The sequence below is a fragment of the Zingiber officinale genome, chromosome 6A (assembly GCF_018446385.1).
Source record: "Zingiber officinale cultivar Zhangliang chromosome 6A, Zo_v1.1, whole genome shotgun sequence".
In the NCBI taxonomy this organism is placed as follows: domain Eukaryota; kingdom Viridiplantae; phylum Streptophyta; class Magnoliopsida; order Zingiberales; family Zingiberaceae; genus Zingiber; species Zingiber officinale.
This window is the reverse complement of record NC_055997.1, coordinates 73930962-74003050: the sequence shown is the minus strand read 5'-3', so window position 1 is coordinate 74003050 and position 72089 is coordinate 73930962. Positions and strand designations below refer to the sequence as shown.

The 72089-nt window shown below is 36.0% G+C and overlaps 1 protein-coding gene, 1 long non-coding RNA gene and 1 other non-coding gene across 3 annotated transcripts in view; 1 reads left to right on the top strand and 2 right to left on the bottom strand.

Moving 5' to 3' along the window:
* The window catches only part of LOC121996565 (pentatricopeptide repeat-containing protein At5g02830, chloroplastic-like), an 11766-nt gene extending 2742 nt beyond the window's left edge, over window positions 1–9024 (bottom strand). The window contains exons 1-10 of the mRNA XM_042550573.1: window positions 8422–9024; window positions 8239–8326; window positions 5205–5409; window positions 3940–4047; window positions 3320–3484; window positions 2630–3223; window positions 1619–1684; window positions 1181–1261; window positions 895–992; window positions 1–69 (exon numbers count right to left, since the gene is read on the bottom strand). The exon at window positions 1–69 is cut by the window's left edge and continues 148 nt beyond it. Coding sequence (XP_042406507.1) covers window positions 1–69; window positions 895–992; window positions 1181–1261; window positions 1619–1684; window positions 2630–3223; window positions 3320–3484; window positions 3940–4047; window positions 5205–5409; window positions 8239–8326; window positions 8422–8947 — 2000 coding nt within the window. The 5' untranslated portion in view covers window positions 8948–9024. The remainder of the gene's footprint in view (window positions 70–894; window positions 993–1180; window positions 1262–1618; window positions 1685–2629; window positions 3224–3319; window positions 3485–3939; window positions 4048–5204; window positions 5410–8238; window positions 8327–8421) is intronic.
* A 26998-nt stretch (window positions 9025–36022) lies between these two features.
* LOC121996564 lies at window positions 36023–39471 on the top strand. Its single transcript, XR_006116119.1, has 4 exons — window positions 36023–38729; window positions 38799–38897; window positions 38965–39030; window positions 39108–39471. It is a non-coding gene; the product is annotated as an uncharacterized LOC121996564 (long non-coding RNA).
* A 2394-nt stretch (window positions 39472–41865) lies between these two features.
* Window positions 41866–41937, bottom strand: TRNAG-UCC. The gene has a single exon. It is a non-coding gene; the product is annotated as a tRNA-Gly (tRNA).
* Between the last annotated feature and the right edge of the window lie 30152 nt (window positions 41938–72089).

The following is a 72089-nucleotide window of genomic DNA, read 5'->3' as shown; positions in this document are numbered from 1 at the left end:
TGGGAGCACAATACTCCTTCACACCACTCCTCAATCAATTCCTTCAGATAATAATCATTAGATCTGTATCTGTATATTAGATTAAAAGCAACAAAAGTAGAATCAGCTGACAATCAAATAGACGAGTAAATGAAAACGAAACAATAGGTAAACCTGAGGAAAGAATGAAAAGAGTTTTTGTTTGTTGAGTCAGCAGGTAAATCTTGTAAAATAGACGGTACGGTTATTAGCAAGTTTTAGCAAATAATTAAAAGTAGCTTACAGTTTAAGGTCCGCTTGTTTAGCGGAAAATATTTTTCAGGTTTTCCATGTTTGGGCAGCAAAAAATTGGGGTTGATGGAAAATTATCTTATAGTCAATGAAAAATGTTAACATTTTGTGGGAAAACGACTTGCTCAAGTGAAACTTGTTTTCCCCCACACAAGAGATCCACACCACCTCCCATCCTCTCCTCTAATCGAGCCCTCGGACAACTTTGACACCCTCTTAGGATAGAGCTTGATCTAGTGGCCCTCTATGAAAATTGAGCTTTCATCATCCTCTTGCAAGCACCCTCAAGGTGGAGTAGGCACAGATCAAACCACCCTTCCACGTGAGCCAAAGGGACACTATCAAAGCAAAGCTCTCAATGCCCTATGTTCCTTTGAGGTGGAGAGTATGTGCCTTGAACTCTGCCCTTCTACTTGATCCGATCATTCGAAGATTGATCGAGAAAAAAAAGGGAATTATTTTCCTTGTCTCACAACCAAAAAATAATTGATTTCTCTTATAAAATTTTCCTTAAGGAAAATATTTAGCCATCCATGTTATTTTTCGCAGGACAAACAAACCTTAGATAAACATTTAAAATCCACATTGAATAAAAAATATCTCAAAAGTACTCCTTGAATATACCCAGATTTCCGCATATCTTGATATATTGCTAGGCATTGTTGAACCTCAACGAAAGATCCATACTTGTCTCGAGCTCTTAACATGGTATTATAAGTCACCTGAAATGAAAGCACCGCCTAGAGTTAAAACTTTTCAGAAAGGATATATCAAGAAAATATAAAGTTAGGTATTACAACTCCCTCTATAAGGAGTGCAAAGGTGACTCTGATAATGAATACATAACATAAAGCATAAAATGGAACCATATAATAAGAGCATGAAGTGGAACCGTATAATAAGAGCCTACCAAATTTGGTTGTATTTGATATCTTTTCATTTCTTCATATAAAGAGTACGCTACTCTCAAATTCTTGTTTTCAACACATGCCTGCGAATGAAGGGCCCCAAATATTAGCAGCCAGCAGTTTACAATTTCAAGGATGTTAATGGATCATGACATTACGGTCAATTTTATATGTCACAAATCAATATGCTAATCCAGAAGGTTCTACATGTCCACCATAGTTAAAATACTTTTTCATAAATATACACATTAGTTAAGGACAAAGTTTTGGAAATTTTAACTAAATCTATGTGCCAAGTACAAATAATTACAAATTAATCAACACTTCCTCATTATGGAAAAGAAAGAAAACAGCAAGCATACAAAAATTGTTTAGAATATCATTAGTATGATGCTTCTTTGACAGGACTATATAATCTTTGAGCATTTAGCAATATCCACCTTGATGGCAGTAGTATAAGCAGCAACATCAAGTTTCATTCCACCATCTTGCATAGCTCTAAATGCCTACATTTCAGAAGAAAGATGGCAATTTAGTAAACAGGAAATGGCAGTATAAATTGCTATAGCATTAAAACTCTAAAAAACTTGGATAACAAAGAGATGAAGTAAGAAAAATACTACATAGAAAATGTTGAAACAGACAAACAGAACTCACTAAGTTGATCTTTTGAAAATTCTAGATAGAAAAAATTATCCATGCCACTAGAAATGCATTGATACAGCAACTCATTGAAACTAACAAATAAAAAGTTAATCAATTCATCAGAAAATGTAGCCTAGAGTACACATTACCTACAGGTAAAATCTAAATTAACATGTGAATTTAAAAACTTAAACATGTCCTAATTAGACTGATTAAGCCTTGGAGCTGGAATTTTTTAGTTCGCTGTTCTGTGTTCGTTGCTTTCTGGAAATTAAGAATCTAGATATTTGCTTTAACAACTCAAATGGACCGTATGAAAACTAGGTCATAGACATTTATACCATAAGAAACAGCAGCAACATGTTCTGTGACTATCATTTATGTGAATCCAATCACACCATTGATCTTGGAAAACAGTACTCTAACAGTGATGCTATATTCACAGTAAGAAAGGACAGAAAAAAAGGACTAAGTGGATAGACAAAGGAATGGATCTAAACAGAAATTGAATGGTCAGGTAAACAAATAAAGATCCAAGGACATGATTTTTGAACACTTGTGTTTGTTTTATAACCTTCTGATTATCAATTTATTTAGATTATCAAATTTCACAAAAGAGCATCGTCTAGCTACAAACTAGAAAGAAGAAATACAAGCAGTATCACCGAGATATATGGAAAAATTGCATGGTAAAGAAAAGGACAAGAAATATTAGAATTCATAATTGCTATGTATTAACAATTTATGAAGGAACCAATCATTCTTGGAATTGTATAATATAAAAGTTGTAGGTATAGTCAATACACCTGCATAGCACCACTTAAATTATGAGCAGCACCATAACTATCAATCAGCGTAGACCAACTTATATGGTTGGGAGTAAGACCAATTGTCTTCATTTCATCCATCAAAGCTTTTGCACGATAGAAATCAGAACCACAAGCCTTCATCAGAATATTAAAAGTTGGTACTGTAGGTTTAAAGGGAACCACCATCAACAAAGAAGGCCCACCATCTTGCATAGATGTCAATTTAGATGAAATAGTTCCATCCCTATTGTTCATTCCTGAGGAAATAACTCTAGAATAATATCTCAGCTTTTTATCAAAAAAGCAAATCTTGAATCCAGTTTCTTTCCATGTATAAAATAATCGAAATGCTCTATCATATTGGCATGACTCCACACAAGCATGCAGAAGAGTGTTGCAACACTGTGCATTAGGTTCACAGCCTGTCACAAGCATCTCCTCAAATAGCTGAATGGCAGGATCAACGAGCCCAGCATTGGCACAAGCACTAAGTAATGTTGACCAAATAACTATATTTGGAACCACACCAGCAGAAAGCATATCCTCTCTTATATGCAATGCCATCTGCCACATTTTTGCATCTGCAAACACCTAAAATAGAAACAAAAGTGATAAAAATAAACAAATCCTAAGAGAGAACTATATTACTAACACGAAACAGAAAGATATGATCCCAGTCTCACTAACTTTTATCATCGTGCTATATGTAAATACATCCAATATAAGTGCTCCTTTTGAAGCCATAAGCGTTATTTCCTCATACACCTCTAGAGCCAAATCCACCCTTTTTGCATTACAACACGCTTTCAAAAGGATATTGTAGGATGTCACGTCTGCAGTTACTCCTAGATCCTATACAAGTATAAATTTGTAAGCTGAAATAGTCTAAGACCCAAAGAAAATAATAGAAATAAGAAAAAGTCAACTTATGACCATGCAGAAAAGTATTATGGAACATGAATTTGAAATAATACATTAATCAAATGATTATGAATCAAATTGAAAGCCTCAATATCAACAATCCGTCACAATGATACTTGATTATAAGATGGTCTATCACAAATTACCGCAAAGCATTTGCATCCATGTAGAATATGAACACTTCATTAACCAGAATACTACAGAGGAAGAGGGTGACTATGTTGCTTGCATCTTAATCAATAGTTACCAGTTTGAAGCATGTTGACAAGTCGGGCAGAAATATCAAGGATAAAGTAAAAGAGAATTGTGGACTGACTTGTCATGTTATCATTATAGAGTAAACAGCCTACCTAGTAACAGCAACATAAGATATGAGATGGCATTACTTGCATACGCTTGTAAATATGGAAGGTGTAGCTCAAATCATGTGCATTCACATTCATTAGGCTGTTGAGAACATAAATATTTGGCATAATGTTCTTAGTGAGCAACTCCTGCAATTAAATTACAGGTAGAAAGAAACAATTAGTGAATACAATTGACAAAAATAACATAGTATTTTTTTTCTGTAACTAAAGCTCATACATATGGTATCAGATAAATGTGGGGAGAATTATCATGTTATTAGCAAGATCCACAATTAATTTCTATTTCTGATCACAAACTACATATCACAACTATTTGAATTCATCTACATGAATCTTATTCCTCCAGTAGGATTTTTTTTGAAGAACTCTACAGAAACTTGGTTTTCAGTTTCTCTTTATATATCTTAAAGAATTAAAGATGTCATTATCTTAAAGAATTAAACTGTCAATACTTATGATTGACATAGGGATCAATTAGAAGACAAATCAATCAGATGCCATTATCATCATGTAAACAATTTCCTTCTATGATTTCATCACATTTTTCTTTAAGTTCTTCAACATGTAGGAATTAAGAGATAAGGTCTGTCATATCCAGCAGCACTCAACAGATTGTTCAAGGTCATACTAACTATAAGAAATGCACAAAGCAATAAGACAAAAAAGGATTTTTTTTTCAAAAAAAAAAAAGCAAAAAGTGATCAAAATGAAAACAGTTCAGGATATTGAAAAGGGGAATGAACAATATCAAAGAGGCTGAATGTACACCTTTCACCAAAACTCTAAGCAGATTGAAAATAAAATTGATTATGTTGAAATCTAATGCAAAAATGTGTAAAAGGGCAAAAAAAGTGAAAACCAAAAGTACAATGCGGTAAAAGATCATACTTTGAAATAGTTACAGTCCTACTATCTAATATAATCATGAATTGATAAGTATAACCTGAAACCAAAGGTACCACAGAAACCAATGTTGCAAAAGAGGATAATGATTGGTTCTCTATATTAATCATGCACAATTCCACATTACAACAGGATGAGTCATAAAGTTTAGAGCAGCAACACAGGTACACAACATTAATGAACATGAAAGTAACATGGATGCTTCTAAAGCTTGGCAACTGAACTATTGACAAATAGAGAATAGGATGGGATGCCTTCTGATGTTGGAAATAGTTTTTGCGGTCAAGAAGTAATTCTTCATAAAATTTCAAAGTCATACTTATCTGGACAATGAACTAATATGAACTTAAATTTAGGTTGTGGAACAGATGAAGCAATACCTCAAATATGCTTCTAGATTTCAAGAAATCACCACAATGCCCACAAAGATCAATCATAGCTCGCCAAGCAAACATGTTAAGTCCACCTGATTTTTTCTTGAAAATTTCAAAAGCTTTTGTAGCTGAAACAATGTCTTGCTTCTTCCCATATTTTTCTAATATTGAGCAGAACAAAAGTTGAAAATGGGGAAACACACTTGCATACCTGCAAAAACAGAATATAAGTCACTCATTGAAGGTCAAAATGTATTTATGGCAAATGTATTAATTGCACATCCATATAATTCTGTGTACCATGGCTAGCCAAAGTTTGTTTACCATGTTCATCAGAGCACTGTTATCATGAATAAAGGAACATATGTAGTTTCTCAAAGCTGTGATATGGAAGATCATTGCATTTCTAATCCAGAATAATTCAAACTAACAATCAAACACTGCAAAATAGCAGAACCACATGTGTGCTAATCCACTCTTACAAAATCCATTTGACAGCAGGATAGCAGTACATTATTGATAACGTAAACAATCTCAAAGTGCTAATTATCTTGAATGACAACTTGAAGAATCTTCAGCATTACTTCCTTAGAAGGTTAATTATTTTGTTATACAAAAATAACCACCTACATCCATATGATGAGACATTTCCATTATTGCCCTATTTAAATGTCGACAATGCACCACTTTTGAGACTTTTATGCCTTGATCACAATGCGCACCTCTCACACACTCAACAATTTGGATCCCCACCTTTACCTGCTCTACCTAGCTCTCTAGTCCCAACATGCAACTGATTCCAACAGTTCCATTGCACAAACCCTAGTAGAAAATGGTCCATGCTCTGAACTGCTGCAGCACATTAGTCAAAGAAGACAGTGACAAATGAGCAAACAAACCATACTATGTAACTCAGTCTTCCTATATAACTTCATTTCTACAAGTGTCCTTCAAGTCATATGATCCATGACATTGTGGTCGACATGGGCTCCCCAAAAATCAAGTTTGTGAGATGGTGATTCTCTACAACTATCTCTGAACAAAAGTAGTGGTTCGATTCACTTTTTTTAAAATAAGATATATTTAGACTCTGGCCACTTCATTGTATCTTGTGTTTCTCTATTTTACTTCTGTGTTTGGCTGGTTTGCAGTCTTCTAGCTTTTTTCCTTCATTCTCTTTTGATCCTTGTGATGTTAAAAATATAAATTTTCAAAGTTGTTTCTTTGCCTTGCCTTTATTTTTTATTGCATCAATTGCTACTGCTCTTTTCAGTTACAGCAGTTTAGTTTCTTCAACTACAGGAGTTCATTTTATGTTGATTCGCTTCATGTTAGTAGTTGCAATAAATATTTTACTCATTTGGTTCAGTTAAGAAGATATTTCAAAAATTTTACATAACACAGAAATTTAGATACATGTACTAACAGTTGTGATTTTGGATCAAATCCACAGGCATTGTGTTACTACCAGAGAGTTGAGGAGAGATCCTTTGGGTGTTTGAGAAGACGGATTATTCTCAACCCTCCTATGTTGGAAGTGGCAAAAGAACTCAAAAAGAAGAAAGGACAATACTGTGAATAGAGAAATTGGATTTGTTGAGTCAAAGTCCCTGACCACACACACATTAGATGTATTGTTTGGCCCTATGGTGCCTTGAGGACTTGCATTATTTGTGTGCTCATAGGAGCACATAAGAAAATAGTAAAATAATTTAGTTGCGTTGATGGTTTATGGATCAATGACATTATTTTACCTAATCTTCTATCAACTAAACACCTAGTAAAATTGTTTAAACTTACAACATGGTCTATGGATAAATCTTATATGCCACTTAATCTTCTACACAGTGAGAGCCTTCCATGTCTCTTGATGCTATTCCCATGCCTAGTTGATCACATATAAGGGGAAGGGTGTAAGCATAAATAACGATGTTTAGTAACTAATATCTTTACATTTATTGCAGTTTTTGGAGTACGTCTTCATTTTGTGACCTTGCTCTTACAAAGTGCATGCCTTAACCTGGACTGGTGCTCCATAGAGGCCTTAGCAATTATGGCACTCAAGTTAATTGGATCTTTGATATTACCATTCACTGTACGTACATAGAAAACAACCAACTTAACAGATATGGTGCGTAAGTCTTCCGCAAGTCTAATTTTCAGCGAATCATCATCATGCAAAAGTAAAAAATATTAAGCACAATTGTTTATGCAGAAAATTGACAAGTAAATGGAACCATATGCTTGCAAATAATTTTAATCTAATATATACTTATCTAATATATACTTACAACTACAACAAGAAGTTTGATACTCCAACTACCCAGGAAAAGCTACTTCGACTTTCCAACAATTTAAAAATGTTGAACCAGATAACACCGAACTTGGGACAGACAACCCAGCCCCACGGAAGTTTCCCAGCATCCCGTGGTTGCGCGCCCCATTTGAAGAAAAAATCCCTACAAATGCGCTGTAGCTAAGGATCGAACCGCAGGTGCCTAGGTGACAACTTGGCACCCTTCCATTGCACCGTAGCCCCAGGGGCGACTTTCCAAGAACTTAATTGTTTATAATACTTCATTAATAATAACGTGGTCACTTAGATCATCATAAACTATGCAGACTTTTTGTCTACAATTAATCTACTATGTAGTTCTATTTTGGTCTTTATTTAACCTACATTTGTTCAATTTTAATTAATTTGACTTATATAACTACCGAACATTGGTCTTTATTGAACATATGTTCATACTATCTAAACTTAATTTCCCATCTATGCACAAATTCCGGAGCTCCTCTGTATATTAAACACTCAACAAAGAACAGTATACATATTCAACAATCTCTCTTTGTTGCTGAATAATCAAGCCAAGAAATACCTCTCAACAGTATTAGGTTTCTATCCATCTGTCAAAGCAAACCCAAGATATCAAAAAAAATTCCATCATTTCACATACTGGAGAAGAAGCATTATTCCATCGAACATGGCAAAGAGCCAAAGAGGTATACAATAGTTTTAAGCATGTTGCAAGCAGCACACCTTACAGCCAATTCTGGATCACCTCGTTGAATTATCTTGCTCAATCCGTATTCTGGATCTACAATGTCTTTGATAGTGAACTGATAACCTAAAACATCCAATGAAAGAAGGCAATGCATCACCACAGTACGCTAACGAATGGGCGGAAAAGATTACAAAGCAAACTCACTAAGCGTTCCCCACCTGCAAGAGTCTCCATCAACTCTACAAATTGCTCTAGCCTTCCATCGTCCAGTAGCCTGCGACATTCTAATCTCAAAGCTTCCAGGGCCGATTCATCAAAGAGTGAGGCAAGGCAGAGCCCAATCCTCTCCGCTTCGCTGGCGAACTCAACAACCTCCGCGAGACTGCCGTCGCGAAGGAGACAAACGATCCCTTCGGAAATCATCCTCGGATCGATGCGGACGACGAATTGGGCGAATCCAGCGGCGATGACGCCTTCGGCAATCATCAGGAAATCCCGAAGCTTGCCGCTCTTGGCGAGCTTCGAGGCGAGGCTAGCATAGTGCTTGAGGAGGTGACGGTCAGGAGCGTCGGAGTCATTGTTGTGGCGAGGGGCGGCGAGGCGGACATCGGCGAGTAGGGGTTTCTTGGCAGGGCGGCGCGGTGGCTTGCGGCTGCGAGGAGGGGAGGGCTTCCTGTTGGAAGCGGCTGAGGTGGAAGAGAGGACGGCGGAAGAGGAAGCGGAGACGGCGGCGAGGGAGGACATTATCGCCGCAGTCGGCGGACAGTGAGCGGAGCGAGAAGCCTACTTTATCGTCGTATCATAATCCGACAGTCGTCTCCCACGCTCCACTACTTGTCTTTGCCATTTTATAAATATCTCATGGAATTTTATAAAAATATCTCCAAAATTCATGTCATTTTACCCTTGTTTGGATAGGGTGAGGTAAAGTTCATTAATAGAAGGGGAAGGGAGGGGAAGAGAGAGAAAGTAATATATTTATCTTACCCTTGTTTGGAAGGAAGGGAAAGTTCAAAGGGATGGAAATGAAGGTTAAATATACAAATTTACAAAAATATCCTCTTATTTTTTTAATAAATATGCATGTGAAAATATAAATAAGGATAAAATTGGGATAATTTTTAATTACCCTTCCTTACACCCCAATTTGGGGTGTAAGGAATTTCGCTGATTCCCGAGCATGCAAGGGGAAGCTTTACCCTTCTCTCCCCTTCCCCTTCATGGCTCACTCTCTCCCAAACAAGTATAAAATTTTTTTTTACCCATGTTTACCTTTCCCTCCCCTTTACTCACCTCCTCCCAAACAGAGGGTTAAGAGCGAACGCATCTCCAATGATTATCTATATGAATTTTGTGTTTTTGTTTTTTCCTATTCCTACGGCGTATTTAAAGAAAATTTTCTTTCAAATAAAACTTACAATTAAGGGATACTAAATTGGATCATTCACTATAAATACTTTTAATTTATCCTAGTAACCATGAAAAAATTAGGATTGGATCAGTCAACCTAAATTTAACGCTACCTAACATTAATCATTTTTTATATAAATTTTGTTTTATCTCAAACATGTCACTTCAATATCATATCATAAATATAAAAATCTATTAATTTTTTCCTAATCAACAAAATATCCATATAATTTTATTTTTAAGAAATTTTTTTATACATCATTAATTAGTCTCACTCATATTATTAATTTTAAGATAAATGAGCATGCCTTGCATTAATAAATTCATATCATTTTAGAGCATCCATATCATAATTCTCATTCAAAATTTAAAATCTAAAATTTAGTAAAATCTAAAATTTAGAGTAAAAGAACTATTTTTATTAAATTTAGATATATATTTTTCACTATATAATGTATAACTTCCCAATAATTTACTATGTATTTATTTTTCTTATTATTTTTTCTCTTTCCTTCTTATTTTTTATTATTAGAGATAAGAGAGAAATTTTTTATTACTAGAGGAATGAGAGAGAAATACTATTTTAATATTTAGGGAATGAAATTCATTCTCTAAATTTAGAAAATTACTATTCATAAAATGTATATTTACCCTCTGTTTGGATGGAGTGAGTGAAGGTTCATTAACGGAGGGGAAGGGAGGGGAAGGAAGGGGAAGTGAGGGGAAGTAAAGTATTTAACTTCTCATTGTTTGGGAGGGATGGAAGGTTCATTAACGTAACAAGTGTTACTTTGTTTGGGAGGAAAGGAAAGGGAATGAAAGTTAAATAGATAAAGTTACAAAAATACCCTTATTTTTTAAATTAGAAAATTTTCATAATATTAATATTTATTTTATAAATATAAATTAGATATTTTTAATAATAAAATTAATTTTTTATATTATCATTTAAATTAGCTATTTTTTAATAAAAAATTATTTTTTTATACTATTCATAACAAAACAATGAATTACTGATAATCAAGTAATTAAATGAGAAATAATGAAAATAATGATTTTAGAAATTTTAAATAAAAAAATTTGGAAGATAACGCTGATAACGAGAATTCCTATTCTTTAAAAACTTATTAAATTTTGATGGAAAAATTTAAAAATAGTAGATATTTTCTTAAATTTTGACGACAAAAATAGTTTCTCCCTTCAATTCAGTTAGAAGACGTGTCAGATCCCCTCCTCTAATAATCTGGTAGCAAGCGAGCTGTGAAGAAGACGAGGAAATTGAACTCCGGCGATATAGTAAAATTAGAAATTGAAATATTTCTTAAACTATTAAGAACAAGGATAGAATTAGAATAAAAAATATTTTATTTTCCCTTCCCCTTCCTTACACCCCAATTCGGGGTGTAAGAAAATCTCTCTTTCCATGGATAACGAAGGTTAAAACTTACCCTTCCTTACCTTTTCTTCCCTTTCCTCACTCCTTCCCAAACGTGGTTCAAAGTTTCTCTTCCCCTTCCTTCCCCTTTCCTCACCTACTCCCAAACAGACCATTAGAGAATAAGTAGAACAACTGAGGTAGACATTTTTTTTATACAAAATGTAAAAGTTAAGTTTAAGGTAATTGATATGGATGCTAAGGGCATCTCAAATAATTAAAATCCTATATAATCATTTTTTAGTCTCTAATATGTCACCTCAATATCATATTAAAAACATATTACTCTCTCCATAATAAAAAAAAAACCTCTAACTTTTGTGTGGATCCTACATTATCAACTTTTTTATATCATTATTAATGGTTCCAACCCATATTGTTAATTTTGCATGATTGAGATGGAAAAGCATCTTTGAAATTTTACTATCGCTCTTCAATTACAAACCTCAAACCTTGCATCCATAAATTCATGTCATTTTAAGAGCTAAGGGTAGAGCTCTATATGAGATTTTTGTAGTCTCCAATATATTATCTCAATGTCACATAAAAACATAAAAACCTATCACTCTATCCACAATTAAAAAAAACTCTATATAACTTTTTTTTTGGACATTATCAACTTTTTTTGTATTAAATTAATTATTGCTCTCACCCATATTGTTAATTTTGAGATGAAAGAACAAGTTTAAAATTTCATTATTATTCTTAAAATATAAATCTCAAACCTTGTATCTATAAAACCATGTCATTTTAAAATCTAAGGGCATCTTAAATGATTAGAGCTCTATATGAGCTTTTTCTACTCTCTAATATATCACTTCAATGTCACATCAAAAATATATAAATCTATCATTTTCTCCATAATAAAAAACCTCCCTATAACTTTTTTATGGACCTACATTATCAACTTTTTTATACATTATTAATTATTGGTCCCACCCATATTGTTAATTTTAAGATGAAAAAATGGTTTTGAAATTTTCCTATCGCTCTTAAACTACAAACCTCAAACCTTGCATCCATAAATTCATGTTATTTTAAGAGCTAAGGGCATATCAAATGGTTCGAGCTCAATATGAGTTTTTTTTTAGTCTCCAATATGTCATCTCAATATCACATAAAAACATCAAAACTTATCACTCTCTTCTTAATCAAAAAATCTCCCTATATATTTTTTTTGTGTGGATCCTACGTTATCAATGTTTTTTTTTTGTACATAATTAATTATGGGTCGCATCCTTATTGTTAATTTGGAGATGAAAGAGCATGTTTGAAATTTTCCTGCTGCTAAACTATAAACCTCAAACCTTCATTCATAAATTCATGTCATTTCAAGAGCTAAGGGCATATCAAATTGTTAGAGCTCTACATAATTTTTTTTATATAGTCTCTAATATGTCACATAAAAACTTATCACTCTCTCCCCAATAAAAAAACCTCCCTAATATGCTCTTGTCGTCGTCGCTCTTCTCCCCTTCTCCTCCCTAATCTGCTCTCGTCGTCACCGCTCCTCTCCCTTTCTCCTCCCTAATCTACTCTTGCTATCGCCGCTCCTCTCACCCATGCTCACGTATACCCGTGTCACCGCCGACCTCCATCGCGTGTCGCCACCACGATTCCTCCACAGCACTGCCTCCACCGTGATTCTGCCTTTCTCCTCCCTAACTCATTCTCGCCGTCGTGGCTCCCTAATATGCTCTCACCGTCGCCACTCTTCTCACTCACGCTCACTCATCCTTGTTGTCATTCCTCTCCTTTTCTCCTCCCTAACCTGCTATTGTCGTCTCCTCTCACCTATGCTCATCCATCCCTGTTACTGCTCCTCTCGCCATTGTCGCTCCTCTCACCAACATTGCTAGTCGTCGCCGTTGCCAGTCACCTCTGTATGAACTTCAATAGAGGAACAATAGTTATGGAAGTCGACTCTATATAATTGGAAGAAATGATGTTGGTTGGCTGATGTTGATTTGTAATTTATTTTTTTTAGGTTGTGGATTGGAAGTTTTGTTTTGTATATGCTCCTGACTCATTTCTTGTTTTTTTAGGTTGTGGATTGGAAGTTTTGATAGTCACCTTGCTCCTTTCTACAAAATCAAATAGGTATATATAATAATAGTTTTAAGTTTCAGTCCTTGTCTAACAAGCTTCACTTGTATGTGTGCTTGGTTTATTTTCTTTGAATTTTGATGGATATATTTCTTTCTTATGTAACGTGTTCAATCTTAATGAGTGTTATGAGATCTAGGGATTCTTTAGTTTGTTCCACTTGGCTAATGATGCGTCATGTGCATTTTTTTTTTGATAGTCTTTTGTTACTTTGTTAATTAATTTGATAGTATATATTAGTTTTTTCCCTTGGTATAAATTCAAAATTGCTCTACTGTTACTTAATTGACTTGAGTATATGGGGGGAGACTAAGGGGAGATTCTATAAAGTTCGACACTCAAGTTTTATAAAAATAATTAGTCATAATATATTTATCTCTACCAGGTATTTCAATTTCTTTAGTCGTTCTTTCTTGTACAAGTATACAATCACTCATTTATATATTTATGTGTAATGTATCCATATTTCTCGAGTTAGATTTAAAGTATTTGAGTTAATTGTATATAAAGAATTCAATAATTTATGCATTTGAGAAATCAAAAAACATTTGTTTATAATAAATATAGTTCATATTTCTCAATATGTTTATAATATTTTACTAGATATAATCAATAAACATTTATCTAGCTAGATAGGTAATATTGTTTGAGAGGGACCTTTTTTAAAAATTCATTTGAGGTCTAAAAAATGTCAGCTATGACCTTGCTCATCACCTAAAGGTACTGCATTACCAAAGTCACCCTTATATCTTGTGCTTTGCACAAAACATAACTAGCTTAAAGACATCCTTTGAAAGGTTCGACAATAGAGCCATGGAGTGGTTGTATCGCTTGTAGTTGTAATCATAATTTAGTTGCTTTGCACAAGAAGAGTACAAATGTTTGATCTCGTGAGACTTTTAGAGATTCTTAATTTTTTCAACTTGGTCACCTCTACATCTCATGTTTATTCTCAATTTTCTACTTCTCAACATCGAGCTCAACTTAGAGGTGTTGGTTCTATGAAATTATCTTATTATTATGGCTGAGTTGGAGACTTCTACTAAGTTAGTTTTCTACTTATCCTAATGTCTTGATATTAGCAAAAATAGTTCAACTATATCCTTGGATAAAAAACATCATCTTCCAATTAACTTGAGTTGTTAGTTTTGTTCAAATATTTCTTCCTTCAAGCATTCAACTTCAACAGTGTCAAGTTGGTTTTCTTTTAGACCATTATTATCAAGTTGGGTGAAATCATGGAACTTATATCTTGTTAATATTGAAGAAAGACATAAAGCAATGACAACTAAGTACTAAGTAGAAGATTTCAAGTGTATATGATTTTAAGGCTTTATACAATGGGGTGTCCATAGTAAAAAGGCTTTTTAGTTCATTTCCATTAGAGACCACTTTAGTCCATTATTTAGTCATCTACTTTTCATTCTAATCTACAATGTGTATATGCATTTTTGGTATAAAATTATGAGTGGGCGCCGTTCATTTAAATATATCAACGAAAATTAAAACAAAGTACCTAAAAGATATTGAAAAGAATTAAGAGAAGCAGAAATGAGATTGATCGATCCACCTTGTAGAGAAGGAGATTTCAAACCATAGTATAGATTGTTGATTGCTATGCTTGTACTTATATTTGACTTAACAACTCAAGAGTTGTAGAAATGAGATCCTCTTATGCAATACCTTATCCTTTTGTCCTAAAAACTTTGATTATGTATTTCACAAACTATGTATAGCCAAGCATGGATGCATGCGTTTAAGAGCCAAAAAAAATGAATAATTTTATTCCACATCAGATATCTAGCAATTTGCACCTATGACATGATAAAAATAAGATACCATATTGAGTTGTTTTTTTGTACTGTTGATTCTTCTTAGGTGTGATAAATTATAAGATACCATTGATTGTTACATTGTATCCTCTTGAGTTCTTGTGTTATAAAGATTTCTCTATATCTTGAGTTCTCTACCTTGTGAATTTCATTTGTGATACAATTCTTTATTTATGAGTGTTAAATTTAGTATACATGCATTTTAAAATTTAACAATATATTATAATGTTAAATTGATTTTAATAAGTGTTTTTTTAGAATCATTATGGATAAGAGTTGGATGTTTTTACCGAGACAAACTGAGAAGTATAGAAATAGTATTCAAAGTTTCTTACATTTTGCATTTTCTAATGCAAATATAAATGGAATGATTTTATGTCCATGTATACGGTATAAGATTGGTATATTTGTTTCAAGAGAGGTTGCCTTTGATCATTTGACAGTTGATGGATTTATCAAAGGTTATACTCATTAGGTAGCTCATGGAGAGATATTGTATCGTACATCTACAAACTCTACTTCTGTTCCATCTAACAATTATGCAGATGATATGCAAGGTTTAATTTATGAGGCATTTGGGATCTCAGACAATGATAATATAATTAGCACATCAGAATTGGAAAATGATAATGAGATTCCAACGGGAGAGCCTAAGAAATTCTATAAATTAATTGATGATTCACAAAAAGAATTATATCCAGGATGCAAAAAATTTTCAAAACTTGCATTCATGATTCGCTTGCTTCATTTAAAGTGTCTAGGCAAAATTAATAATAAGATTTTTGATATGCTTTTAGATTTGTTGAGAGAAGCATTTCCTAATGCAATGGTTGATTTGCCTAAGTCATACTATGAAGTAGAGAAATTGATGAAGCAAATAGGACTTTGTTATGAAAAGATTGATGCTTGCCTTAATGATTGCACTTTGTACTAGCGGTTGGATAAAGAAAGAATTCAATGTGAAACATGTAGTGAAACATCCGAAAATGATTCTACTGGTGAAAAGAGAAAATTTTCACGTAAAGTTTTATTGTAATTTCCAATAAAGCTAGATTACAACGTTTGTTCATGTCATCTAAAATAGCATCCCATATGAGATGGCATTCTGAATCTCGCACAAAGGATGGTTACATGCGACATCCAGCTGACTCTCCAGCTTGGCAAACATTTGATCATAAACACTCAGAATTTGCAAAGGATCCTAGGAACATAAGGCTTGGTTTAACATCAGATGGATTTAATCCATTCAAAAATATAAGTGTAGCACATAGTACATGGCCAGTCATTTTAATGTCATATAATCTTTCACCATGGATGTGTATGAAGCAACCATACTTTCTGTTGTCATTATTGATACCCGGCCCATTTGCTCCAAGAAATAACATTGACGTCTACTGGCAACCTCTTATTGCAGATTTGAAGGATTTGTGGGAGACAGGAGTGCAAACATATAATACACCAACTAAACAAATTTTCAATTACATGCTGCATTACTATGGACAATAAGTGATTTCCCTAGATATGCCACTTTATTAGGATGGAGCACTAAAGAACAGCTTGCATGCCGAGTATGTCATAAATTTACACATTCACAATGGTTAAAAAAATAATGGAAAATACTGTCATATGGGTCACTGTAAGTTTTTAAATAGTGATCATATGTTTCGAAAAAATACTCAATTGTTTGATGGCATGGAAGAATTTGGAAGACTGCCACCCACACTATCAAGAGACATGGTGATGGATGAGTTGAAAATTTTAAAATTTACATTTGGGAAAACAATTAATGATAATTTAGCATTACCATTTAATTGGAAAAAAATTGAGTATTTTTTTTGATTTACCGTATTGGAAAGATAATGTGATACGTCATAATCTTGACCTTATGCATATTGAAAAGAATGTTTGCGAAAATATTTGTGGGGCATTGCTGAATATGGAAGGAAAAACAAAAAATAATCTTAAATCATGACTTGATTTGCAAGAAATGGGGATAAGAATAGCACTTCATCATATTGAGAAAGGACCAAAGAAAGTTTATTTACCTCCAACATCTTTTTCAATGGGGAAAAAAGAGAAGAGCATATTTTGCAAGGTTCTAAAGCAAATTAAAGTTCCAAATGACTATACATCTAACATATCACGATGTGTTCAAATGAAACCGCCAAAATTAATTGGTCTAAAAAGTCATGACAATCACATTTTGATACAACAATTGTTGCCAGTAGCACTACGTAGAACCTTATCTAAGTCAGTTTGAGTTTCGTTGATTAGATTAAGCAGATGTTTTCAAGAGTTATGTAATAAAGTAATCTCTCCTACGGATATGACTCGTCTGAGAAGAGATATTGCAATGATCCTATGTGAATTGAAAAGGATTTTTCCTCCCTCATTTTTTGACATAATGGTTCATCTAACTATTCATTTGGCAACTAAAGTATAATTTGTTGGGTCAATTCACTATCATTGGATATATCCAATTGAAAGGTAATATATACATCTTTTTAATGTTATTATATTTAAAATATATTATTTGTTAAATAATACTAATTGTTGTGTTTTTGACATAAGGTACCTAGGGACATTGAAGTCCTATGTTCAAAATAGAAATAGGCCAGAAGGATCTATTGCTGAGGGGTATTTGGTTGAGGAATGTTTGACATTCTGCTCTTTATATTTAGAAGATTATGTAGAGACAAGATTTAATCAATCATCAAGAAATGATAATGCAAATATTAACTCAACATTTGTATTATATGTGTTTAACATATCTGGCTATGCACTTGGAAAGGTCATTGCAACTAAGTTTGATATTGAGATATTAAAGAATGTACATCAATATGTGTTATTCAATTGTCATCTATTACAATCTTATATAGAGTATGATTTTATATAATTCATGCTGTTTAAATATATAACTATTTAGTCATAATTATTTATGAAATTAATATTACTAATTTGCAGTGAACATCGTGGAATTGTGCAACTTAGTCATTCTCGTCTTCCACTACACCAAATTGAACATATACATAGTAAAACTTTTGTCTCATGGTTTGCCAATCATGTAAGTTGTGTTGTAATAGTTATTAAAAATACATATTATTTTTTTCAAATATAAATGAGTAAGTCCTTCTTGTATGATAGATTGAAGATACAAATCTTCTAAAAGATGATCCTGTTTTAAATGATTTGAGATCACTTGCTAGAGGCCCGAATATCAATGGGATACAATATCATAAATTCATTTCAAATGGATTTAGGTTTCATACAAAAGAAGTGGAACATAAGAGGAAAACTCAAAATTGTGGTGTGACTGTTAGGGCAACTACATCAAGTTATTCAAGTATAAAAGATCATAATCCAGTATTAAGCGAACTTGATTATTATGAGATTTTGCAAAATGTGATTGAGTTGGATTATGGGGGAGGTCAAAAAGTTACTTTATTTGAATGCAAGTGGGTCTCCAAAGGCAAACAACTAAAATTGGATGAAGATGGTTTTATGTTGGCCAATTTTAAAGATATTAGGCGTTATAGTGAGCCTTATATTTTAGCATCTCATGCTATGCAAGTATTTTATGTGGAAGATCCAAATGATTGTGATTGACATGTCATTATCACGACTGATGCACGAGCGAAGTATAATATGTAGCCTATGGAAGATATTGATACATATCTTCAAAGTTATATTTGTAATTCAAAATATTGCAATGAACATGAAGAAGTAGTTTGGGTTAGTGATGATATTGCAGGAGTGAAAATTGGTATTGATTTATGAAGACATTTTATCTAGTCTATGCATTATGTTTAGTCAATTATCATTGTAATAATAGTAGAATAGATTCTTACTATATATGTTTGAATGATATATGGTGATATGTTTTTCCTTTTCATTTTTAACTATTGACTTTTTATTATTTATAATCTGTTACTAACTATTATTTGTAGTAGGAATGACTCCTAAGCACCGAACTAAGAGGAAATCTCATTTTAAACTTCAAGATGAGATAGATATTCAACCACCAAGTATAAGTAAAAATCACACAGATCAGGAATAAGGTAATTTCTCATTTTATGCATGAAAAATTTAATGACTGATTGTGTTTATTCATATTTATCATTTTTTAATGGAATCAATACTTTTATAGATGGTCAAAACATAGAAGGTACCTTGAATAACCAAAGAGATGTAGTTTCAAATCAACTACATGTTGATGTGCAAGGTCATGCCCCACTTGTTGAAAATATGTCTTCAGTTCTAGACCAGTTGTGAGGCTATTGACTGTGAAAAGAATTGGAAATAAGCTTTTGTGGCTTTTTGGTTGTGTAAAATAAATTTATTTTATCAATTAAATCTTTAAGGATTTTAAATGAGCCAAATTCCATAATTAAAAAATATATAATACAAGATGTAGATTCTGCATATGCCTACATCAATTTTAAACAATGCTATCAGTATCTTCATCAATTACAGTTCCACAAAATATTTCTTCATATTAACAAGTCTTATACTGCATGTTTATTGCGTGTCTAGCAGGACTATCATAGTCCTTTATTTGAGTTTTGGAGATGCAAGCACCACCCTAGCTAGTATCACGATTGTCAACAACTTATATGCATATACAATTTCTTGGATACAAATAGTGGTCCATTATACATTTTATCAAATGTGTGTCTCCATTATTCTGTATCTAATAGTAGTCCCATGCCGAGTTGAAATGAACAACTATTTCATTTTTACTATATATATTTGAATGATATATGGTGATATGTATTTCCTTTCCATTTTTAACCATTGACCTTTTATTATTTATAATATGTTACTAACTATTATTTATAGTAGGAATGACTCCTAAGCGTCTAACTAAGAGGAAATCTCGTTTTAAACTTCAAACTGAGATAGATATACAACCACCAAGTATAAGCACAAATCACACAAATCATGAATAAGGTAATATCTCATTTTATGCATGACAAATTTAGTGACTAATTGTGTTTCTTCATATTTATCTTTTCTTAATGGAATCAATACTTTTACAGATGATCAAAACATAGAAGGTACGTTGAATAACCAAAAAGATGTAGTTTCAAATCAACTACATGTTAATGTGCAAGGTAATGTTCCACTTGTTGAAAACATGTCTTCAGTTCTAGACCAGAATGATGATATGAACCAAGAATATAATGAAGGTAACATATATGAAGAATGTAATAATTTAATTGAATCATTATTTTAAAGTTGTATTATAATTTTTTTTGTACAACTAGTGAAAATGAACATAATACTAAGAGGAAAAAAAGAGGTCTTACATTTATCAAAGAAATTTGGGGCCGACCTAGCACACTACCACGTATTAAAATTCTATGTGATGATATGGGACGTCCTATAGGAACCAAAAAAAAAAAATTACTGATTTCTTGGGTTCTTTAACAAGGAATGGTAAGTATTCTCTAATTGATATAGAAGATTAACATAAAATGCCAACGGACAAAAAGAAAGACATGTTAAATGTTATAAAGGTAACTGCATTACTTTGTATAATTTTAGTATTTAGAACTTTTAATTTAAGCAATAATAATTTGTCTATATATTTTTTTTACAGGATAAGTATGACTTTCCTTTAGGAATAGAAAATTGGACATTATGCTCAATAGCAAAAAAAAATGGAGAAATTGGAAGTCTGAACTAAAAAGAATGTACTATGATCCTGAGTTTTCAATTCAAATTCTTTTACAACAAAGAAATGAAAGAGCTCAAGTAGAATAATATATGAGACTAGTTGCTTTTGGAACACAAAAAAATCAAAGGTATGTATTTTATTTATTTAGAATATAATATTAGTAGACTTTTATTTTATGTATTATGTGTAATTTAATATATTAGGAAAGAAGTGAAAAGAATAAAAATGCTAGAAAGCAAAGGATAATGAATCAGACCACTCGAAGGATATCTTTTTCTCAAGTGCAACAAACATTGGTAGATCTTTTTATCATATTATAATTTTATGTGCATTTGATTATAGAAATTAGTAACCAAATATATTTTTAGGAAAAAGAAAAGGGGCATCTTCCAACACGAGTTGAATTATTTCATGCCTATTTTACTCCTATTAATGGAAGTCCCTCAAGTAATATTGTTAAAGAAAGATTGGTAAGATATTTTATACTCTTCATTTATTTTATTTTAAAGTATTTTTCAATTATTATTATTATGTATTAAATAAGTATTAACATGTCTTAAAGGCTGCAATGAAAGAACTAGAAAATCAACTTCCTGAAGATTACAATGATCAAGTGAGTCCGAATGATATATTTGCTTAAATCATGTGACTAGATAGACCTGGTCGAGTATGTATGCTTGGTGATGGTATTAGCCCATTTGATTTATGGGGAGTAGTTCCTAGTCGTGACACATGCAATTGACTAGTTATTGAATAGAATGCAAAGTTAGAAAAGATGAGTGAACAAATCAAAAAGCAAGGCCAACATATTACAATGTTAGAAACAAAGATTTCTGATCAATCAAGCACAAATCCTCTTTCAAATTTTAATAATAGTCAACACACTTCATCGAGTAGTAATCCACAAGGTTCTATTCCATCTCATCCAACCTTACGGGTAAGATTTTTTTTTAATTTCTATTTTATTATATATTCCACACATCTTGAAAAATTTTTGCTATATTTTTCACTTTCATGTAGATTGGAAGTTCTATCTTGATCAAAAGTTTATTTGATTCAACAAAAATTATGGCAAAAGTAGTGCTCCTCAACATGGATCCAAATAATATAGTAAGGAGACAAAAACTAGGACCAAATTGGTGTGAAATACAAGTACTAGTTGTCCTAGAACGCGAAGAAAATTTAATTAGACCTTATGATCTTTTACAAAGGTTTGAGAATACACTTGGAAGAATGATAACTTGGCCTTGTCATCTGGTATGATTCAAACCATTTAGTGAAATATTATTAATTTTTTATATTTATCATGTTATTAAAATTTTAAATAAATATGAAATGTATTTGCAGTTGACAATAAGTGAAGATTTCTATTAGTGCATATAGAATGATACTTTATCTGTTTCTCGTTTGATATGATTTTTAATCTTTTAAATTATGTTTATTAGATTTATATTTTCATTGTTTAATTTACTTATACAAATTTATGGATTGTATTTGTATGTTATAGGTACTTGGATTTTGTAAATGATGGCTGAAGATAGTTGATAGTAAATTAGTTGAGTTTTTATTTTATAAGACTTTATTAGTTTTAAAACTCAATGATTTGTTAGTATTTAGTTATCATTGGATTCAATATTTTTACATTACTATTTGCATTTGTACTTTTGTGATGATGGGATGAATTGTGATGATATAGTGAATGAATTGGATATTTTGAATGTAAAACGTTTCTATTCTTATTGTGGTGAATTGTGATGATGTATAATTTTTTCGTGATAAATATCAATAATTTATTGTGGTGTATTCTAAATGTTTCTATTTAATGTCTTTATAAAATATTATAATTGGAATTTAATAATGTCATTAAATGTCATTATAGATTATGATAGTTTAAAATATCCTTTAAATTATCATTACTAACATATTTTATTGTCCTTATATAAAAATTTAAAATATTTATAATTGTCAATATAAATTAGTTTAGGCGACATTTATATTTACCCTTATTTAGATAATAAAAAGGTATGCATAAATGTTCATAAAATATTTTTTTCGTGACATTACACTTTTGAAATTAGCAATACTGGTATTTCAATACATTTTCTGATGATGTCATCGTAACTTTAGTGTCATAAAAAGTATATTGTAAGAATGCTTATGTATATACTTAAAGACCTTAGTTCTAGTAGTGGATGCCTTGATAATAGTATTTCATTGATTCCTCGAGGAAAGTATATGGATTCGAGTGGTCATTTATGATGTGATTCGAATAAAAGAAATCTGTTCTTTATTTTTATTATTGCTTAAAAATATTTTATTTTAAAAGATATTAGATTTTTTTTAATATGTTTAAAATTATTAAATAATTTGGTCAAATATTAATTAAAAATTATTTTAATTTATTTAAAATACTTAAAATTAGTCAAATATTATGGGAGCAAATTAATTAAATCTAATATAACTAAATAATTCTGATAAAAATAAAAAAAAGAAGATCCGTTTTTATTGGAATCCAATATCCTTTTTTGATTTATCATTAAAATATTATTTTATCCTTTTTTCAATTTTTATTTCTCAGAATATCATAACTACGGACATTCCAATTTTAATTAACACTGATGATACCATGTATAATGGGTGGCCTCGAAGGAAATACGAGATCGAAGATCAGGATGATAATTAAGGTCTAAGTGAGGTGATAAGTCAGTGTCAAAGTAAATATGGCTAAGTGAATCATATCGTTTGAGTATGACTCTCAGTCTATTTCTAACCAGCGCCTATCCGATCCGGTATATAGGGCTTAGTCCCTCATGGGCATAACTGTCGGTCTATTCTCAGCCAGCATGTAGCAGGCCGGGTACACCAAGCTTAGTCTCTCTTGGACATGGTTCCCCTTCCACTCTCGCCCGATTACACCTGGTCGGGTTCCAGACTGTGGCCCAATGTGATTTATAATCGTACATAGCTCACGCGCCCAACGACCACCCGGTCGGGTCCCAGATTCTCGTCCCAGTGCAAGTTTTAAGCGTGCATGACTCACACGTCCAACGATGAGCCGGTCGAGTCCTAGACTCTCGTCTCAGTGTAAGTTATAAGTGTGCATGACTCACGTGCCCAACAACGAGCCGGTTGAGTCCCAAGCTATTGCCGCCGTGCGAGTTATAAGGGTACATAGCTCACACGTCTCCCAGATTCTCACCTCAGTTTATTCCCGACGGGTCCCAGAGCTAGTCGGACACTCAAGGCTTAGCTCCCCAATGTTGGTCCCTTGTAGCCGGCAAGAGGGGTGAATTGCCCTGAACAATATAAAACAACAAACACTTTTCTTAAACAATCGAGCTTTATTAATTACACACTTAAACAAAATATAAAGGAATTAAAGAAAGGTACGAGACACACAAATTTTTATTTGATTTGCAATCAGAAGAAAAATTAAAAAAAGTTAGCTCAGTAGAAAAATCTTCTTCTCGAACAAAACATCAGAGGTGGAGAAGTTTCATACACGGAAATGACACTCAGAAATGAAAGAAAGAAAGAATACTTAAAGTACAAAGTGTGGTATTCGAATAGGAGAAGACCAGAGCTCTATTTATAGCCCACCGGTTGAAACTGACTGTTTGCTGACGTGGCATGGTCCGAGCGTCCAGATCCTCTTCGGGCACCCTAGCGTGGCAAATCTTATCATCTCGTAAACAACTACGCAATGGATAAATTGTAAAGTTTTATCCTGGTTCGGGCACCCAGACACCCTTCCTCGTCGAGGCGGGCGTCTAGGCGGCCTTGGGCTGACCCAGGTGGTTCGGGCGTTTGGGCCCAATCCAGGCACGTGGACTTGGTCCAAGTGCCCGGACAGTCAATAAGATGTTGACTGTCCGGTTCTGCTCTGATCTGGCTCCATCTGCTTGGGTAATTTCGGCCATCCATAATAGAGCTCACTCGAACCCATTTTCTAGCCTTCTCCTTAAGCAAGCTTCCGCTCTAGTTTCTCGTCCCTCGAAAATGCTACATGCTTCTCGTTTGCCAACGTACTCTTCAGCAACAACTCGTCTCTTGAATGGACCAAGCTCTTCGACTCTCTCTCGTGTCGCCCTTCTCGTTAGCTACGTCTTTCACTCGACTTCATGTACTCCTAAATTCATGCACACTTAGATACAAAGATCAAAATATAATATGACTTAACTTGACTTAGTTGATCATATTAAAACTACCACAGATACTTACACCCAGTTCACTTCTCATGTGTATGACTCCCGGTTTATTCCCGATCGGTCATAGCGCCGATCAGACACTCAAGACTCAGATCCCCAATTCTCATTTCTCATGGGCATGACTCCTAGTTTATTCTCGATCGTTCCTAGCTTTGGTCAGACACTTAGGGCTCAACTCCCCAATTTACTTCTCATGGGCATGGCTCCCAGTTTATTCCCAGCTAATCCCAGCTCCGGTCGGACTCTCACTAGAAGACAACATTATTAGGAAATCATAATCGCTTGTCAGAGAATAACAGCTATGCGTAAGGGAATATTCCTATTCTTTGCTACGTGCGTGATGTAGAACCTTTTCGTACCCTATATTGGAAGTCAATTGTATATTCTTCTTCATCCAATATCCTCTTAAACTAGGCATTCTCTGACCGCCACATTATTATGGAGGTTATGAGAGACTGTATAAAAAGAGAGGTTCTCTTCGTTAGCCAAGCACCCACGCATACACGCATTTACTACAGTACTACTTTTTCGTATGCTTTTAGCTCGACTTCTTTTTGACTTGAGCATCGGAGTGCTTGCGCTAGGGACCTCTTCCCTGATTCTCACTCTAACAGTCCTGTGGGAGCTATCTGTGGTGTGCGCATGTCCGTGAGTATCATTTTCTACAGTCTCCCCTGCTCCTCTTGAAGGCCAAAAGCCTATGGTATATCTTCAATTTCTAGCTCGAGTCTTCTCTCTATCAACATTTTGGTCTTCATCATGAGTTCTCTCCATCCAACTCAACTTACGGACGGGATCAACTAATAAATATGTTACTATAATATGAATATTTTATCTCCTATCAATATTATATTAAATAAGTACAATTCTTTTTAATTTTTGAGCAAAAGAAATTTGACAAAGATAAATAAAATCAAATGACAATAACTTAGCTCCATATAAAATTTTATATGCTTTTATTTTATTTTATTCAAGATATCTGCTAAGCTTTTCACCAGTCATAACTCATAACGGTTTCGGTCGGGACGGTTTGTAAAGCTTCTCAATCACCATATATATATAGATTATTTTATTGTTCTTTGGTTTCTTTTGTTAAGTCTTTGGCCGGGTTAATTCCTAATTTAGTCCCTCATTATTTGAAGTAGTCCCAATTTCGTCCCTATATTTTCAATTGATCAAGTTTAGTACTCCAATTTTCGAACGTCGTCCCAAATCAATCCTTCCGTCCAAATCTCTGTTAAAGTAGACGGGGCAACTTGTTTAACCGGTGGAAGTGACCAGTTACTTTTAGATCTTGCGCTGTTTGCCTTAGAAATCGACTCACGCGTTGTTCATCGATGCAAGGAGAGGTAGCATATTTTGTCAAGCTTTTATCATTCTTTCTCCTCGCTGCTTCCATTTTACCCTCCTCTAGGTCTCCCCTCCCCTCCCCTCCCACCTCTCTTTGTTATTTTGATTTGAGCTTATCATTCATACAGATACAACTACGCAAGTACAGCTAGATCAAAAACCCCTCCTTTGGTACATACTTACTGGAGATTTTGGAGCAACTCTGACAAGTGAGGGCAACTTTTGTTGTGTGTTTGCTCTTCACGACAGGTATGCTCCTCCAATTCTGTAACATAGAAAACAATTGGTTCCCGACAATAGCATTTCCAAACTTCGTTTGTTGAGATTATGTAAAGTAAAATATAAATTTCATTCACTCAATTTGTATTTGAATGAAATTGAATTTGTAAATGATTCTAATCATGCTCAAAGATATGAAGGTAATGTAATTCCATTATTTTCTTTTCCAAGCAGAGTGACAAAAAGCTAGTGAAGAACTCAAGCTAAGCTTCCATACATTATAGAGTATTTTTATTCTCCGTGAAGTAGATTTGTTGATATCACACTCGCTCTCCCCTTATTTAATGACTCAACGTAGTAAAACTTGCTTGGATCACACTCCAAATTATGGTAAGATATACACAAATGAAGTACTTAATGTTTTGCTAATTTACTATGTCATAATTTTCATTAATTCATTGAGTTACTAATTATTAATTGTGCATATTTTTCTAGGACTTTGTGGTGAACCAGATTTCCTTACAATTAAGTTTTATTATAATGGGGAGATGAAATCTAGTATTCATGACAAAAAATATATCGGTGGACAATTCGATTATTTTGACTATGTTGATAGGGATATTTTAGGGATGATTGAATTGTGGGGCTATGCGGAGGATATAGGGTATAAAGATAAGCAATCTATCAAATTTTGGCATAAATTTGGAGAAACATTGAAAGATGGAAAATATTTGGAAACTGACACAGATGTTTTGGATATTATCCCCCATATTCCTAGTAATTATGAGGTTGAAATATACATTGAGCAGAATGATGGTCAGATGGGGTTGGGGAGCATACTGATTAGGATGGAGAAAGATGTCAGGGAATCTGAGATAGATAATATCAACAAAGCTGTTGATGAATTTGAAGAAAGTGATTATGATTTTGATGAAAATGATAGGTTGTTTGAAACTTTTGTGGATTATGATGCAGGAGTCAGTAAAGAGAAAGACTTGACTGGTGATGGACACATTTCTGATGAGTTGCTTCATATGATGCAACAACATGAAGGGGATGTTGATTGTGTGAATGATGATGGTTTTGGAAATCCATTAACTTCTGATGATGAGGATGAAATACGAGATTTCCTATTTATGATAAAAATACTGATTCTGAAAACCCACAATTGAAGCTTGGGCTGATTTTTAATTCGAAGAAAGAAGCAAAATTTGCAATTGAAAGTTATTGCATCAGAAAAGGAATGTCAGTTATGTTCGTAAAGAATGATGGCAAGAGACTTAGAGCAAAATGTAGAAACAATGATTGTGGATGGTTAATTCATGTTTCGATGATGACCAACGACACGTGTTGGCAAGTTAAAACTTTCGAAGAGAAACACAACAATTGCGTTTGGACGATTGAAAATAAATGCATTACCTCAAGTTGGTTAGGGAAAACATTTGTCAAAAAATTCATGACAAATCCCAAGTTAGGAAGCCTTGAGTTCAAGAATGAGATTCGTCAATCGATGAATGTAGAGATTTCTAGGAAAGTGGCTTACCTAGTGAAGAGAAAGGCATTGAGTTTGGTCGAGGGAAGTGTTGAGGAGCAGTTTGGTAAAATTAGAAATTATTGTGCTGAGTTGATACGGACTGATAGAGATGCCATCGTCATTTTGAAGTTAACTGAGGATGAAGTTAGACCGAGGTTTCAAAGAATGTATGTTTGCTTTTCTGCATGTAAGTTAGGATTCCAGGATACATGTAGGCCTGTAATTGGTGTTGATGGTTGTTTTCTGAAATCAAAAACAAGTGGACAGTTATTGTCAGTTGTTGGATTGGATCCAAACAATAATATATTTCCAATATGTTATGCCTTAGTTGAGGGAGAAACAAAAGATACTTCGATGTGTGATAACCATGATTTTGGCTATATTATTTTGAATCATAATGCATGTTTTTATTGGTTTATTCATAGTTTAATCTCACGTTAGCATCATATCTCAATATTGCATTTGATTTTGGACCTAATTACAAATTAGCTAATTTTCATGGTATTTGGTGCTAATATTTGATTCTTATTTTGTGGGCATCAAAAGGGTCATGGACCCGATCAGATCAGGCTGCATTTGGGCTCAAATCAAGGGTTAATCAAGTCGATCAAGCCTCGGAGCATTCTGGACCGTCCATTGAAGATCAAGTAGATCTGAGCCATCCGTTGAAGATTCGGCTCATCCAACCTAATGAGGAGTAGATCTGATACATAGAGGAAGATCGGTACTGTTGGATCGGATTTTATGCTATTTTCCACCGTTGATCAAGATCCGAAGATTCTGAGCCGTCCGATCAGATTGAAGATGATTTAAAAGCTTCGTGAGAAGCTACAGTGCGGTGAGCTTGGCGATCTCGCGATTCTGGCCACTGTTCATCCTTCTTCTCCGCGACGCCGCAGCCTCCCATTCCATACTTCCAGATCCAGGATTCAATCTCTTCGTCGCCGGCGAGCTTTCTATGATCCAGCAACCAGCAAACGAAGCGCGGAGCAGCGATTAAGGGGCGTTCTCCGGTTGTGATCTTGCTGTCCGCGGGCTACATCCAGGCAAAGATTTAGGGGCGTTCTCCGATCTAAGCTGCTGCCATTCTCTCTGGAGGATTTAGGGGCGTTCTCCGGTTCTCCAGAGATCGATCCATCTTCATTTCCACCTCGCGTCTCCGGATTTGTCAAGAGTGCTCTATTTCTTCGTCGGCTGGTGATTTCGGGTGAATCCGAGCTAACTAGGGTGTTCTCTATAGTTCTGGACTTCTCCTGAATGTGCTGGTTATTTAGTGGATTGTTGGTGATTGCCACAAGGGCGTTCCCTGAGGCAGCTCTGTGCCATGGCAGAGGCGAAGGATGTGGAGCTTGGTTTTGGGTTTGTGGAATGCTTTAGGGTTTAGATTTCTTTGTTTTAGTCTTTGAATTGTGCTCGACCTGCTCAGATCTTCAGATCTGAATCCTTACGTTGCAATTTAATTCTTGTTTGAGTTTTTGTAATTCCAGTTTCAATTTCTGTTTGCAATCCCGACCTTGATGAACTTTTGCAATTAATTTCTTTTCGGTTTAGACTTTATAAAATTGTTTACAGTTAGTATGTAGGTTTTTGGTAATTTAGTTAGCAATTTAGTGATTAAGAAATTAATCTTTGAGGCTATGAACTTGTTTAGTGTTGGAAGCTTAATCTGATGTTTGGATTGTTTACCACTATTCTTTGTTATTGAGAATGACTTTCTTGAGATTATTTGTTAATTGTGATTGAGTATAGAAGATTTGGTGATTGAGTTGAGTTTTAACTTTGAATGTGATGGTGATGGAATGTTAGGTTCGGTTCTTGAAATTGCAATAAGATTTTGAATGTAATGTGGTTAGATGAAAATGAACTTTCTTTGATGCTATTCTTGGTCTAGTTGAAATTAGATTTTGATGGGAACCAATTTTAGAATTCACACACCTACTAGTTATCCTTGGAAAAATACGACTTGGGACTCCATACTACATCTCTTATTTTTAGTTTTGAAATGTTCCAATATTAATTAATTTGATGCACCACGTGACATGTAATATGGTTGACACCAAATTTTGGCGCCGTTGCCGGGGAATTAACTAGCAATCTGTGTTTATTTTGGATTTGATTGATTTTATTTTGTTAGCATGTTGATTGATTTGATTGCTTATTTCTTTTTGTATTTTCATGTTGATTTGTTCTTGAATTTTTAAGTGCTTTTACTGTTCATAATTTCATGTGATTGAACTTTATGCTTTTGAGTCTTCTAATCTTGATTTTTAAGTGTTGTAGTGAAGAATAGGATATTTCTTTAGCATGGATCCATATTTTCAGAATTTTGGAGGTGGAATGGAGAGTTATCATTTTCAACCTGAGTATCAAATTTACCTAAATTTGGATCAACAAAATAGGTATGAGTCATTTTCAAATGGTTTTAATGCTAATTGGGTGGATAATTCATGTTTCAGGTATGAAAGTGCACAAGGACCATTCATTGAGCCATATCCAGCTTTCCAGAGTTCATATGGATTTCAAGAAGTTTCAACATCATTTGAACCATATTCTTTTCAACAAAACAATCCTCAGATGGATGAGACAACATGGAAACTCAAGGAGATTATGCAACAGACGAGTGAGTATCAAGAGCAACAGTTTTTAAGGATACAGAACATACATATTCAGTTAGATCAGATTGCATCATCAATAAATCAGCTTCAAACACAAAACTCCAGTGGAGAGATGGAAAGTAGCGATTCTGTCAGGCCTGACCCTATTTCCATTAATTCACATGATTCTTCTAATATTTTTTGTGATAATTATGTGATTATGCAAATTTCTGATCCTACTGATTTTGTTGTTGAAGATGATTTGAGTGATTCAGGTTCTGAACATTTCTTTGAAGATGATTTAAGTGTAGGGGATTGCTTAATGGAAGCATTACCTCAAGAATCACCAAGAATTAAAGATGTAAGTGTAGGGACTTGTGCTGTAGAGCCAAGCACCCAAGAATCACTACATGAGGATGAACCATCACCAGAACCACAGTTTGAGCCATTATTTAATGAAGAGGAGATAACAATCACCACTCTAGGTACCATTCAAGATGACAAGGTGAGTATTTTTTGTGATTCATCAGAAAATTCAATAGAGGTATCATTCGTTGATTTCATTAGTTGTGATTCATTTCTTGATAAATTTTCTACCCACACTAATATTCTCCTATTTTCTTTTTACCCCACATGCGTGTGGGAGGGATTTACCTTTATTGACGTTGTAGGAGAACATAAACTTCCGGAGTGGATGCTTACACTGAACCGCCTAAGACCTCCAGAAAGAATTTGCAATGGAAAAATGGTCAATAAAAAGAAATTGAGTGGAATAAAAAATACTCCATTTCCGACGTGGATTCTTTTGCTAAATCTTCTTCGACCACCGGAATGAAAGGGGAGTTGGTTCTAATTTCATTTTCTTTTTCATTTTAATTCATGCTTTGTTAATAAATTTTTTTTTATGCAGTTCTTTAGTTCCATACTTTGCAATTTGCATTTTATTTTCATACTTTGTATTTAGTTTGGTATACATAGCATGTCATTTGAATAAAAGTCTCCATGAATTGTTTAGTGATACTTTTAAGATGGTAAAAGTCTCTTAAATTTGATCATCAAATTTAGGTCATTTGACATGATTGGGTGCTCTACTTACATGATATTGGTTAAAATGGTGGTGGATATCAATTTGATTAATTGAGCTTGATTGCATAATATTACCTAGTGAGGACCACTTTAAGCCTATACACGATTATATTCTTTTGTGTGGTATGCACTTACAACAATTGAAACTCTAGAACTTGCTTAGTTTCTTTTCAAAGTCACAATAGCATATGTATCCATGAAAAGAAAGGATATTTGTCATTTTTATTCCATCATAAATTCTAATTTCTTTCTCCACAATTTTCTTGAAGCATTTTCATCTAGAATTCGAATTCTTTATTATCTTTGCTTGTCATTATTTCATTGAGAGTATTGGTTGAATTCTTGATGAGTTAGATTTTGCAAGATGACAAAAGAATTAAGTGTGGGGGAGATGTATAGAGCTTTTGAATGCTTGGGTTCATTTGTTAATGGATGGGATTCAAATTCAAGCTAAAGATGAAGTTTGGGAAGATGTAATGGAGTTAAATGCTTAAAGGTTTTATGGTTGTGGTGCTACTGTTCTAGAAAAGTAAATGCTGAAATATGTTGTTATGAATGAAGTGCTCTTAAGACTGTATGCTAAATGTATCCATTTCTTGAGTATTATCATGTCAAGAGCAAGCTCCAATTGTTTGAAGTGTAAGACTTGATACTATGTTGATGCATTCAAAATTGTAAGAGACATATGTGGTAAGAAGGTTTTGGAAATGCTGAAATCTTAACTTTCTGTTAGAGTTGCTGTGCTGTGCTGCATTTTGCAGAAATAAACACTATAACTATAGAGTAATGGAAGATTGAAGGAATGCTAATGAAAGACTTATTTAGAGTAGGCTGCAGAAGCAAGAATCTGTAGAAAACAAGAAATCTGATGCTGAAGTTGTGATTGAAAGCTGTTTGCAGATTTTGGAGCTGTTTTGCAGATTTTGAGAATGAAATAAATGAAGAAATGCTGTTAATTAAGTTGGGAAGTTTCCAATCATTTAAAAGTCTAAGTGAAGAATTTAAATTTTCAGTATTACTTGTGTTTACTTCCTTTCCAATCTTTATTAAATGGCTGAACAGAATTCTGAAGGTGTCAAAGTGCTGAAATTCTGAATTGCAGTAACTAATTGATGTCACTTGCTGAAATAAGATGGAAGTCAAGCTATCATTTGATTTAATGATTGTTAAGTTCTTTGGGAATATATTGTTTAAGCTTGAAGTAAGGAAGCAACAACATCAGGAGAGGATACTAAGTGATCAAGCTGAAACTCAGAATTCCGAGAGATAAATGCAGAACTGTGAAATTCTGTGAAGATGAAGTTGAGAGCTGTTGGAGTATCAAAAATTCAGAGTTGATATCAGGAGAGGAGAAGCTTACATGAAGTTTTGTAATGTGATATAACAAATGGAATTTTGGACATAAATAGCTTCTACCAAGATTTATTTCCATTACTGAAATGTATAATTCTGAAAGTGCAATCTGTAGAATTTTCAAGTTCAAATGAAATAAATTTTCATCCATGATATTTGTGTTACTTTAAAAGGATAGCTATAAGAGCAGATTCAAGCTTGCTGAATTGTGTGCCAAAGTGTATCAAAAGATTAGAAGCAACATCTAAACAAGGAAGAAATTCGAGTTTGGTCCTATATGATACGGAATAAATGGTATTTCAGCCTTTAAGGTCCTTTACGAATTCAGGAATCTGAATCTGAAATTCCGTGCAAGAAACTGTGAGATGTTGTGGATGCAGAGAATAACTTGCTTTGAAGTTCAATCCAATTTAAATTATCAGTAGCAATTAGAAGAATGCAAAGACTTTGCTGCAAATAGAAATAAGATTTAATCAACAAGAATGCATTTATATGATTGGATACCTTGAAGTGTTGGACCTGGTGTACTGATGCTAAGTTGATGAGGAAAACAATGGTATCATATCTGTATATAAAAATTATGCTGAAATCTGCACTTAGTTGCCAGAACTGGAATATGCAGCAAATAAAGATGGAATTTGAAGATTCTGTTCAGATGGGCAGTATCAGATATGTGCATTGGAGAAATAGTTTGCAAGCTAGAGGAATAACATGTATTGAAGCTGGAATTTCCGGGACATCATGATCACTGGAATTTGGGATTGAATTCTTTTATATCTGATTGTATTGTGCAACTTATGTTTGAAGCTTGTTGACAGCTTGGAGTTGTAACTGAATTCTGCTGGTGATGTGAAGCTGTGAATTGTTGTATCAACTTTAAGACATGAAACTTAATACCTGATGCTGTGATTTCATAAGTTCCTGGTTTATGAATCTACATAAAATGAAATCTGCTGTTGAATTTGAAAACTGAAGTTCACTTTTTAAAAGTCTGAACGAGGAAACTGCTGTGGTGAATTTAATTGCAAAGCTGAATTTTACAGAAATAAAGATTGATGTTGTGCGTAGCTGGCCAAATGGAATGGAAAACTAGGGAAGACCATTAAAATTGGAAACATCAAATTTCTTCAAGAGTTTCTGAAAGTAAATTACAGTGAATCTGTTATACACCAAATTTCTTTGAATTTATCTGATCAGTGAGGATGTGAAGCTTAAGTTGCAGAATTGCAACTCAATTTTAGCAATACCATTTCTGAAATTGAAGTATCAATGTAGTTTTGCTTTGGTACTACCCTTGCAGCCCTATAAGACCTTCTCTGCAGAATCTGTGGCAGCAGATGTTAGAATCATATTTCAATTAGAGAGTATAGTAGAACCTTATCAAATTCAGATGTTAGAACTGTGCTCTTCTGCTGTTGCATTTTCTGTGCAGCAATTTCAGAATTCAGAAGTGCATAAAATACTAACAGACCATGAACAGGCTGAATTGTAATGACTTAAGCATGGATTGAGATCCTTTCGGGAAAATTCTGAGCTTAAGTAAATTCTGCACTAACTTCCTAATGTCTGCAATGTGATTGCATTACAGAATTTCTGAGTTTTGAAGTTGATTTTAATGAAAATGCTTGTGAGAAATCATGGTGCATTTCTTATCAGCAATGACTTGGAACTCATCGATTTTATTCCTGCTTAACCAGTATTGAGTGTATCCTGTTACTGAATTTGCTAAGGCTGGAATGAGCTATATTCCTTTGTTGTAAATGATTTTAGGACTTTGCAGATTTTGCAGAAACACTGGAATTCGGTGCTGTTATCAAAGATTGAAAACTGGGTAGCAGTAAGTGGAATTCAGTGCTGTTTTCAATGATTTTTTTTTTTTTAACTGTTCTGATGGATTCAGTTGTTTGGAGGTTGGAGCTATTTATGATGTGGAAATGTGGGGCTGTGAATTGATTTTAAATGTTGTGTCCCAAATATTCTTTTGCAGAGAAAAAAAGAACAGCTAGAAGAGTAACAAGTCATTGTATACATGTTGTGTTTCATTGTCCGAGGCGGCCAAATTTTAAGTGTGGGGGAGGGTGTTGGATACGTGTTGTGAGATTTGTTCCCAAATGCTGAAATTGAAGTGGAAAGACAGTTAAAATACAGTGAAAATTTTTGAAAAATGGCACATCAAGAGACTATCAAGTGGAACAGAGAGTATCAAGATTATTTGTTTGCCATCAAATTGAAGGAGAGGTTAGCTTGATATGTTGAATTGGTAATGACAAATGGTATACAACTCTTTTCATATCAAATTGGTCAACTCATCAAGTATATTCCTCCAATACTCTTATCTCTCATTTTCTTCATTGAATTCTTTTCTTTTGCCATTTCATCCACTTTAATTGTTCTTCTTGCTTCCATTTTCAATTCTTGTTGATAAAATCCTTTTGATTCATGTATGCTATGTTTATAGTGGTGGAGAATTAGAAAATAAGCAAGCTTATGGTAGTGAAATGTTGTGAGTGACATTGAGTGAGCTCCACATATATGCTATTTTGAGTGTGAGAGCTAGAATAGGTAAATTCCTTGTGAGCTTGCAATTTGCTTAATTTCTCAATTGGATTGAAACTACCATACCTACTGATTATTGTTTGGATTGTATTCATGAATGTTTGTAATCTTTAAGATGATCTTAGTTAAACTCTTTTTACTATCTTCTAGGTATTGCTAGGGAATTTTTTTGGAGATGATTTTTAGTTTTCTTGACTTGAACGGGGCGTCCAAGATTAAGTGTGGGGGATTTGATAACCATGATTTTGGCTATATTATTTTGAATCATAATGCATGTTTTTATTGGTTTATTCATAGTTTAATCTCACGTTAGCATCATATCTCAATATTGCATTTGATTTTGGACCTAATTACAAATTAGCTAATTTTCATGGTATTTGGTGCTAATATTTGATTCTTATTTTGTGGGCATCAAAAGGGTCATGGACCCGATCAGATCAGGCTGCATTTGGGCTCAAATCAAGGGTTAATCAAGTTGATCAAGCCTCGGAGCATTCTGGACCGTCCATTGAAGATCAAGTAGATCTGAGCCATCCGTTGAAGATTCGGCTCATCCAACCTAATGAGGAGTAGATCTGATACATAGAGGAAGATCGGTACTGTTGGATCGGATTTTATGCTATTTTCCACCGTTGATCAAGATCCGAAGATTTTGAGCCGTCTGATCAGATTGAAGATGATTTAAAAGCTTCGTGAGAAGCTACAGTGCGGTGAGCTCGGCGATCTCGCGATTCTGGCCACTGTTCATCCTTCTTCTCCGCGACGCCGCAACCTCCCATTCCATACTTCCAGATCCAGGATTCAATCTCTTCGTCGCCGGCGAGCTTTCTATGATCCAGCAACCAGCAAACGAAGCGCGGAGCAGCGATTAAGGGGCGTTCTCCGGTTGTGATCTTGCTGTCCGCGGGCTACATCCAGGCAAAGATTTAGGGGCGCTCTCTGATCTAAGCTGCTGCCATTCTCTCTGGAGGATTTAGGGGCGTTCTCCGGTTCTCCAGAGATCGATCCATCTTCATTTCCACCTCGCGTCTCCGGATTTGGCAAGAGTGCTCTGTTTCTTCGTCGGCAGGTGATTTCGGGTGAATCCGAGCTAACTAGGGCGTTCTCTATAGTTCTGGACTTCTCCTGAATGTGCTGGTTATTTAGTGGATTGTTGGTGATTGCCACAAGGGCGTTCCCTGAGGCAGCTCTGTGCCATGGCAGAGGCGAAGGATGTGGAGCTTGGTTTTGGGTTTGTGGAATGCTTTAGGGTTTAGATTTCTTTGTTTTAGTCTTTGAATTGTGCTCGACCTGCTCAGATCTTCAGATCTGAATCCTTACATTGCAATTTAATTGTTGTTTGAGTTTTTGTAATTCCAGTTTCAATTTCTGTTTGCAATCCCGACCTTGATGAACTTTTGCAATTAATTTCTTTTCGGTTTAGACTTTATAAAATTGTTTATAGTTAGTATGTAGGTTTTTGGTAATTTAGTTAGCAATTTAGTGATTAAGAAATTAATCTTTGAGGCTATGAACTTGTTTAGTGTTGGAAGCTTAATCTGATGTTTGGATTGTTTACCTCTATTCTTTGTTATTGAGAATGACTTTCTTGAGATTAATTGTTAATTGTGATTGAGTATAGAAGATTTGGTGATTGAGTTGAGTTTTAACTTTGAATGTGATGGTGATGGAATGTTAGGTTCGGTTCTTGAAATTGCAATAAGATTTTGAATGTAATGTGGTTAGATGAAAATGAACTTTCTTTGATGCTATTCTTGGTCTAGTTGAAATTAGATTTTGATGGGAACCAATTTTAGAATTCACACACCTACTAGTTATCCTTGGAAAAATACGACTTGAGACTCCATACTACATCTCTTATTTTTAGTTTTGAAATGTTCCAATATTAATTAATTTGATGCACCACGTGACATGTAATATGGTTGACACCAATGTGGTTTTTGCGGTTGTTAGCTGTTGACATAAACTTAGGAAATGACTGTGCATGGACATTTATGTCAGACTAACAGAAAGGATTGATTCCTGCTTTGGACAGTTTGTTTCCGAATGCTGAGCACAGATTTTGTGTACGACATATGCATAGCAACATGAAAAATGATGGATATAAAAGTGTAGCCATTAAAAATGCTTTGTGGGATGCTGCAAAGGCTACAACAGTTCAAGAATTTCGTAAGAGGATGCAAGAGTTGAAGGAGATTGATCGTAATGCATATGAGTGGTTAGCAAAAAAGCATGAGAATCATTGGAGTAAGGCATTTTTCAGCACTATCCCCAAATGTGATATATTGTTAAATAATATGTGTGAGTGCTTCAATAGTTTGATTTTGGATGCAAGAGAGAAATCAATAATTGAAATGTTTGAAGCAATCAGAAATTTGTTGATGCGGCGATTTCAGTTAAATCGTGAGAAGGCTGAAAAATGGAATACAAGAAACTGTCCAAGGATAAGAGCTATCTTAGCTAAAATTTCTTTGGAGGCTGCCAAACTTATTCCTATGAAATCAGATGATATGCACTTCCAAATTAAGGCTACAAGCAGTCAAGAGCAGCACACGGTGGACCTTTCTACAAATTCTTGCAGTTGTAGACAATGGGATTTGACAGGTATTCCATGCAAGCATGCATTATGTGCACTTTGGTGTAAACATGAAGACGCTGATGCTTTTGTTAGTCACTACTACAAGACTGAAGCTTACAAGAAATGTTATTCAAGATCAATAATGCTGATTAATGGGCCTGATTTGTGGCTAGATTGTGTGTTTCCTCCTCCACTTCCTCCAGCTTATAATAAGAACAAAGCTGGAAGACCGGCCAAATTGAGAAGAAGAACCTGACGAACCTCCAGCAAAATGTCATACCAAATTGAAAGCTCCACATAGACAAAACAAATGCAAGAAATGTGGCCATTTAGGTCATAATCAAAGGACTTGTACAGATGGCAGAAACACACAACAAGAGGCAACTTCACAGCAAAGTAGTGTTCAACCAACAAACATCAATTCGGTACTCAATACAAGGGAGAAAGTACAAGTTAGTTAAAAACATTCTATGAAAATAGTTTCTTAAAGTTTTGTTAACAATTGTAATTTTGATATAGGTGAAGCGACCAAATAGAATTGAGATACAGATTGGAGGGAGCTCGAACACCTTATCAAATGTGAATGTAAGTTTACTTAATTTCATTTTATGCTTTTGCTTCCATGTATTAAACTATTAAACATATTGTTGACAGATGATAGACAGAAACACACAACAAGATGCAACTTCACAGTAAAGTAGTGTCCAACCAACAAACATCAATTCGGTACTCAATACAAGGGAGAAAGTACAAGTTAGTTAAAAACATTCTATGAAAATAGTTTCTCAAAGTTTTGTTAACAATTGTAATTTTGATACAGGTGAAGAGACCAAATAAAATTGAGATACAGATTGGAGGGAGCTCGAACACCTTATCAAATGTGAATGTAAGTTTACTTAATTTCATTTTATGCTTTTGCTTCCATGTATTAAACTATTAAACATATTGTTGAAATGAATTTAGGTGGATCAATCTATCATCATTCAAACACCAGTGTTTGTCAAAGGTGGTAGAAATTACACCACAATCTCCAAACTTCGATCGATATCAAGCGATTCAAGAAGACAAGTTCAATCAATGTCTCAACCAGTGTCAAAGCCTAGGTCTGGCCCAAATATTTCGAAGAAGAAAATAACTTCATCACAATCTTCTGTCATCAAGAAATGATCAATGCTTGTTGTACGAATTTTGGATTTTTACTTTTGGTACTGGCGTTTGTTGTGTATTGGTACTGGTGGATGTTGTGTATTGGTACTGGTGGATATTTTTGGTGCTTATGGTTGTTATGTTCTAGTTAGGCACGATATTTTAGTGTTGAAGTTTATGTTTTGGAACGATAGATATATATTAGCTTTCTTCCAACCTCATTTGTATAAAGGTAAATAGTTTCTTTTAACACACTTGCTCATTATTAGTTTTCTTCCAACCTCATTCGTATAAAGGTAAATAGTTTCTTTTAACACATGTAGACTGCTCCTTGATTCAAGCAATGCTAGCACATTAGTTTTATACAAACCCATTTTATTTAAATTCATCAAGAAGCATAATCTCACTTTGTACATGCTATCGCAAAGAGAACCTATCGCATAGCCTTCTGGTTCATTTGTTTAAAATAAAAAAATCCATTTCTATGGTAATTAACAGTTTAAAAAACACCATATCACTTGCTTATTTCCTCAGATAAAAGGGACCATTAAATATGAAAACCATAACTAATAGATCATTCAGTTTGGTAATGAGTGATACAACACAAAGGGTTAATATCTGAGAACAACATTCACTAATAACTAATAACACAATTGAGTAGTAACAATAACAAGTTCCATCATCATCACAAGTGCAAGGATTCAAATATTGTATCAATCTCATATATCTTCGCAACTCTTGCTGCATGATCGCGATTCTCACGTTTTAACTCCAGTTGAGCATCTCGTAGCTTAGCAATTTTTTCAGATTTGTTAGGTGTTGTACTTGAACTTGAACTGGAATTTGAAGTTGAAGTCACAGAATTGTTGTCACCGAAAGCAAATGAAGTAGCTACGGGTTGTTTCGACTGTGTCTTTAAAAATGCACCATAAGCTTTCTCTGCCTCTTCTCTACTCCAATATGATTTGTGTAAAACACCACTAAATTTATTCACTTCATTATGTGTTTCTACCCAACTATCATGAATACCAGGATTACGTCCAACAAATATAACATATGTTTTGCCCTACATCAGAAATAGATTTAAAAACACATTATTTCCAATGAGAAAAAGTATAAATTGCGTTAAAAGATTAAAATTTTCAAAAGGCTCACCATTTTAACACGAGTCACCTTAACAAGTTCAACTATGTCTGCATAATATAGTCAATATTCCATAATTAAAACTTTTAAATATAAATACAAAAGCTACAACAAATTAATTAACCAAAATTAGTTTACAGTGCTTAGTGAGGGAGTTTTTGCACTTCGAAAACAAAATAACATAACAAACTAGCATATTTTTTCTTTTGCAAAGTAGGGCACAGAAATTGAATCGGTGTAGCCTCATGGAAGATTGTAAAGAGTAAATCTTTTTGAGAAACGGAGAGAAAGTGAAACTCAGTGAGATTAAATTCTACCAAGTGCCTATAGCAATTAATCATTGACGAAACTCGGTGACAGATGAATGCTAAGCTTCACAAAACTCGGTGACAAATGAATGAAAAGCTAGACTGTAAAATAACAGGATGAAAATGGTGGAAGGAGAGGGGAGACCTGTTGAAGGATGAAATGGAATCAGAGAGCAGAAAGAATGGCAACAGCAGCAAGAATCTGCTTCGTCTCCCGAAATCGCTGAACAAGGCGATTGCTGAAATATTCTGCCTCTAGGTCATCTCTAGAATGGGGAGAGAACACAACAATAAAAGCAAGACGATTCGGTCACTTCCACCGGTTAAACAAGTCGCCCGTCTACTTTAACAGAGATTTGGACGGAAGGATTGATTTGGGAAAACGTTCGAAAATTAGAGGGCTAAATTTGGTCAATTGAAAAATGAAGGACTAAATCAGCACCACATCAAATAATCAGGGACTAAATTGAGAATTAACCCGTCTTTGGCCATAGGCTTTTCTTTTCTTAAGATAACTAAAATTTTAATATTCTCTCATTAGTTTGAATCTGAGTTGTTTATATTATATTTTGATCCTCCATGGAGATTATAAACTATTTTTTTAAAATAACGAAAAATTTATATTATGTAAAATCATATTTTAGACAAAATATAATTTAATATGATAGAAGTTTGTAATGGCTTCAAAGTTTAATGTATAAGTACACCCTCACATTTTATGCAAAAGTAATTTACATGAAGATTTTTTAATATTTTCATGTATTTTTTATATCCCTAAAATGCATGAGTTTTTTTCCTGAGCATACCTCTTCTTCATGTTTTACCATCTATACTAATGGTTAGTAGTTATTTATAATTTATTTCTTCTGTATTAACTTAGGGGCAAATCGATGAGGACGTAGGGACGAATATAATCACCTTTTGCAACATAAGTATGTTAATTTTGTTTTAAAAAAATATTCTACAAGTTTTTAGAAACATCAATATTTTGTGTAAAAAGAATTGCAACTTAAGAAAATATTTTAATACTATTATAGAGTTTTTTTTTTCATCGTATTGTTTCACTAAGTCTGCCATCCACAATTTGATAAAATACTAGTGTTTGCTTTTAAAAAATAAGCAATTGCGTCTGCCGGGAGTCGAACCCGGATCTATTGCTTGGAAGGCAATTATCCTCACCGTTGGACTACAGACGCTCACATACTTTGAATTCAACGATGGAAAATTTATTAAGTTTTCAAATCCTTTCCCGTTCTTAATTTTATATTATTATAGTGGTTAATGACATAAACTTTTTCATTTTATATTTTATGTTTATATTTTCTTTGATTAAATTTGATACGCTGCGAACCGCCTGCCATGGACTCGCGTGCACCGACTCGAGACCTCCAATACATTAGAGGCACTTTCACACCATAGCCATTTTTTTTATTTTACCGTGTTAAGGCGCTTGAATTTCTGAACGCCTCAATTCAAACATATTTATTTATTTTTATATTTTTTTCTCTAGAGTTAAGTTAACAATTTATGGGTTCGGTTATAGTGTTTAAGTTAAAAAATTTAAAACTAAAAAAATTTTAGATGATCATAAGGTATATATTTAGGGTATCTAATAATATTTTTTTATTTATTTTTTTAACTCCGGATTACACTAATTAGATTTACTTTTAGGATTTAATTACTTTTAGGATTTAGGGGTTGAGTTATAACGAAATGAGATCCTCTAGAGTATTTTTTACGGTTCAGAGGATCCTCCTATTGCATGTATTGGTGGAGATAAATGGTCTCCACCTATTTTACAAGTGGAGACTATCGATCCCCATCAATATATGCAAAGGGAGCATCCTCTAGATTGCAAAAAGTGTTTCAAAGGATCTCCTCTCAGTTATAACGTTCAAGTTAAAAAATATATATGAAATAAAAAAAAATTAAATACTCACACACTATAAATATAAATATGTATTTAGATTTAATTTTTTTTTAAAAAAATTGATTTTAAAAACATAAAAAAAATTAAATTGAGGCGTTTAGCCACATCAAATTTTGTAAGATGTCTCAAGGAAATTTTCCATCAGCCATCAGATAAATAGCATGCGCAGCGGACTAACTTAAGAACCCAGTATTCTTTGATTGCGATCCTCGTTTAAAAGAAAAATTCTTACAAATACATCATAATTAAAGATCGAACCATAAATATCTGATTGACAATTTAAATATCTTATTAGATACCATAGTACAATGACATTATCATAATGAAATGGAATAATGGTCCATGTAAATTAAATTGTTCCCTTGTTTCAAAAATTATGTATTATTTAAGGCGTTACGAATGGACCTGTTGAACCGAGCAACGGTTGATCGGCTTGCTGACCTGGTTTAGATTTCGGGCCAAAAAATTTAAGCTCTAGCGTTAAAAGATTAAACAATCAGATAAGATTTATAAGGAAGAAAAGACAGTATATTCTTATGCCAACTCCAACTCACAAAACACTCCAAATGGTCACCTATTTCATCGGTTAATTTATAGTCGATAGTGAATAGGAAAAATTTGTTCTCGAACGATATGTATTTGTTGGAAATTAATTTCCATCCCATTATAATAAATTTGTCACTCTCACACTATATGTAAAGACTTTCAAATGTTACAAATGATAGCATTCAATGTGCCAAATGAGCTTGAAAAGTCAAGATTCAAATGTGATTCTTAAAATGCGCAAACTGAAATGTAGAGGAGCGGATTCAAGGCGGATCTATCGTATCGGAAAGACGATTGCCGATCCAAATATGAGTTAGCTAACGATATGGCTAACATCGACGCCTCGACGGCCTCGAAATCTCTACAATGCGCCAGAGACACCTGAGGAGGACGAGGAGGACAGCAGATTGGCAGCGCAAGCGAGCAAGATGGAAACAATGACAACGAGGACGAGGAGGCGAATATTCGCCTCCATGATGCAATTAAAACGGTGCACCAAATCGATGGTCGCCGGGAAGAAGATTTCAATCTGATGACCGAGATTGCATTGAGGAATACTACTAAAGTGGCGAAGAAGAATTAGTTCTCAATCCGACGTATGTAATCACATCACTATATGCGAAGAAAAGTAACAACTGAGATTGCAGTGTTCCTGATACAGATTATAGCGAATGGATTTAGGAAATAATATGATAGTCAAAGTTAAGGTGATATAATGGTTAAAGTCATGATATAGGAGCATTCCACACCGGATTCTGTTGATCACCCACTCTCAAAGTTCTCGGATTCTGCCCATGCGGCCCTAAAGTAGGACGCTCGGTTAAGGTCGACCGGCTACAATCCCGGTCAGGTACTCTAGGACTTTACTCTGAAACTAAAGAAATAATGCACTCGGTCAGTAAATGGCTAGCCGGGTCCAAAGGAGTCCAATCGAATGAAAGACCGTTCAGGCTCTAGGTACTTAAGCCTTCTAACACTCTTTAGACTCGCACGGTCGGATGAAATGTTGGTCGAGCTCGAGGAACATAAGACTTTCTGTGTGCGCCCGACCTGACAAAGGCCGGTCTAGGCTTAGCGCCCTTAGTCTCATAAAGTTCTCAATATACGCTCGGGTGGGAAAAGGCCGGCCGGGCAAAAGGCCTGACGGGCTTAGCACCCTTATCCTCGTAAAGCTCTTAATATACGATCGGCTAGATAAAAGTCAGTTGAACATAAAACTTTTTTTGTGTGCCCGTCCGGGCTTAGCGCCCTTAGCCTCATAAAATTCTCAATATATGCTCGGGTGGGGAAAAGGCCAATCGGGCTAGCCGAGCTTCGCACCCTTAGCCTTATAAAGCCCTTAATATACAATAGGCCAGATAAAGGCCAGTTGAGCATAAGACTTTCTGTGTGCACCCGGTTAGGCAAAGGCCGGCTTAGTGCTCTTAGTCTCATAAAGTTCTCAATACACGTTCGGGCGGAGAAAGGTCAGCTAGGCTTAGCGCCCTTAACCTCATAAAACTCTTAATATATGATCAACTGGATAAAGGTTGGTCAAACCTATGTTCCTCTGTCTTCGCCCTACCGGGTAAAGGCCGACCAACCTCAAAGACATTCAATCTCATAAAATTCTCAATATACGCTCGGGCGAGGAAAGGCCGACTGGGCTTAAAGGCACCTATCCACTGGAGGCTTCACATGAATGGATGGCCGGGCAGAGGTTGGCCGAATTTAAGGTTAGTTGATATCATATTATCTCTTAAATGTTGCTTTAATATACAATTAATCATATGATTTCTTAAATGGATTCTCGACATACTTTGGGCACCATATCAATCTTTGAACAGATTTTTACTGTGTTTAGTATACGACCAAGCAGATTAATACAAAGGCAGGCATAAATAAGGTCGGCCTCAGAAATAGGCCGAGATATACTCAGCAGACAACTTCTGACAACATTATAATAGCTTACCATAACTTGTCGGAGAATATTCCTTTGAAGTCTTTTTCGAAGGTTATTATGTCTCTCATAAACCAGCTAATCATGACATCATATTCTTTTAACCACGTCAATAATGGCGTGGAGTATAAACGACAAAAGAGGTACATTAATGGATAGATGAAAGATTCCTCTATAATTATTTCACATTGTCCCGTTTTCATCACCTAATAAACTCTGACAACTTGGGCCACCTCATGGTCACACAGGTTATGAAAGATGATATATAAAGGAAGGTCCTCTTTGTTGACAAGGTACGAAAAAGCATCATCTGAGCTTTATTCTCATGCGAGCACTTTCTCTACTGTTCTTGATTCCTTCATCTGGTGCCATACTGACTTGAACGTCAAAGGGCCTTGCCAGGGACCTCTTCCTTGGTTTTTGGTCATTAACGTCTTGTTGGATTGTTGGATTATGAGCAGGGTCCGAGGAAAGCTTCTTTCGGGAGAGAAAGGTTTTCTGTCAGTCAACGAATCAGCCACTGGAGCCAGCGTGCCATCTCCTTAGCCTTCAGACAGGCGCAAACGAAAAGCCATAACCAGTGATAGCTCTCCTGAGTGAATTGTCACCCTATTCTCTCAGCAGGTATTGGAGGATCCGTTGCCAAAGCACTATCAAAATCTGAATATAGGAGAGTATTCGGGAACAACCGATCCGGAAGATCATCTCCTCAAATTTGAGAATGCTACTCTTCTTCAGCAATTTACGGACGATGTGAAATGCCAAATGCTCCTCATCACATTTGACGGGGCGACTCAACGATGGTTTAAACGACTGTTAGACAACTTCATTCGTTGTTTCAAATATTTTTGCAAGATCTTTCTTCAGCACTTCTCTAGCAATCGGCGGTATCACAAAATCCCTTAGACTTCTTTTCACTCAAACAGGGGCACAAAGAGACACTAGGAGCCTACACTAAAAGGTTCAATCAGGTGGTTATAGACATCCCCACCGCCGCCACGAAGATTTTGGTGAATGCCTTTTCTTAAGGACTCACCAATAACGATTTCTTTCGCGATCTAGCTAGAAGACCTCCGAAGAATTTTGACCTTGTACTCAACCGGGCAACAGAGTTCATAAATGTTGAAGAAGCACAAGCTATCCGGAAGAAGGAAGTCACCACACTTGTCTCTATCCTAGCAGTTGATTGCCCAATGCAGCCTGCTCCCCCACCAAGAGCACCTTGGGCGAGTCCTCAAATTCGTCATCAAGAACCACGACCTCATGCCATGAAGTATTTGGAAGCTCCACGAAGGTGGTGCACATACCATTGAACTCCCACTCATAACACTAAGGATTGTTACACTTTGCTAAATCAATGAAACAACAACCCCAGATATCACCGGCGTTCTCCAACTCCAAATCATCGACTGTATCGGCGATAAAACAGTCCACTCAAGATTGAGTACCAAGCGGCCGAGCAACAACAGGGAGCACTTTAGCCCCAGGCTGAACAAGTTCAAATGTCAGCCTAAGTTCAGCAGGAACAGCCCTCAGCGCGGCAAGAGGAAAACCGCAGTAATGCTGCCCGAGGTAATATTAACATGATAACTGGAGGATCGACCAATGGTGATTCCAACCGAGCGAGGAAGTCACACGCTCGTTGTTTGAAAATTCATGAAGTTGGATGTAGTGCAGAGCCGACAGCTGGGTCCGAAATCAGCTTCAGAACCAAGGATCTAGAAGGGGTGGAAATACCCCATGATGATGCATTAATAACCAAGGTTGTTATAACGAATTATAATATTTCTCATACTTTTATTAATACAGGCAGCTCAGTTATCATTATCTTCAAACAAACTTTCGAACAGTTGCAAATAGACTCGAGCGAGTTTCAACCCATAGTGACCCCTTTGTATGGGTTCACAGGTAACGAGGTTCAATCGCTCGACCAAATAAAGTTGACCATATCTTTAGGGGAGGCACCCTGATGAGAGCGCGCTAATCAATCTTTATAGTCATGGATGCACCCTTCGCTTATAACATCATTTTGGGCCGACTGACCCTAAATGAATTTCGAGCGATCATCTCAACCTTCTGCTAGAAAACAAAATTCTCCATGGATGACCAAGTGGGGGAAGTCAAAGCTGATCAATTAGTAGCATGCAAATGCTACGTTGAGATAATTAAGACAAAGGCCAATGCTGCCCGAAAAATTCAAAAGGATGGAAGTCAATACTATTCAAGAGAAGTCGCCCATCCTGGTATATAAAGAAAAAGAAGAAATATAAATTCAAGCCGGTCAGCCAGAAGCCACCACTCAGAAAGCAGCCTACCTAGCTCCTGAGCTTAAGGCCGAGCTGGTGGAATGTCTAACACATAACAGTGATGTGTTTGCCTGGACGCCCAAAGAAGTAACGGGTGTGTCTCCAATAGTCATGGAGCATATATTTTACAGGAAATACATCAAGGTTCTTGCGGGAGTTATGCAGGGGTCAATCTATCACTCTAAAAGCATTATTGACATGGTATTTTTGGCCTACTTTATAGACTGATGCAGCTCAATTAGTAAGGACCTGTTTATCCTATCAAAAGCGCCAGAACATGCCACATCACCCCACCGAATTGCTTAAAATCTCTATTGTTTCTTGCCCATTCAATCAATGGGGTATGGACATAGTAGGATATTTTCCCTTGACACCTGCTCACAAGATATTTTTACTGGTGACAGTAGATTATTTTTCAAAATGGGTGGAGACCGAGCCCTTAGCCAAAATAACCGAGCAAATGGTTATTAAATTCTTATGACAATATATTATTTGTAGATTTGGCATTCCACATAAGCTGGTTGTTGATAATGGAAGGCAGTTCCAAGGTAGAAGAATTTGAGAATGGTGTTTGGGATATGGTAACACGCAGGCCTTCACTTCTGTGGCTTATCCACAGGGCAACAACCAGGCTGAAGTAATAAACAGAGAAATTATCAGAGGGTTTACGACTAAATTAGATCGTGTTAGCGGTAGTTGGGTGGATGAATTACCCAGTGTATTATGGGTATATCGTACAACTCTCTAGAATTGACAAGCATAATTCCTTTCCATCTGGTTTACGGTGGTGAAGCAGTGGTCCCGGTCGAAATTAACATGGAATTTGATCGAAGATGCTTATATGATGAGGATAATGCTGACTGACGTCTTATGGAACTTAACTTGATAAAAGAAGTGCGGGATAAGGCGGCAGCTAGACTTATATCATATCACTAAAGGATGAGGTAAAACTATAATAGATGGGTTACCCCTAGATGTTTTTCAGGTGGGCAATCTGGTCTGGAAACACATCAAGCCAGTCATGGGGATTCTGTGCATCATCGATCCAATGACATTATACCAGTTGACTGCTACTTGTGTCAATTAAGATTAATTAAAGTAATTTAAAGTAAACTAAAGTTCAATTAAAGTTATTGATTAATTAAGATAAATTATTAATTAGTTAAAGATTAAAATAATTGATTTATTATTTTCGAAACTAATTAATTAAGGAGAATTATAAATTGTTAATATTAATGTAGTATTAGTTTATCTGGTTTTAGGGTTTAGTTACAAAATTTTGTTTAAACTTTAACAATTTTAAGTTTAATTTATTTTAATTATTTAACTGTTACTTTAATAAAAGGTATATCCGCTACCTTAGCGGCCCTCCTAGTGCCGGCCCCACGGATATGGAGGGAGGTTCATGCAGGTACACAGGCCATAGGCGCATGGCGGGGTAAACCCCAAGTCGTTAGTTCCTGAGAATCAACCCCTGGTCATTATGCCAGAGATACCATGCGCCCACCGTCTGCGCTACGCCCTGGGGGCTTAACTGTTACTTTAATATTAGGATTGATTAGAGTTCAATTTTATTAACTAGTTAAGGCAATAATTAATTGATTAAAATTAATTCAATGTTAGTTTATTAATTTATTAGAGTAGTTAACTTATTAATTTATTTAGATTTAATTGTTGATTTAATTGTTTTGTTTTCTTAATTAGTTTGAATTATTAAGATTTTTTTAAAGGTTACTTAACCCATATTAGATTCAAACTTAGCTTTGAGTTCATCAAGAAAGAGCTTATAAAGTAAGTCTCTAAACTATGGTGAGTCATATCGGGCATCATTAGAGTAATCACATCTAAGATAACTTCCCAAAAATGACTCTCCTAAAAAACTTAATACAAGATTTTGGTCTAACTATCTCATGTTTGACTGGGGTAGCTTTGGCCAGATCCACCAAGTCTAGTGCACCAAGTAGAACATATATGATTCAGCCTAGACATGCCTTCGATAGAGTTTCCTTGACGTACTATCATCTCAATTCATTCCGATGCTATGTTGTTAGGATTTGGTAAACTTTTTTGTTTCTAACCATCCTAATCTAAGTAGAAAAATAAATCTAAGTCTAAGCATGCATAATCAATCAATCATGCAAGTAGGGTGAATAGTTTTTCTATTTGCTCCCCTTGAGTCATAGCTTAGATATGGTTTATCTAGGAGATGGATCTGACTCTTGAGAACCAAATATTGATTCAGTTCAATCAGTTTAGTTAAACATGACTTAGGTACCCATGCTTGGACTTATTTTCTAATGTTTTGACTAAGTAAAAATAGATATGATTTGTTGGTTGCGTTTGGTTTGTACTCGAGTCTAGATCTGTTATACACGACTTGTTGCGATCCAAGTATCATATTTAGACACTTGTATCCCAAATCAAACTTTTCCAACATTTTCTTGAGTCATTCCACTTGACCTTTCAAGTTGAAATTTTCTTCCTCAAGTTTTGAAACTTGAGATGAAGTTACAACTTGAACTTAGTTAGTCGAGTGACTCAAGCTAACTTTCTTCTTAAGGTGATCCATTTCCTTAAGTAATAAGTTATTTTGTTCCTCATACTTGGTTAATTTTTTAAATAAACATTTTACAATTTTAAGTAAATTTGACTTGGAAGAAAAAGTTACCATATCATGACATTTAAAAATGGATATAGATCCGTGGTTTTTCTCGGACTCGGTGTCTGATTCAGACTTGTACTCTACCTCGAACTCTAATTCTTCATTTCTTGCCTTAAAAGTAAGATGACTCGTGTTCTTTGGTTCTTTCGCGTTGGATTCCTCGGAAGATAATTCGTCCCAAGTCGCTTGAAAAGCTTTCTTTCTTATAGTGGATTTTGGCTTCTCCTTCTGATTTGGGCACTCGTGTTTGTAGTGACCCCTTATTGCATCCATAGCAAGCTACTTTTGATTTATTTAGGTTCTGGATGATTGGTGCTTTCTTCATGCTTCTTTTGAAATTCCTTTTGATGAACTTTCTTTGAACCATGTTCACCAGTTCTTCTTCGTTTATTGAGTCTGAGTCTGACTCACTTTTGGGTTCACTTTTAGTTCTTGATTTTGTCTCCTTGTTCCTACATACAAAGTAATTCCTTTCTTAACTTGACTTAAGTAAGATTGTTCATACAATTCTAATTCACAAAAGAGTTTGTCTAACTTAAGAATTGAAAGATCCATAGAAACTTTGTAAGCATCTACTATCGATGCCCACAAAGTGTTTCGAGGGAAGGCACTCAAGGCAAAACCGTCACACATCTACACTTGAGGTTCAAAGAACTCTTCACCAAACTCACGAATCTCAGAGAAAAGGTAACCAACTGAGATTCACTAAGATATGCACTTAATGGTTTCCCTAGAACACCTGAAATTGTCAACCCTAGTAGATGCATATTACATCTCTAGGGACCTAGAGGTAAGTAATTTAGAGGGATTATTTTCTATATTTAAAATACATGAAACTAGATGTGCAAATCTAAAGAAGGAGTCAAAGCACAGCATTACCTTAAAGGTAAAAATGGATGAACCAGAGTCTTAAACATCTCTTGACAATGACGAAACGACATTTATGGTAATGAAGTTTAAAAAATTCTTTAAAACTAATAAGTTCAATCATGTGTAGGCCAAAAGAAAAAAAAGGGAAGTGAGGTGTTATCATTGTAATGAAGAAGGGCATGTCAAAGACAACTGCCCAAACTTGAAGAACATGGAGAAGGACAAAGACAAATGACCGATCTAGAAGAAACACAAGAATTTGAAAGCAACATAGGATGAAATGTCATTTGAATCGGAGATTGAAGCTTATGCCGGACTTGCACTGATGGAAAATCAAGAAGAAGATGATGAAATAAGCACATCTGAGATGAGCATCGATAAAAGGAAAAATTATTAGAAGAAAGCAACACTACAGGGTGAATTTCAGATAATGAGATCGACAAGGTAAGTCAGGTACGATCTCTACCTCTTAATAAGTTATTTAAATTTATAAAAATGTTGTCAAAAAATTCTTATAAATTAAAATTTTAAAATGGAAAATTTTAAAATGGAAAATTTTAAAAGGAAAGTGGGGAATTAAAAATAACCTTAGAAACATCTTGTCAATTAGAAGATTTTGACAAGATAAAAATTGAAAATGAAAAATTGAAAGTAAAAATAGAAAATTTGAAGAATTATGCATGCTCACATGTTCAACAAATTAGAAATTATCAAGAATTTAATTGACATTTTATATATCATAAAGGCTAAATTAGAAAATTATTACCAAAAAAATATTTTGAAAAAATTTCTAATTAATCTAGTAGGTAAGAACCTATATTGGGTTCCAAAATTATACTTAAATTATTTTTTTTCTTTCATAGTTTCAAAATGATTTAATTTTTTTTGTTGTTTTCTTAGAACTATCCAAATAAATTGTTTCATATAATTTTTGTTGGAAATTGATTTTTTTTATTTTTTCGAGAAAGAGGATTCATTACTTATCTATAGGAAAATTTTTATTTTTTTTTAGCGTTAAATTATTTTTTAATAAAAATTATTTTTTTATTTAAAAATAATTTGCAAAGTTATTTTCTGCAAACATTCTTTTTCTTTGAAAACTTATCATGTTATTTATCAAAGAAAATATTTTCAATTTTTTTTATTTTGTTAAAATTTTTATGAATTATTTATCCAAATATAAATTTTTAATATTAAAATGTATTTTTTTACAAAAATACTTGTTATATTACATTTTCATAAAATATTTCATGATTGTTTGAGTTTAGAAACTATTTTTAAGCATTTTTTTAGAAAATACAATTTTTTTTAGAAAATAATTTATTTCTATTAAATCAATTTCATAATTTCATGAAAATTTTATCACAACTTTAGATACATTTGGTTAACTTTTATGAAATTTTTCAAAATTTTCTAGAAATTAAAAATAATTTTAAAAATTATTTCTCCCTTGATAAATCCCAAAATATTCAGATTTTCACTTCATAAATTTTCTGAATCTAAGTCAATTTTTTCCTTAGAAATTATTTCAGATTATTTTCCCTATTTTTAATGTGATCAAAGAGGGAGAATTAGAGATTAAGTCTAGGGGATGATACATTCTTTTTGCATTAACAACTATTAATTGACAATTATATACTTGCTATTTTTTACTGTTATTTGTTTTTAGTTTACCCTAACTTAACTTGGTTTGCTCACATAAAAAAGGGAAAGATTGTAAATACCCTGTGGTAGTTTTGATATGATCAACCAAGTCAAATTAGGTCCTGTTGTGGTTTGATCATTATGTCCAAGTGTGCAAGAACTTAGGAGTACAAGAAATCGAGCGAAACACGCAGCTAGCGAGAAGGATGGTACGGGAGAGAGTCGACAGGCTCAGTGTGTCCGATGAATGAGGCGCTGTGGAAGAGTACACTGGTGGACTAGAAGGAAGTACACGGTATTTTCGAGGATGAAAAGTCAGACTGTAAAGTTGCTCGAGAAGGCCAAAAAATGAATTCGGGTGAGCCCTACTCCGGATGACCGAAATTACCCAAGCGAGCGGAGCCGGAGTGGAAGACCTGGACAGAAAGTCAACATGAAGTTAATTGTGGTCCGAGTGCCCAAAGCTATTTTGGGCACCCGGAGTCCGGGAGCTCGGAGCTACTCCGGGCGCCCAGACTGGTTTGGTCCAACTGGGGGTGCCTTGGCGAGGCACCCCTGTGCGAAGGTGGTCCGGGCGACTAGAGTTGTTCCAGGTGCCTGGACCAGATAAGATATTATATTTCGCCCGTTGCATTACTGTTGTCGTTGCCATGCAGATAAAGTTTTATCCACACCCAAGCGCCTGGAACCCTTCCAGGAGCTCGGACCATGCCACGTTCACAACGGTCAATTTCGATCAGTGGGTTATAAATAGAACTCTAGTCTTCTTCTTTCAGAATAACCCACTATATATTTCAAGTTCTATTTAGTTCTTCAATTCTGAATGTCACTTTCGTTTACGAGGTTTCTCTGCCTCTGAGTTTTATTCGAGAAGGAGATTTTTCTACTAAGCTCACTTTCCTTGGAGTAGCAATCCTCTGATTACCAACCAAGTACAGGGCAATTCACCTCCCTTTTTCGGCCACAAGGGACCAATAGATACTAGATTTTTTTGAATCTCTAGAACATACAATAACCTTGTTCAGAGTGAGCTCCTTACAAGAGGTTATTTTAAGCACCACTTTCCCTTGGCCCTTTATGTCTTAGGTTGCTGAATTTTTCATGAATAGCTTGTCTGTATCTTTGACTTCTTCAAAGTTGTGTAACAGCTCCTTATTGCAGTAAATATGTCTGGTGACACTAGTATCAATCCACCATTGCCATAGGTTTGAACTTATCAATTAGTTCACTCCATAGACCATGTCACAAAAGTTCATGTCTTGTTCCTTATTTAGGTTGACCTCCTGCTTCTTTTTCGACTTCTTACACTCTAAAGACTTGTAACTAACTCAATCACAGTTGTAGTACTTATTAGAGAATTTTTTTCTTGAAACTGCCTCCTTTAGATGCCATCTTGGAAGACTTGGGATTTTTCCATTTCCAACTTTGATCATGCTTGACCATGTTGGCTTTCACAATAGCCTAAGAGAACAGTTTCCTCTCTAAAATCTTGTCGTTCAATTCAAAGTCTAACAATGAGTTCTTCCACATTCATCTCCTTCTGCTTATGTTTCAGGTAATTCTTGAAGTCCTTCTAATCAGAAGGCATCATCTCAATGATCACTACCACCTAGGTTTCACTTAACGTCATGCCTTTTGAGTGAATCTCCTGGAAGATCACTTGAAGCTCTTGGAATTAGTTGTTCACCAACTTAGAGTCAGTTATCTTATAGTCTAGGAACTGACCAACAATGAATTTTTTGGATCCAATATCCTCTGATTTGTATTTCTTTATCTAGGGACTACCACAGCTCCTTTGTCATTTTTTTTTTCATACAGTACACAATGTATAGTGAGTTGGTAATGTTGTTAAGGATGTAGTTTCGACATAAGAACTCAGATTGGTTCTATGTGTCCACTATCATGATGGTTTTCACATCATTTACACTCTCAGCAAACTTGGAAAAATTTTCAGTCAAGTTCCATGTCAAGTTGAGCATGGCCAGGTAGAAGAACATCTTCTGCTTCCACCACTTAAAGTTCAACCTAATGAACTTCGCTGACTTTTCCCCATGATTGATTCGAACATTTCCAATCAAGGTGAAGGAGGCCGACATATGTTAAGCCTATTGCATCTCGACATCTTCTGTCGTCATGTCAACAAAACAAATTTGTTTCAAGATTGTTGGATCTCTATCCATAATCTGCAGGAGGGATTGCACTTATTTATTTGTTAAGATGACTTAAGTCGATTATCTCAAGCTATCGACCTAACTGAGTAGGCCAACCGCAAACTTCATCTATGTTAGGATCAAAAGAATTTATATATATGCATAATGGTATGATATTATCCATTTTGAGTGTAAGCCCTCATATATTTATTTTTTAACTCTATCCAAAAGGTTTATGGAGATATCTTTTATCTTTTAAATATATGATTTTTTCCCCATATATTTCCAATGTGTGACTTTGATTGTATTTCTAACAATTCTCCCATCAAATAGGACCACCATTATTCTCATGGTCTGGGCCTCCCCTCAAGTATCTGATCACTCTTGACCTATTTTGAGTCTCTCTCAAGCATCTGGTCACTCTTGATCTACTCTGAGCCTCTCCAAAAGCATCCGATCACTCTTGACTAGAGCTATCAGATGGGTCAAACTATGGCGAGTCGACCATTTGGCGGGGCAGAGAGGGTTGACCCATCATCTTGGTGAATTAGGAAATTCCCAATCTATCTAACTCAAGGCGGATTACCGATTAGGTGGGCCAACCCACAAGCCTACCAAAAAATAAAATGAAATGAAAAAGGTTGAGGCAGGTTTGGGTTGGCTTGTGAGTTGCTCATCTAGTGAAGAGAAAATGTTAAATTCATGAAGTAAAATGAATTTAACACCTATTACTCAGAAATCATATCAAAGAAAGTTAAGAAAGCTTACCATAAAGATAGTTATAAACCAATCTAGTAGCCCCAATTGCATCAACACACTGTAAAAGAGCAGCAAGTGTGCTCTCATCTCTGATGAACTTGAGAGAAGTGTTAAGGGATCTCAATGACAGTTCAAGGTGTATGAGTGCCCGCTTTAACATTTCCTCAGCCAGCGGGCCAACTCAAGCCTACTGCAAGTTAGATCGTGAGAGTTGGCTCGCCTAGATCCACCTTTAAATAAGTTGATAAAATTTTAATCCAACCTACTTAAATTATTTGGTGAGACAGGCCAACTCGACGGAACCAATCCAAATTGATAGCTCTACCCTAACCTGCTCTAGGCCTCCCCACCTTTTTCGTTCAAGGTCATTATTCTACCCACATGACTCGATATGGACCATGGCTCCAAGACCACTTGTTAGGATCAAAGGAATTCACATATCTTCACGAGGTATGATATTGTATACTTTGGGTCAAAGTCCTTATAAATTTATTTTTGGGCTCTACCTAAAAGACCTCATAGTAATGAAGATATCTTCTATCTTTTAAACTTATGATTCTTTCCATGTATTTCTGATGTGAAAGTTTTATTATATTCCCAATGAAGCTATCAAGTCTGAGTAGGAGAGGGAATTTATCGAATCACTGAGTCATTAAGTTGTCAAGTCGATGAGTACCCTTGAGGGTAGTGAGCTTTCAACCTTTGAACAGCGACTACAAAGGTTGTAGTTTCTGGTTGATTTGTACCATTTGGTTGCAATTGTTGCTAGGTACAAATTGGACCGTGATCCCCCTCTCTCGGATTGAACTATCTCTAACATTCAACTAGTACCGAAGCAGAGACACGACTTGGACTTATTGAAGTCGTTTCGAAGATAGCTCGGCGTGGATATGAGTAGAGGTGAGGCTTTCGAGTGTTGCTTGGTTGATCTCCTTCCCACTCCAAATTATCCGAGGGAATCTTCTACGTATCATCCATCATGTATACTTAGCGTAAATTTACTTTTTATAAAATTTTAATTATGCGATCATGTCTAGCATATTGTATATGTGTGTGGTGTGTGTGATGTAATAATTAGGAATTATTATTGTTTTTATTTTCACTGCGTATGTTTGTGTGTTTTAACACACACCCGCGTCAGGTTGCCAACAGTGGTATTAGAGCGGCAAATCCTGATCGTGCTTTGACATGATCATAAAATTATTTTATGGTTTGTAATTAGTATTGTAAGTATTTTTAGAGTTTTTCTAGAATTATTAAAAATCTTCTATCTTTTGGAAGTCTCTTAAATTATTAGGAAATTCTAATTTTAGAAAGTTTCTGAAATAATTTTAGAAAATTAAATTTAAAAATAATCTGTTAATTTAGAAATTATCATTTCTAGAATTTTTTAGAATTTAAAGAAATATTTTATTTTTGAAAAATTTTCTAATTTGTTAGGTAATACTGAATTTGGAAAGATTTTGAAATTCTTTTAAAATTCATATTTGAGATATTCTGAATTAAATTATAGAAATTATGTTTTCTAGAATTTTTGAATTTATTAAAATATTTTATTTTTAGAAGTTTCTTAAATTTTTAGGAAATACCAAATTTAGAAAGATTTAGAAAATCACAAAAATCCATATTTGAATTATTCTATAATAAATTAATAAATATTAATTATTTATTTTCTAAATTGTTAGGAGGTTAATTTGGAAATTTGTTTCCAAATTAATTAAACATTCTAGATGAGATATGTTAATTAAATTTTAAAAATTAATTTCCTAATTTGATTTAATAAATCTTGATTTATTAAAATTAAATTTATATATAATATATTTTTATTTTCAAAATAGAATTATAACACATGTAAATTTATGTCATATTCATGATCTTACCATATGTGTGATGTGTCATGCTATGCCATGTGTGCGATGTGTCATGTTATCATTTATGTCATACGTGTGATGTCATGTAGTTAGTAAATTTGCATGATGATGATGAGACCTAAATCCCTTACATCAAAATATTAAAACCTACACATTCGGTTAATATGGTTAGAACTAGAGTTTAAGTTCTTGTTTGAGTTGTTGGCCAAAGTCAAGCTCAACCTAAAATTAAATATGTTCAAACTATAGAGATACATTTTCATGATTAATGGATTAGTTTTAACTTGAAGCGTTGATTTGTTGTGCCAAAGCCATGATCAACGTGGATAGAGGTGAAGTTGGATGATATGCATTTGATGTATATTTGTTAATATATTAACAACCCGATATTTATGCGAATATCAATTAGTTGCTAGCATAATGTGATAGTTGTATATAAGCGATATGCAATCGGTAAACTTATTACCTACTACTATAGCTAAGAATGGTTAGATGGTTAAAGTCAAAGTTGTTCTTATCTATAGTGAATATCAACCCACTTAGAGAAAACCTACCATCTCCTGAATTCATAGTAAGGGCTCTTGAATTGGATAAGTAGGTGGATTTCGTACTTATATGTAAATTGTTTACATTTACGAAATAAAATAATCTTTCTTAAACATGCTTAATTGTGAATTTCTAGATAATTAGAGTTAGAATATTTTCTTTGAGTTTGCGCTCGACTATGGAAACAAACTAACTGACCGGGCTAACACCAAAGGACGCATATAACCATTGTGGTAAGATGTGACACTAGAGAAGAAATGACAAGATTTATCTTGAGTCCATGAAGAAGAGAAAAGGTATCTGATTCCCTATCTCCTATCTTCGAGATTGGATCTCATACTATTTCTTTAAACAATTAGGTATTGGATACCAAATGTGTCTCACATATATGTAATGACATAAGTAAGCTAAAGAATAGTAAACGATTAGACAATCAATTAGCTTCCTATATGTGGCAAAAGCCACCTTGGTCGTATAAGCAAGAAACACGTATTTGAATTATGCTAGTATGTAATTTTGGAATCATTTGAATTGGATTCATTTGATACAAGTGCTTCATGCTTAAAAGACAAGTACCTTTTATTTGAAAAAGGTGAACAAGAGTATGATGGATTGGGTCTTGTACATACCGATGTATATAGACCAATATCAACTCATGCACAAGGAGGTTATAGCTACTTCATCACCTTTATCGATGATCACTCACGATTTGGGTATGTGTATTTATTGAAATACAAGTCTGAGACTTTGAAAACTTCAAAGAGTTCAGAAATGAAGTAGAGAGACAACTTGACAAAAGTATTAAGATACTTTGATCCGATCAAGGTGGTGAGCACTTAAGCTAAGAGTTTCAAGATTATCTAAGAGACAATGAAATATTGTCTCTATGAACTCCGCCTTATATACCACATGTGACGGTATATTTGAAGGTGAAACTAAACCTTGTTGGACATGGTTAGGCCGATAGTAAATCATGCAAGTGTTCCCAAAGCCTATAGGGTTACGTACTTGTGACAATTGTTTACTTGCTAAATAAACTCACAACTAAGGCAGTCTCGACTACTCCATTTGAGATATGGACTAGCTAAACCCTCAGTTATCTTATTTGAAGATATGAGGTTGTCCTTCTTATGAGAAAAGGATTGTATCAGAGAAGCTAGATGCTAAGTCTAATAAGTGTCTATTAATTGGATTACCCTAAGGAAACTACGGGTTACCACTTCTATGATCCCTTGAAACAAAAAGATGTTTATTTCAAGGTATGTTGTATTTCTAGAGAAATGGTTTCTCTTGCAAGAAAACAAGTGGGAGTGAGGTTGAACTAAGAGTAGTTCAAGTGACTCCAATAGACACAAAAGATATGCCTAAATAAGACCCACAACTGATTAATCATTGTGATGAGATAATAGCTGAACTTGTTAATACACCACCGCCACTTCATATATCAAGTAGGGCACATCTAATTCCTGAGAAATATGAATTTCTCATAAGTGAATCGAGATGCCTGCCACTCATTGTGGATGAGGAACCTACTAGTTATGAAGAAGTTCTAAAAGGTTCAGGAAGGGACTTGTGGTTGAGAACCATGAAATCAAAAAATGGATCCATATATAACCAAATTTGGAACTTGGTGCATCCACCCTAAGGTATAATACCTATTGGGTGCACGTGAGTTTTTAAGATGAAAAATTGACATGGATGAGAGTTTGATTTCTCACAAAAATTCATACGAACCTTGCGTGTATATAAAGGTTAGTGGGAGTGTAATCATGTTCCTAGTATTATATGTTGTTGACATATTACTTATAGGAAATAATGTGCCCATTGTACAATCAGTTAAAGTTTGCTTATCCAAGACATTCTCCATAAAAGACATGAGAAAAGCAACCTATATCATTTGTATTTAGATCTATACAGATAGATCGAACATGCTTCTTAGTCTTTCGTACATATATAGACCGAGTGCTAAAGCGGTTTAGCATGCCGAAATTCAAGAAAGGTCGAGATTCACCTTTCGAAGTCTACATGCTTAAGCACATAAGATGAGATTATTCACATGAGTTAGATCCATTGGCGTAAGCTATAGGATCAATCATGTATGCTATGTTATGTACGAGGCCTGGTATATTGTATGGTTTGAACGTCACAAGCAGATATCAATCGGATCTAGGCATCGATCATTTGGTGGTTGTCAAGACAATCCTTGAAAACTAAGGATTTGATCTTGGTATATGGATGAATATACATAGGTATACTGATGCCAATTTCCAGATAGACAAGGATGATTCCAAGTCCAAACATGGACATGTATTCACCTTAAAATGTAAGCGCGATAAATTGGAAAGGTTCCAAGCAAAAAATGATCTAAACATGTGCTTCATCGCTATAATACGATCAAGAGATCATGAGTAGGAATGAAATGCAAATTGAGAGAAATTCCCACCGAAAGGAACCTAGTGGATCCTTTCATGAAACCTCTACCTCAAAATGAATTTTGAGAGTCATGTAGAGACCTACGGTGTTGGACACCATGGCGATTGACATTAGGCCAAGTAGGAGTGTTAGTTTTTGAGGGATATCCTAAAGCAATCTCTTATAGTTTTACTATTTATTTGATAAATATAGATTCACTATTTGAGTGCACATTCTCTATGTGTATGATTGGATTTTAAACTCACGTACTGAATTTTCATGATACGACTCATAGCATGAGAGAACTTGTGATTTGATCACAAATTGTGAGTATCTGCATATGTGTAATTATAAATGTATTGGAATATTCCCTAGTCGATGAATTGATGAGTTCAGACATCATCGATTCTGATAGACTGGCACAGGTTATACTCCTTAGTCTAACCAAGCAGTTGTTTCTCACTAGCTGGAGATATTGGGATGTCGAGAGTTAAATGTGGATTCTAGTTATGATAACTAGTTCATTGGAGTGACCTATTGTAAGACTTCATATGATTCTCTACATATATAGATATATCAATGAAGCTCTTACTGCAGCTTAAGTGCAAGTTTCCTTCGACTTGAGGTATACAAGTCACCTTGGTCATGGAGGCTTATACTTTGACATCTTAAATAACATCTCCTTGGAGATGTAGACCCAGGATAATTGGGTATAAGTCAAAATGTTCGAAGGTATTTGGATAGCCTATAGAGGATTCACCGCTCCTTACGAGGAGACGTATACCCTATGACCACTCATTAGGATTATTACTTAAAGTCTTTGGCCAAAACATCATATGTTAAGAGTACGAGACTCTTAGACATATGTTAGAGTAATTTGAATTCACAGAACGATGAAATATTACTTGTGCTAGGTGTGACGTAATCAGTCTAGTGGGGTCTAACACATAGACCATGTCCTAAACCAAGTAGGTATAAGACGAGTGAAAGGAACATGACACGACTTATTGTAACTACTAAAGGGTTTGAAAGTGGTTCCAAGATCAACCTATGATTTTTTGATTAATTGGGGATCATGATGTACTACTAGGTGCCACTCATGATCGTTTCATAATTAATGGTTAATTATGGACGGCCAAGATAACCAGGAACCTATAAGGTCACACACACTATGAGTTTATCTAAGAGACATAAAATGAGTTTGAGAATTGGATTCTCAAATCGAGAGAGATTAAGTTTGGTTGGACCAGACAAAAGGCAAATATGAGATCAGAGTGACGCAATGAAAGAGTGGATGAGTCACGTCTTTTGAAGATGAGTTACACCCTCTTTAGTTTAATTAATGAACTAAATTGATTTGGTTCTTTAATTAAAAGAGGTTTGGTTATTAAACTATGAGGTTTGGTTATTGAATCAATATGGTTTGACTTTGAACCAAATTTAAGACTATTGGTATAGATTGTATGTTAAAGGATATGAGTTTAGATTTGGTCCAAATCCAATAAGAAAATTATATATATATATATATATATATATATATATATATATATATATATATATATATATGTAAAATACTGAATAATTAATAATTAAATAATAAGGTTATTTAATTAAATAATCTTATTTAAATTTTTAGGAAATTATAGAAATTTTCTGAGAATTAATTAGAGCTCGTATGAGTTAGGTTGAGGGGATCAATTATTGGGCCAAGGAAAAGTCTGTTTAAGTTATCTGATTTAAACGAGGAAATGTTTAATTTCCTTAAATATTTTATTTTTCCTTTTCTTTAAAAGCTTACCCGTGCCCTAAGCCTTCCTGGGCCATCGACTTCTCCCGTCTCCCCTCCCTCTCGCGGCGCCAAAAACTTTCTCCACCTCATCTCAGCGCCGAGCCTCGCGATTCCCCTCACCAAACCGCCGCCCCTGTCCTCAGCACGAGATCACACCGGCGTTACTCATCCCGGCATTGAAGGAGCCTTCCTCCTTCTTCTCCATGTGAGTTTCGGCAAGCACAGCCGCCTCAGCGACTGATCGCGTCGACGTTGCTCATCCCGACGCCGGTCGAGACCTAGGTTGGGGAGTGGACTCTTCCGACGGTCGCTTCTTCCTCCCGTTCCTTGATATCGAGACACCACCGTCGTTCCTGTGAGGTTGGATCTGCGATCTGAACCCTAGACCCAATCTGCTGTCACTGTACCTCTGCACATCGCGGCTCCGCTCATTGGATTCTGGTTCCTCTTCCTTGCTGGCACAGATCGGTTATCGATCCTTAGGGTGGAACAAACATCATACATAGAATTAGATTGGGATATGATTCGTATTTGATTTGTAGCAATTTAATTTTCAGTTTTGTATCAGCATATAGGGATTTGATGCGTGGCCAGCCATCATAGCTTCAATCAGTCCTGTTTGCCAATGCTCCACAACTCTATCGATCCGATTTTGGCAGTAAACCCCTCCGGCCGTGTTCCACCAGCAGCCATCTTGGATTTGGGTGAGTTTTTAAAATAAGCCGGGGTTGTAAACCCTAATTTAATTAGGTTAGGGTAAGATGATGGTAGATTGATTCTTGATTTGGTGTAAATCTGAATTGGTTAGGGATAATTGATCTAGAGGATTGTTGGAATTGATATAAGTTAGCTTAACTAAATTTGATTATGGAATGCTTAACCTCTGTAGTTGTGATTGTTTATAGATGTGTTGGGCAATTGGTAATGAATTAAGTGATTCATGATGATTATGAAGTTGTTTGTCTTCATGGATTAAATGATTTGTTATTTGATTATGGTGCTAGGTTTGATTATTTATGGGTTACTTAACATGAACGTGAATTGGAAGATGCAACAACCGGTTTTGATTGAGGATTATTGGATTTTGTTGGATGATATGATTAAACTTAAATTAATCAATTGGATGAATTAAGTATGTTGGATTTACGTGAATTGACCTGTTAGTAAATGATTTGCTATATGAATCAACTAAAGAGTTGACAAGGTTGGGTTAAATCTAATTTAACCAATGAGTTTGGGTGAATCGAGATTCCTAGTGGGATTAGGGTTTTCCCTAATTAAGTTAGGTTTCGGTTTAGCTAGTGTCGTTTATGAAATTAGCTAAATTGTACATCACGTGATTTGCAGGACGTGGATTGAAGACGGTTGACATGATCTACATATAAAGGCAGGTACTTCTTGCTTTGTTTTCTTTTAGTACTTTGACCTTAGTGCATGAATCATTTTGGATAAGGATTGTTTTTACCTTGACTCCACTCTTATTTTCCTGCGTTTGATACTTCCACTCAAAATCTTTGAGTTACTCGTTTTTATATCCATACAGTCTCTTGTTGTTGTCCATGATCAGTAGCAGATATTAGATACCATGTTTGTATGCTTTGACTGTTGTTTATTTATGTACGATATTGAGCATGCTGGCTTCATGTAGTATACCTATTTCTACTTATATATATGATGACTGTCGCATTGTTCGCATCATGTCATTGCATGCATGCCGTATCCTCGGCCACTCGAGAGAGTGGTAGCTGGAGTTGATGCCGCTTGTCCTGTCGTGCCGCATTCGGCCACGCGTGGGTAGTGGTAGCTGGAGTTACGAGCAGCAGGGACCCCCCCCCTTCGCTGTGTAGCTAGTTAGCTACTCAGCACCTGTCTATCCGGTCACTCGCAGGAGTGGTGGCCTTTGGGTGGTACAGTTGTCATTGATCCGGCCTCTCGACCATACAGGGGTTATGGTGCAGAGAGGTGGGCGGGGTGACCATCCGTGCATACGCTGTTATTATGCCTGCTTGGGCTGCTGCTGTTTACTTATGTTATTATTGCTCTCTTATGCTGATGTGGTATATTTATGCTGTCGTTGCTTCTTGCTGTTGTTCACTTATGCGGATATGCTTACTTGTGTTGAGATATATGCTCATGGTAGATGTTTAGTCATTGGAAAGTTGTATATACCCTGCTTATTACCTCTGTAGTTATGAGCAGTACTGTAGCAGATTAGTACCAGTTCTAACCTACTATACCTAGCCTAGGATATGGTTCAGGTATGAGCATTTATTATGACTCTATTGCAGTATCTGCTCTTTCTGTATGAGACTGTATACTCTTGGCTAATTTTCTAGTTGTATTTTATGTTCATGCACTATCTTTCCTTACCCGCTGAGTCATATATGATTGTGGTGTCAGTCATTGGTTAGATCATATATGTTGATATGTAGTCTTTTGATGATCTATTAGTGAATATTAAACTTAATGGTCTATTATTCAGTCCTTGATGTTGATAGTAACTTAAAGAGTATAATGTCTTGATATTTATGGAGTGGGTGATTTTAGGTAAAGGTTAGATCACAGATTTTGTGCCAGTGATCTTATTTATGGGTATGTTTCTTGTACGGACATGAGGAGTCTTTGATATTACTATTTAGGTTTACAGTGGCCTAGATATTTTTATGGACCCGATGTATAGAGAGTCGTCTTTGTGTTAACAAGTGAAGGCAGGATATCAGAGTGGCGCAGTGGAAGCAAGATGAGTCCATAACCCACAGAAGCATCCTTTTCAGTTAAGGATTTGGTCATGACACTATGATGGACTAGTATATGGGTGTGTTATTTGGTCCTTATCCTTAGATAAGGATTCTTGAGTTAGTAGTAAATTTGGGGACCAAATTTTTATTAGTGGGGGAGAATGTAAAATACTGAACAATTAATAATTAAATAATAAGGTTATTTAATTAAATAATCTTATTTAAATTTTTAGGAAATTATAGAAATTTTCTGAGAATTAATTAGAGCTCGTATGAGTTAGGTTGAGGGGATCAATTATTGGGCCAAGGAAAAGTCTGTTTAAGTTACCCGATTTAAACGAGGAAATGTTTAATTTCCTTAAATGTTTTACTTTTCCTTTTCTTTAAAAGCTTACCCGTGCCCTAAGCCTTCCTGGGCCATCGACTTCTCTCGATCTCCCCTCCCTCTCGCGGCGCCAAAAACTTTCTCCACCTCATCTCAGCGCCGAGCCTCGCGATTCCCCTCACCAAACCGCCGCCCCTGTCCTCAGCACGAGATCACACTGGCGTTACTCATCCCGGCATTGAAGGAGCCTTCCTCCTTCTTCTCCATGTGAGTTTCGGCAAGCACAGCCGCCTCAGCGACTAATCGCGTCGGCGTTGCTCATCCCGAAGCCGGTCGAGACCTAGGTTGGGGAGTGGACTCTTCCGACGGTTGCTTCTTCCTCCCGTTCCTTGATATCGAGACACCACCGTCGTTCCTGTGAGGTTGGATCTGCGATCTGAACCCTAGACCCAATCTGCTGTCACTGTACCTCTGCACATCGCGGCTCCGCTCATTGGATTCTGGTTCCTCTTCCTTGCTGGCACAGATCGGTTATCGATCCTTAGGGTGGAACAAACATCATACATAGAATTAGATTGGGATATGATTCGTATTTGATTTGTAGCAATTTAATTTTCAGTTTTGTATCGGCATATAGGGATTTGATGCGTGGCTAGCCATCATAGCTTCAATCAGTCCTGTTTGCCAATGCTCCACAACTCTATCGATCCGGTTTTGGCAGTAAACCCCTCCGGCCGTGTTCCACCAGCAGCCATCTTGGATTTGGGTGAGTTTTTAAAATAAGCCATGGTTGTAAACCCTAATTTAATTAGGTTAGGGTAAGATGATGGTAGATTGATTCTTGATTTGGTGTAAATCTGAATTGGTTAGGGATAATTGATCTAGAGGATTGTTGGAATTGATATAAGTTAGCTTAACTAAATTTGATTATGGAATGCTTAACCTATGTAGTTGTGATTGTTTATTGATGTGTTGGGCAATTGGTAATGAATTAAGTGATTCATGATGATTATGAAGTTGTTTGTCTTCATGGATTAAATGATTTGTTATTTGATTATGGTGCTAGGTTTGGTTATTTATGGGTTACTTAACATGAACGTGAATTGGAAGATGCAACAACCGGTTTTGATTGAGGATTATTGGATTTTGTTGGATGATATGATTAAATTTAAATTAATCAATTGGATGAATTAAGTATGTTGGATTTACGTGAATTGACCTGTTAGTAAATGGTTTGCTATATGAATCAACTAAAGAGTTGACAAGGTTGGGTTAAATCTAATTTAACCAATGAGTTTGGGTGAATCGAGATTCCTAGTGGGATTAGGGGTTTTCCCTAATTAAGTTAGGTTTCGGTTTAGCTAGTGTCGTTTATGAAATTAGCTAAATTGTACATCACGTGATTTGCAGGACGTGGATTGAAGACGGTTGACATGATCTACATATAAAGGCAGGTACTTCTTGCTTTGTTTTCTTTTAGTACTTTGACCTTAGTGCATGAATCATTTTGAATAAGGATTGTTTTTACCTTGACTCCACTCTTATTTTCCTGCGTTTGATACTTCCACTCAAAATCTTTGAGTTACTCGTTTTTATATCCATACAGTCTCTTGTTGTTGTCCATGATCAGTAGCAGATATTAGATACCATGTTTGTATGCTTTGACTGTTGTTTATTTATGTACGATATTGAGCATGCTGGCTTCATGTAGTATACCTATTTCTGCTACCACTCATGGGTAGTGGTAACTGGAGTAGATACCACTTGTCTTGTCGTGCCGCCACTGGGCCACTCATAGGTAGTGGTAGCTGGAGTTGAGAGCGGCAGGGACCCCCTTGCTACGTAGCTAGTTAGCTACTCGGCACATGTCCACTCGGTCACTCAGGAGTGGCGGCTGGAGTGGTATAGTTGTCATTGATCCGCCTCTCGACCATACAAGGGTCGTGGTGCAGAGTGGTGGGCGAGGTGACCATCGATGCATATTATGCTGCTGCTGTTTACTTATGTTATTATTGCTCTCTTATGCTGATGTGGTATATTTATGCTGTCGTTGCTTCTTGCTGTTGTTCACTTATGCGGATATGCTTACTTGTGTTGAGATATATGCTCATGGTAGATGTTTAGTCATTGGAAAGTTGTATATACCCTGCTTATTACCTCTGTAGTTATGAGCAGTACTGTAGCAGATTAGTACCAGTTCTAACCTACTATACCTAGCCTAGGATATGGTTCAGGTATGAGCATTTATTATGCCTCTATTGCAGCATCTGCTCTTTCTGTATGTGACTGTATACTCTTGGCTAACTTTCTAGTTGTATTTTATGTTCATGCACTATCTTTCCTTACCCGCTGAGTTCCAATACTCACTACCCCGTAAAAAAATGATTTTCTTTCGCCAGGTAGCAGTAGATGATTCATGGATGCTTGGAGAGTCTCAGCTGCCAGTCCCACGACACACTCGAGGATAGTTTCTTTTTCTAGTTTTGGTTGCTAACGCAATTTATGTTTTGGTTTTGTGAACTTGGTATTGTATGCTTCGATATGGATTTTGGAGTCTAGTCTGGTGGTTGCAGGTATTTTGGTTAGTGCCATTGATAGTTTTACGTTCGTATTATTTTGTGTCTTCCGCTGTGCATGTTTCCAGTCGTGTGGGTTGTTGTTAACTGTGTGGTTGTTTTTATTCATTTATGTCCAGCCAGGTAGGCTGTGTATATTAATTGCGTGTTTGTGTTATTTCTATATTGTTATCTATTCCAGCCGCATGTGGCTGAGGTATATGGTGATGTAGTAATGCTTCAGATTATCCGCCGTACAGGGGAGATGCTGCCGAAATTTCTTCGGACAGGGACTCCTCCGGGGCGTGACAATATATATATATATATATATATATATATATATATATATATAAAAGAGAATAAGATAAAAACATGAGATAAGTTTTCTTTTAATCCTCTTCTCTTCTTCGTTCTCATGCTGCCGACGACGAAAGGGCAAAAAGGGGGTTTTTCCCTTTCTGAGTCACCGCTGTCGACCAATGTCTTATGCCAGCCAAGTGTCTAACGCTAGCCAACAACTATCCCGATGCCAGCTGAAGTCACAGACGCCACCCAAACAACAAGAGGCGTTGCCTCTTTGCTGTCGCCACCACACACCGACGAGTAGCACCTACTGCTGTTGTTCCGAGGGGCTTCGGTCACCGTTTGTGAGCATCTTCGACCAATAGACGTCTGACGCCTACCGGTCGGTTGTTGTCCAGCGCGAACAGCAGCGAACTGCTGTTGTGTGTGTGCGCCACCACCACTGTGTTGCTGGCCAGCATCTACGTCGGCCATCTGTTTCCTCCTGGTGGTCACCTGTTGACCTCAGACACTTTTGTCGCCAACTACACCACCGACAACAGTGAGATTCGTCGCCTAAAAGTAGTGTAAGCTGCTGTCCATGCTGTGCCACCCCTTGATCCACCGCTGGAAGCACTATTCCGGATAGCAATAGTTGTTGCCAAAATCTTGCTGGCGTTAGAACTGATATCCCTTGAGGGAAACGAGTTTTCAGCCTTTGAACAGCGGCTACAACCAGCTACAAAGGTTGTAGTTTTTGGTTGATTTGTACTGGTTGCTTGCAATTGTTATCGAGTATAAATTGGAGCGTGATCCCCCTCTCTCGGATTGAACCGTCTCTAACCTTCAACTAGTATTTAAGCAGAGACACGACTTGGACTTATTGAAGTCGCTTTGAAGATAGTTCGGCGTGGATACAAGTAGAGGCGAGGCTTTCGAGTGTCGCTTGGTTGATCTCCTTCCCACTCCAGATCATCTGATGGAATCTTCTACGCATCATCCATCAGGTATACCTAGTGCAAATTTACTTTCTGTAAAATTTTAATTATGCGATCATTTCTGGCATGTTGTATCATTGTATGCGTGTGGTATGTGTGATGTAATAATTAGGAATTATTATTATTTTTATTTCTGCTGCTTATATTTACAAAACATGTTTTAGCACGCACCCACATTAGGTTGCCGAATAGATGCTCCGAGTATTGAGTCGATGAAGCTGATGTCGAATGATCCGGTGGTACGAGGGGTCCCTTGTCCTGCAGAAAGTCCTGAGCCCCGTAGGAGGTCAAAATCATTGGTCAACACCGTGAGTATCCAGCTGGGCGGACATGTGTGTTTCTGATCCTGCATTACAGCTCAGCTCGATGCCGAGCTTCCGACGCTCAAAAAACTCAAGCATGGCTCTAACAGGGAGGAACGAGAGCCGAGCGGCCCCCCCGCTCAGTTGAACGGGGAATGCAGCTTTGGCCTGGTAGATATGGTTTCTTTGCTCGGCAAGACGGAACCGGGACAACAGGATGATTGGCCGAGTGGGCATCCCGCTCGGCTCGGCCATGGGGACGCCCAAAAGGCACTAGTCGAGCGGTTCCTCTGCTCGGCCCAGTAAGGGACAAAGGAAGTAGCTGACAATATCTTCTTAGGGACCAGTGCCGCTAACAAGAGGCATGGTCGTGCGACATGGTCAGATAGAGAATCATATGGTGGAAACTTCCACTGTCACATCAGGGATATGCTCATGCTATTAAGGTACGGCGTTAGACATGCTTTTTTGACATGTCCATTCCAGGTATGCTTTGAGAAGCGTGCACACCTCGGGGAGCATGCATACACCTCTGGGGAGCCTTATATAAGAACCCTCAGACTTCGACGGAGGTATGCTCACTTCTTTACTGTAGCTACAATTCTCGTTTCCTCTTTGCTCTACATTCTACTCCTCGTTTTCTTACCGCCGGGATCTGACTTGAGCGTCGGAGGGCCATCGCTGGGGAACCCCTCCCCGGCTCGGCGTTGTGTTTGCAGGTCCACGTCGGTAGGAGATCTACACCTTTAGAGTCTTTGACCAGTCAACAGGAGCGCAACATCCCCAATGCCCATCGACTCAGCTTTCGAACATGATCAAATTTGGTGCCGTCTTTGGGAACGTACCTGAATCTGAGCTAAGGAGATGGAAGAAGCTGGACGTCAGCACACTGTGACGCTTCCTCAGGAAGAACTCGAAGCACTCATCCAGGCGAGAGCAGCTAAGATAGTAGAACAACAGTAGAAGGAGTTAGTCGATCGGCTAGCGCAACAAACAACTTCAGCATCAGGAGGCCGAGCGGCACACGAAGACCAGCCGAAACAACTCTCTATATGGGGTCAGAACAAGGGTCCGACCGGCATGCAAGCAGAGGCGCCGCCCGCCCCGATCCCATTCCATCAGGCCTCGTTCCAGACGCCATCTGAAATCGCGCAAGTGAATTGAGACCGGTGTTCATTAGACGAAGCCCCCGCTCGAGACGCAAGAAAGGGCAAAGCGGCCCGAGCTGACTCATCCCTTGAACGGATCAACCGCCAATTCTCCGAGATAATTCTACAGGATCCTCTACCAAGGCACTACGCACCCTTGGCAATCTGTGAATATAATGGGTCGACTGATCCGGACGACCACCTCGGTAAATTCGATAACGCCGCAACCCTTCATCAATACACAGATGGAGTTAAGTGTCGAGTCTTTCTCACTACGTTGTCCGGTTCGGCACAACATTAGTTTCGAAGATTGTCGGATGGGTCAATTCAGAGCTTCAAGGACTTCCAAGTAGCCTTCCTCCACTACTTCGCAAGCAGTAGGCGCTATCAGAAGACTAGTGTCAGTCTGTTCTCTATGAAGCAAGGGCCGAGAGAGACTCTACGAGCCTATATTCAACGCTTTAACCCAGCGGCCATGGACATCCCCGTGGTCTCGTCTGAAACTATGATGCGTGCCTTCACATAAGGGCTCATCGACGGGAATTTCTTCCGCTCGCTCATTAGGAAGCCGCCCCGCGATTACGACCATATGCTGAAGAAGGCCAGCGAGTATATCAACATGGAAGAAGATCAGGCGGCCTGAATGAAAGAAGCTCCATCAAAACCATCGGCACATGTCGAACGAAGGCCGCCGATCAGCCACTAGCCTCCAAGAGGGCCCCGAGCCGATGTGGCACGACCGCATCAGGAAGCTAGGCCACACGCCGTCCAACACATGTCTACCAAACTACCAAGGCCCAAGGGAAAGGCATGGACTCTTATGTTATGTACTTTCCATCAATCGACATCTCACAACACCCGCGACTATCGTGGAGTCCCTGCGGTCGCTCAGCCGACTCCCAGGAGTTATCGCCGCCGATCGCCCTCCCCCGAACTGCGATATAGGTGGCCGAATGCAGGACGACAAGAGGAGACCAGGCGGTCACCTGAGCGGCAGCAGCATCATCAAGCAAGGAGCGACGACCACGCCCAAGCCTCGCATGAGCGAGTTAGGCACTCCGCTCGGGAGGAGGAGAATCGAAGCAACGCCGTTTGGGGTGAGATCAACATCATAACTGGTGGACTAACCAGCGGAGATTCCAACCGAGCCCGAAAGTCATATGCTTGGTGATTGGAGATCCATGTTTTAGGATGCAGCCAAGAGAGGGCGAGTGGGCCTGAAATTAGCTTTGGCCCCAGGGACCTTGATGGGATTGAAGTGTCGCACGACAACACCCTCATCATCCGTGCGGTAATCGCCAACTACATTATTCATCGCATATTTATTGACACAGGGAGCTTGGTCAACATTATCTTCAAGAAAGCCTTCGACCAGCTCCAGATCGACCGGGCAGAGTTGCTACCGATGACGACCCCTTTGTATGGGTTCACCGACAATGAGGTCCAGCCGATCAGTCAGACAAGGTTGGCCATATCACTCGGAGAGGAGCCGCTCCGAAGGACCAGGACTACCACCTTCATCGTCATGGACGCCCCATCAGCCTATAACGTCATTCTGGGGAGGTCGGCCCTCAAT